This window comes from Benincasa hispida, chromosome 1, assembly GCF_009727055.1.
Source record: "Benincasa hispida cultivar B227 chromosome 1, ASM972705v1, whole genome shotgun sequence".
Lineage (NCBI taxonomy): Eukaryota > Viridiplantae > Streptophyta > Magnoliopsida > Cucurbitales > Cucurbitaceae > Benincasa > Benincasa hispida.
Genome location: NC_052349.1, coordinates 6,771,351 through 6,843,439, shown reverse-complemented (window position 1 = coordinate 6,843,439; position 72,089 = coordinate 6,771,351). Strand labels below are relative to the sequence as shown.

General features: G+C 33.8%; 4 protein-coding genes and 2 non-coding genes across 8 annotated transcripts; 4 read left to right on the top strand and 2 right to left on the bottom strand.

The window, feature by feature from the left end:
* Nucleotides 1–22,207: 22,207 nt before the first annotated feature.
* Nucleotides 22,208–22,926, top strand: LOC120091330 (BON1-associated protein 2-like). The gene has a single exon (XM_039049320.1). It carries the CDS (start codon nucleotides 22,358–22,360, stop codon nucleotides 22,904–22,906), a length of 549 nt encoding a protein of 182 aa, XP_038905248.1. The 5' UTR covers nucleotides 22,208–22,357; the 3' UTR covers nucleotides 22,907–22,926.
* A 5-nt stretch (nucleotides 22,927–22,931) lies between these two features.
* LOC120091321 (cell division protein FtsY homolog, chloroplastic) lies at nucleotides 22,932–29,162 on the top strand. Its single transcript, XM_039049309.1, has 12 exons — nucleotides 22,932–23,405; nucleotides 23,834–23,938; nucleotides 24,314–24,387; nucleotides 24,474–24,532; nucleotides 24,991–25,028; nucleotides 25,620–25,740; nucleotides 25,853–25,921; nucleotides 26,022–26,104; nucleotides 26,949–27,017; nucleotides 27,824–27,886; nucleotides 27,972–28,098; nucleotides 28,722–29,162. Exons 1-11 carry the CDS (start codon nucleotides 22,956–22,958, stop codon nucleotides 28,083–28,085), a joined length of 1,245 nt encoding a protein of 414 aa, XP_038905237.1. The 5' UTR covers nucleotides 22,932–22,955; the 3' UTR covers nucleotides 28,086–28,098; nucleotides 28,722–29,162.
* Nucleotides 29,163–29,388: 226 nt separating this feature from the next.
* LOC120075726 (bifunctional protein FolD 4, chloroplastic-like) lies at nucleotides 29,389–29,934 on the bottom strand. The gene is made up of 2 exons (XM_039029362.1): nucleotides 29,587–29,934; nucleotides 29,389–29,487 (listed from the first exon to the last, which is right to left on the bottom strand). The coding sequence occupies exons 1-2, from the start codon at nucleotides 29,932–29,934 to the stop codon at nucleotides 29,389–29,391; spliced, it is 447 nt and encodes a 148-aa protein (XP_038885290.1).
* A 9,670-nt stretch (nucleotides 29,935–39,604) lies between these two features.
* Nucleotides 39,605–43,135, bottom strand: LOC120081650. Of its 3 annotated transcripts, XM_039036901.1 has the most exons (4): nucleotides 42,766–43,132; nucleotides 41,794–41,940; nucleotides 40,534–40,588; nucleotides 39,818–39,955 (listed from the first exon to the last, which is right to left on the bottom strand). In XM_039036901.1, exons 1-3 carry the CDS (start codon nucleotides 43,015–43,017, stop codon nucleotides 40,538–40,540), a joined length of 450 nt encoding a protein of 149 aa, XP_038892829.1. In that variant the 5' UTR covers nucleotides 43,018–43,132; the 3' UTR covers nucleotides 39,818–39,955; nucleotides 40,534–40,537. The 3 variants fall into 3 exon arrangements, with proteins under 3 accessions (XP_038892740.1, XP_038892661.1, XP_038892829.1); XM_039036812.1 differs by lacking the exon at nucleotides 40,534–40,588 and having other exon boundaries at nucleotides 39,605–39,955; nucleotides 42,772–43,135; XM_039036733.1 differs by lacking the exon at nucleotides 40,534–40,588 and having other exon boundaries at nucleotides 39,605–39,955.
* Nucleotides 43,136–70,464: 27,329 nt separating this feature from the next.
* LOC120070427 lies at nucleotides 70,465–70,546 on the top strand. Its single transcript, XR_005479921.1, has one exon. It is a non-coding gene; the product is annotated as a small nucleolar RNA Z199 (small nucleolar RNA).
* Nucleotides 70,547–70,657: 111 nt separating this feature from the next.
* On the top strand, nucleotides 70,658–70,734 carry LOC120070447. Its single transcript, XR_005479943.1, has one exon. It is a non-coding gene; the product is annotated as a small nucleolar RNA SNORD18 (small nucleolar RNA).
* The last annotated feature ends 1,355 nt before the right edge of the window (nucleotides 70,735–72,089 follow it).

The following is a 72,089-nucleotide window of genomic DNA, read 5'->3' as shown; positions in this document are numbered from 1 at the left end:
AGACTTACCAATCCTTGATGAAAAATAAGGAAAGTGAAACAAATTTTGTTTCACCGAAAAAAAAAATCTCTTAAGGGATCTTCCTCTGGGAAAAAAACCCTTAGAGAAAAAAAATCATGCTTCTTCTTTAAAGGATAAAAGTATCCATATGTAGAAGAAAGGAAAAGGGAAGAAGAAAGCCCTTACAAAGAAAAGCATGAATAAAGCACCAAAAGGACAATGTTTCCATTGCAATGAAGATGGGAATTGGAAATGCAATTGCCCACAATATCTTACTGAAAAGAGAGCTGAAAAGGAAAACCAAGGTAAATCTGATTTACTTGAGGTAGAAACATGTTTAGTGGAAAATTATCACTTAACATGGATAATAGATTCAGGCATCGCTAACCATATTTGCACTTTTCTTTAATAAACTAGTTCTTGGATGAAACTATCAGAAAATGAAATGACTTTCAAGATAGGAACGGGTGAATTCATTTAAGCAGAAGTAGTAGGAGACGTCAAGTTATATTTCAGACATGCTTACATTTTACTTGAAAATGTATATTATGTACTTAAAATGGTAAGGAACTTGATTTTTGTATCTTGTCTGCTAGAAAATATATACAAAGTAATCTTTGATATTAATGAAGTGTTTATTAGTTCAAGAGGTGTTCATGTTTGTTCTGCTACACTTGAAAATAACTTGTATGTATTAAAACCAACTGAAGCAAAAGCCATTTTAAATATAGAGATGTTTAAAATGACAGAAACTCAAAATAAAAAATGAAAGATTTTTTCTCCCAACGCCTATCTTTGGCACTTAAGACTTAGTCACATAAATCTCAACAGGATTGAGAGACTGGTAAAAAACGATCATCTAAATCAGTTAGCAGGCAATTCATTGCCTCTGTATGAATCATGTCTAGAACTTATAGATTGAGCTAATAATCATAATATAATTGAATAATCATTAGACTATAATTGAATATATTAGATTATTATACTATAATTGAATAATCATTAGACAATAAATTGAATATATTAGATTATTATACTATAATTGAATAATCATTAGACAACAAATTGAATATATTAAATTATTATACTATAATTGAAGAATCATTAGAAAATAAATTCAATATATTATATTATTATACTATAAATTGAATATATTAGATTATTATAATATAAAACTTTATTGATTACAAAAAAAAAAAAAATTGAATATACAGTAGATTATTATAAAAAAAACTGAATATACAATAAATTATAATAAAAAAAATTGAATGTACAATAAAATGAATATATAATAAAAAAATTATTTATTATTCAATCTGGAGCCCGTCTTAGTAACGAAGGACACTTCATTCGATTATGTCCTAACTGGTTACAAAATCCACATCGTTGTCGAGTAGCTGGTTCTGTCCAATCCATCTCGTTGTGATAACGTGAACTTTTCAGGTGTCAGTTTATGTTTATCGTGTCGGGTGTCAGTTTTAAATTCAAAAGTTCAACAAAGCAATTAAAGATATCAAAGGAATAAATCGGAGCTGTCTAAGTTTTTTTGACAACATTAGTTTAGAGCAATGAACTTGCACATGATGGAGGATTCAGATATGGGTAGATGACGACAAATCTATCAGAGTACATAAATGGAGTCCTCAAAGGAACTCGAATGTTGCCTATAAATGCTCTTGCTCAGATAACATTCTTCAAAGCGTGAACTATTTCGAGAAAAGAATAGCAGAAATAAGGGATGCATTGGAGCGTCAAGATAAACCCAGGACCTGTTGATCTCGATGTTTTGTACGACCAGTCCATTCATCGATCATATGTTGTATGGCGAGATCGTACTACTGGAGAAATATCTTGCAAACGTCAAGATGTAGGATTTATTCAGTTGGACTGGCATCTGATCACAGCCTTGGTCGAGAGATGGAGGCCCGAAACGCATACATTCCATATGTCTGTTGGAGAGCGCACTATCACTCTACAAGACATAGAAGCTGTCTCTTATACACATCTAGATGTGTATAAGAGACAGGATCACAGCCTTGGTCGAGAGATGGAGGCCCGAAACGCATACATTCCATATGTCTGTTGGAGAGCGCACTATCACTCTACAAGACATAGAAGTTTTATTGAGGTTACCTGTTGACAGTGAGTCGGTCATCGGAGTGATGTACGATGACTAGTTAGAAGTTTGTCAACTGTACCTCGGTGCGACCCCACCTGCCGACAAGATTAAAGGATCGAGGTTAAGTTTAATATGGTTAGGAACACAATTTTGTGAGCTTACAGATGATGCAGACGAGGAAACTGTCATAAGATATGCGCGAGCATATATAATACAAATGATGGGTGGAAGTCTGTTTTCAAATAAATCAAGTCATTTTGTTCACTTGATATTCCTGCCACTGTTAACTAACCTCAAGTTCGAAGTCGACGACGACAACCAGCTCGAAATCGACGATATCCGCCTTGTGGGACACATTGATTTTTGTAATTATTTTTATATAAATGAGATATTTAATTTACATTTTTTTTTTAATTTTTATGAGTTATTATTATTTTTTTATTTATTCTTTTTAGAGTTTAAATAAAATAATAAATATTTTTAGAATTGTTTTTATAAAATGGAAGATTAAAGAAAAAAAAAAAGAAAGAAAGGATTAGAAAGAAGAAGGTGGAATGTGTAATAATTAAAAAGGAAAAAAAAAACAGAGAAATTTGTACAGTATTCTCACTCTCTATCACGCTCTCGCTCTCGTTCATGCTCTTGCTCTCTCAAACTCTTGCTGTCTCTCATAATCTTGCTCTCGAATTTGATTGGGAAGTTCAGTGGCAAAAAGAAGGAGATTCATTAGCTCGTTATTTAGTCAGACTTGTTGAGATGACAGAATCCGTTTGAAAACAACAATATTTTCCTTAAAAAAAAAGAAGGTCAATGGTTCAAAATTCGACCTATCTAGGTCGAATTTTCAACCCTCGACTTATTTAAAACAACAATATTTTTACAAATAGTTTTAAAACAACAATATTTTCCTAAATAGTTTCTAAAAGTACAATATTCTTTTAATTTTTCCCTCCGACTTCCCCCGTTTATAATTTTAATTTCTTTTTTACTTCTCTCTCTTTGTTTCTTTCTTTTTAAATAAATAATAAAAATTCATTTTGAGCAAATGCTCATCATTTACAATTAAGCTTACATGAAGATTAGGATGCCAATAATTTTCCCCGACCCATTTTTTCTTTTTTTTTTCTTTAACCAATTACTCCCTCACCTCCTCATTACGTACGAGAGAAAATACAAGCAATAAATACGTTTTTTCAGAACAAAGAACAATCAAAAGATGCTAAAAGTGTAAATAGCATGAGTACTTTAGTTTTACTATCTAGAGATATGACAAAAAATAGAGAAATTAAGAGTTTTCAACAAAATTAAAATGTCCTCAACGAGGACTCTGATATTAGTTAAGAGCTCTTCAACATGTTGATAACTTCAAAAGCATAAGAATCCACCTTTAACGGGGGATTGATTATGAACCACTTGTAACCTTCCAAGAGACATTCGACCTCCAACATACTGACTTTTCAGTTCTTGCTAATACTTTTGTAACTTCCAAGATCGACCGACCATCATGATCACCTACAATCTACTCAACCCCCACATTAGCATTTAACTTCTAGGTACCCACATTCGGGATAGACCAACAAGGACAAACTTTATTGATAGTTTTTGTTATAACTACCAATGAAAAGATAAGAAGAAGAATTAAAAATAGAATCAAACTCATCTTCAAATATGAAAATAGAATGAAAACTCAAACTATAAATAGTAATTTGAGTGTTTGAATGTGATATTTACATGTGTTGATTGGGTCATAGTAACAAAACATCCTAGCAACATCATACATTGACCAAATCATAGCAATGCATTTGATTTGATGGACATTTGTTGACTTGGTTGGACAATACAATCCAAAAGCTAGCATCCAAAATTCAGGAGTTTAACCAAGTCACATTTTGACTTTTGATGCACTCAATATCCTTTTGTTTCAAAATTATTTTCATAGTTCTAAGTTTTGTTTCATTTGTATTTACATTCCTTATAAAACTTTTAATTTATTTGAGTTGCTTATTAACGTTGTAACATTTGGACATGACTAATGTTAAGTCAATATTGTCTCAATTTACTAATAAATGTGTTTTATTTCATTAATGATATTGTTGGTAAGTCATGTTTAATTAAGGGGAAAAATATGATTTTTTTGGTACTTTATCAATTACTAAACTCAATTGAATTAAAAAAAAAATAAAAAAAAAATAACTAGGTGCATCTTGTTGCACTCATCTTTTTTGCAACCTACTTGGTGTCCAACTACATTTGTGACGAAGATTTTTTTTAAAATACTACTTTTTTCTATTTGGTTGGAATAGAATATAAAAATATGGATGTAGTCCGTAATCCAGATACATCAAGATGTTCTTAAATTAAACATGTGGCTACGAACGTAGAATTAATGGAATTAGTAAAAAAAAGACAAAGAATAACATGGAGAGTGTAAACAAATATTGTACGATTGGTATGACAACCCTAGAGAGAATAGAGTTTCTTCAACTAATGAAAACTTTTTCACTAAGTGGGCCCAATTAAGCAAATTAATATACTTTTTGAAAGTAATTTAATTAAACAATAGTTTCATACATATACAATCTCTTTAAATGATCATTTAAGTGACATTAACAAATTCAAGCATTCAATTTAATTTTCATAACTAAGTTGGCAATATAAATATACAAAGATAAATTCAACCAACCTAAATGTGAGCAATTAATTTCAAGAATAAATTATGGCAATTAATTTCATGCAAACAAAATATAATAATAAATTAATTATAAAATTAAGTAGGAGAGAGATAGAGAAAATGACATCAAAAATTTTATAGTGGTTTGGCATAACCGGCTTACATCCACTTCCCAAGCTCCTCTTGGGTATGCGAATAAAAATCTCACCGACTCTTTCCACAGATTAGAGCCGACCAACTGCTACATCGCTCTTTTTGCAAGTTCAAGAACAAACTCAATTGTTTCTACGGATAACGATCAAACCATTACAACTTCTTTTTTTTTTGGATCAAGAGCAACCCATTACACTAGATTTTAGAAATGAAGAATAAGATGAGAAAGCACTCTCTTAAAAGTGTGTTTACAAATTAAAGTCCTCAATAAATCAATCATCGTAACAAAAAATATTTTTCTCAAAAAGAAGATGAAAAGAAGAAAATTGAAGTTTGAAGAGAGCAACGATGAAAGTTTTGTTTTTAGAGATGATTGAACAATAATGAAAATTGGTGTGTTAATTTAAAGAAGAAATGGGTTTAAAAAGAGAGGGAAGAGGAGAAAACCAATCCAATTTGGGCCTTTAAATCTAGATTAAAAAGAAAAATCAATAGTGAAGATTTTTTTCCTTTTTGAAACAACTAGTCGCAAACAAAAAAATAATATTAAATTCATTGTCTTTTTAAAAATACAACATAAAAACAAAAGTCCATCATGTATCTAAAACTAGTTGTTAAACACAAACTAGAATAATATTAAATTCATTCTTTTCATGGCTTCAAGTGACACCTTTCAATTGGGTCTAATTTGATTAATTTGGCCGTCACGTTATTGACACGAATATTTTTCCATTAAGCTTATTTAGGCGTTCATTGGATCTAGACTCATCCAAATACTAAAATTGTTAGTAAGTAAAATTAGGTTTGTTATTATAAAAAAAAATTAGTTAATTAATTAATTAATTTGAGATTAAGAAAGTCAACAAATATTATCATCTTGGTTCATATAGTTTTGATCGTCTGATTTTAGTAATTAAACTTTCAATAAATTTTAAAATTAATCTATGCAATAATTTATTGTTGATTTTTTCCCAAAAGAAGTAGTCACTACCGAGCAACCTCTTTTATAAATTGTGAAAATATATTTACATACTTGATACTAATGTCTTTTCTGACATGAAAAATTATCATTAATATCTAACCAAATTTCAACAAAAATAACTTTGGATACTAAGTTTAAGATTTATTGGAAGTATATGAATTGAATTTAAAAATGATTGAAACTATAGAGATAAAAATCTGACAAATAAAAATACGATAACCAAAATATAATCAATGTTCAAACTATCGATGTCAATGGAAATATCGACTTCCCGATGTTATAGAAATATTGATGAAATTATCGACATCGATGAAAATTTCTGAAAAAATTATGAAAATTAATGAAAATTGTTATAATTAGTCAATTGAACTTTGATTGTGGCTTAATTAAACTTGACATTTATATGTCTACCGTAAATGTTTGTGTAAATGTTGGTGCGAGAGCAGAAATTTAAAAAGAAAAGGAAAATAATTACCAAAAAAAAGGAAAATAATTACAAAATAATATAAAAATTAAGAATATTTTGAGTTAAAACGATGTAAAAATTTAATGAAAAAATGTTTGAATAAGGTTAAAAATTGATATATATATATATATCAAATTCAATTTTTTTGGAAATTGATGCTTTGAGTGAAAAATAAAGTTAAAAATGGAGAAAAGTTGGAAACTAAAGAAAGTAACACATAAAAGAGACTTAGTCCTTTGTCGAAAATGACATTGGCTTGTTAAACTATAGAATTGTATATAATCAATATCATAAAATTGAAAAACTCGAATTGAGCCAACGTGGTTAATTAAAAAAAATTGATTTTTTTTTTTCGAAATGTCAAACAATCTCAAAATTTCGAGAAATTTTGAAATTCCGTCAAAATTGGGGAAGAAACAAAAATTTTCCCAATCAAAATTTCGAAGTCATTGAAATCTTGAAACGATAGAAATTTTAAACTATGAATATAACATAAGTTAAAGTAATATTTTAACCTGTTATTTATTAGGATTAAATCCTATTTTGGTTCTTAAACTTTGAATTTTATTCTATTTTGGTTCGTAAACTTTTAAAAACATATGTTTTAGTCCTTGAACTTTTAAAAAGTGTTTTATTTTGGTCCATGCTATTAAGATGTTGTTAACTTAAGGATGAGTTATATCTAGCATTGGTTGAACAAGTTGAAAGTGATGTAAAATATCAAAAACCAATACATCAAAATAGTAGATGACCAAATTTTGAATGTAAAATGACGACTTTTGAGATATCATAGAGAAAATAATTAGTCTAATCATAAAATATGTATAAAAAAAAAATACAACTCATCGCACATTCTATTTAAGAGTTAATAGAATCGTAATAATAAAAACTAAAATACAACATTTTTAAAAGTTAGATTATAATGGACATTTTTTTAAAATTTAAGTATTAAAATAAAACAAAATTTAAAGTTTATAATCAAAATTAGATTTAAACCTATTTATTATCCCAAATTACTTTTTAGAAGTCAATATACCATATTTTACTTCAATTTTCGTTGATTTTACTAAACGACAGCCAACGATTCAATTTCTGGCTAGATTCCAATTTCACACCACTTTTTCCTTCTTTTTTGGTTTTTGTTTTTTTTTTCCTTTCCTTTGGAAAAAAGTTTATGGATTCTAGCAAAATATAGCGTGGAAATTTATGTAGACTCACTAATTTTAATAATATTGCAAAATTAAGTTTGATTAATACAAATTACACAATCTTTACAAAAAATCTCAAATTTTTTAAAAAAGAAATATAATACACCTTTCACGCAGCATTCGGTGGAGGAGGCAAAACTTCAAAGGACATTGAATGTCAATGACTATGGTCTCTTTGTGATCTAATTTTTATTTGGTTCATGTTTTGAAATATTATTATTGTTTTTTTAATTTAGTTTCATTTGATCTTTAAAATTTTAAAATTTTAATATTTTTATCTTTACATTTTTGCTTATCGTACTTAGCGTTGTATTAATTAATTTTAATAGTGATAAAAAAAATTAGTAAAAATTAGTTTAAGTCCCGTTCGATAAATATTTGGTTTTTGAAAATTTAAGCATATTTTCTTCTCATCTCTTATATTGATTTGCATTTTTATCAAGTACAATGATTGAATTCTTAGTCAAATTATAAAAATAAAAATAAGTTTTTAAAAACTTTTCTTTTTTTCAAAATTTGGCTTGATTTTTTTAAAATCTTGGTAAAAAGTAGATAACTAAGGAAGAATTTTGAAGGTAGTAGAAAAAACAAAAACTAAAAACTAAGGCCCACGTTTGGCAACCATTTCGTTTTTTGTTATTGGTTTTTGAAAATTAAGCATAGTTTCTCTTCATTTCTTACTATGATTTGCATTTTTTTAATTACAATAGATGAATTCTTAACTAGATTTCAAAAACAAAGACAAAGTGTTTAAAAGCTATTTTTTTGTTTTCAAATTTTGGCTTATTTTTTAAATCATTGGTAAAAGCTGGATAAAAAATAAGAAATTTAGAGAAGAGAATAGTGTTTATAAACTTAATTTTTAAAAACAAAAACTCAAGAACCAAGTCGTTACCAGACGTGATCTAAATGATTACCAAATAGAGCCTTAATTATTTAAAATTAATGTATACACATTAGTGCAATGACCAAAAGTAGTTATTTAATAGAAAATCAAGGGTAAAAGTATAAATCTTGAAATTTATGAACCAAATGAAAACAAAATTTGAAGTGTAACATTTTGAAACTTAGACGTAAATAGAAATTAAATTTAAAACCAAAGTGTAAAAATATAACACTTTAAAACATAGAGATCAAGAAGATATTTTTTTTCATAATTTTTTTTAATGAATTTTTATAATTTATATATTATAAAAAAAATAATCTCTTGTCTTGAAGTATTGAAACATAAGCATATTATATTGGTTTTTATTATAAATATTATGATAATAGATGTCCAATGTTTAGTGTCCTAAATGTCACGTATCATTCTTCATGTCGTCCATGTGTCTTCTAATTATTCATGATTAGTGTCCATGTAAGACCACATCCTACTTGTCAAATTGTCTATAAATAGTGACATTTTGTGGTTTTAAGGGATATGCACATTTTGATGAGAAATCCGTTTTTATTTCCATTTTAATTTCCTCATTTTCATATTTACATAATTTTGTTATTTTTATTTTATTTGTTTATTATTATATTATATTTTATCGATTTTCATGTTCCCGTTGTACTTCGTTACACTCCTCAATTTCATAACACGTTATCAGCACAGGCTTTCAGTTTTTCTGTTGAAGGTAGGTCTTAAAGGTAGGTCGTTTTTTTCTCTTTATTATAATTAATAAAGTAAATGTTATTTTGTATATTTTAAGGTTGGTAACAGGGTTGGGACGGGGCGGGGGCTCCCCGTCCCCGTCCCCAATGGGAGAATTTACCCTTTCCATGCCCCGGTCCCCACTATTAAAGGAGGAGACATGGGCATGGATTCCCCATCGGAGAAGCAGATCCCCACGGGGAACCATTCCCTATTTCCTCTTTTGTTTCTCCATGTTGACTCTTTTGTAAAAAAAATCTTTAAATTATCTTTAGTTTAGGCTTGGACACTTTAGTTGGGCTTAGATCAGACTAAATGAAAAACTAAGCTAAATGCAAAAAGTTAAAATATATATATATTAAAAATCTAATCGGGACGGGATCAGGGTTGGGGACGGGGCGGGGATACCCGCCCCATCCCCGCCCTATACCCCATTTAACCTCATCTCTTGTCAAAATTGTGTTATGCTGAGAGCAAATTATGTTAATATGTTAAAGAAGATATTTTTGATATTTCATATTTCGAATATGCTCCTGCAACAGCAAAATTGAGAGAAAAAGTTTTAAACAGTATTCTGAACTAATTTCATATCTTCTTATTGCCGAACAAAATAACAAGTTATTGATGACAAACCATGAATCTTGACCAACTGGAACAGCAACATTCTCTGAAGTGAATGATGCGAATTTTAATAATAATAATCGTGATTGATGTCATGACCCTGGTAGACGAGGAAATAATTTTTCTTTTCATGGTGGACGTTATAATCATCCAAATCAAGAGAACCACATGAAATGATGTTCATAAAGGACAAACTCCACAAGATAAGAATTCAAGAGGTGTGAACAATGTTTCTGATGTGGTATGACTCGACATTGGTCATGTATTTATCGTACATTGAAACACTTAGTTGATCTGTATCAAGCTTCTCTAAAGGAAAAAGGAAAAAATGTGGAAACAAATTTTGCATACCAGGATAATGATATATTCGACCCATCCCATATGACAAATTTGGATGGGGTGGACTTCTTTGAATTTCTTAAAGAGAAGATCAGTACAGTTGATGGAACATCAAGTGTTTCTTTTGACTTTATTCTAGACTTAATACTTTTTTTTCTATCTATCTTCATTTTTTCCCCTTAGTAAATGTTAACTTTTGTATACTCCAAGTTTTATTTTTCTTATTGTAATTATTTTCTTTTAATGAAAAAAAATGGATCATTTTCATATGTTGGGTAATTAAAAAATGAGCAAAAAAGATATATGTTTGACAGATAGCGCAACTACACACAATACTTACAAATAAAAAATATTTTTCTAAATTGGCAATCTTGGAAACAAAAGTTAATATGATATCAGATTCTGCAAATTTAATTGAAGAGTTCGGAAAAACAAAAATTATTTTGCCTAGAGGAACAAAATATACAATTAACAATGCATTGTTTTCTAGTCAATCAAAGAGAAATATTCTAAGTTTTAATGATATATATTGCAATGATTATCATATTAAGACTAATAGTAAGAATAATGTGAAATATCTATATATTATCTCTACTATCTCAAATGAAAACGTATATTAGAAAAATTGTCTGGTTTATCTTCTGGATTATATTATAATCACATACGAGTAATTGAAACATGTGCATCAATGAACCTGAAGTTCATGAATCCAAATATATCTAGTATTTGGTATGAAAGATTGGGTCATTCGAGGTCTATAATGATGAGAATAATTATTGAAAATTCAAATGGACACCCATTGAAGAACCAGAAGATTCTTTAATCTAATGAATTATCATGTGATGTTTGCTCTCAACGCAAATTAATTATTAGGCCATCACCAGCTAAAGTGGGAACTAAATCACCTGTATTTTTAGAAAGAATTCATGGTAATATAGGGCCTATTATACCACCAAGTGGACCATTTAGATATTTTATGGTATTAATAGACGCATCCAATAGATGGTCACACATGTGCTTATTATTAAGTCGAAGTCTTGCATTTGCAAGATTACTTGCTCAAATAATTAAGTTAAGAGCATAATTACCTGATTATACAATTAAAACTATTCGTCTTGATATTGCTGAATTTACATTCCAAGCCTTTGATGATTATCGTATGTCAATTAGGATAAGTGTGAACATCTTGTAGCTCATGTTCATACACAAAATTGTTTAGTAGAATCATTTATAAAACGTTTGCAGTTAATTGCTAGACCATTGCTTATGAGAGCTAAGCTTCCTACATCTGTATAGGGACGCTATTTTGCATGTAGCATCACTTGTACGCATTAGGCCAGTAGCTTAACATAAGTACTCCTCATTACAATTAGTTAATGGTCACAAGCCAAATATTTCTTGTAATGACCCGACCCCCTAAGACTTAAGTTAGGCCGTTACTAAAATACATGCATGCATGGAACTTAAAACGACACTCTTTTATGATGAAATATATGCTAAATAGATAAGGGGAGTTCAAAAGTCCTTTATTAAATATAAATATTAAAAACAATAATAGGGTACCCATAAATCATAAAAGTTAATAAATAAGTATGAAAAACAATTCTTAATAATAAGTTTTAAACATCAAAACTGAAAGTTTAGCAAGAACATGAAGGAAATTTAAGTCTTATGAGCGGAAACATAAAAACTGGTCCCAGTGGCTCGATCACGGATTCTGCTTGTCATTCGTCGACGCGTCCCTACTCTTACCTGAAACAACAACATGAGAAAGAATGAGTATAAAATACTCAGTAAGTAACCCCATCACTGGGATCAGGCTAGGCATTTATATCCTCTAGATACCTACTTTTGGTGAAACATATAAACTGCTCTAGTCCTCATGGGACACACATGCACATGAAACAAGAATGAGACTGAGTCCTATTCTACTATAGTTAAGTATACCCACTACCTCTGGTGAATCCCGAAGGAGACACAAACTGGTGAATCTCGAAGGAGACACAAACTGGTGAATCCTGAAGGAAACACAAACTGGTGAATCCCGAAGGAAACACAAAATCTAATGGGCATCTAACTAATCAGTAAGGACATTTGCATATTCTCAACATCATAATCATCACTGTACGAATCTGTGACATACATATAAACCTCAACATTATGGCTCTACAACATACACATATACCTCAACTTCATGGTTCTACAACATACATGTATACCTCCACATCATCAGACCAAATACAACCATGGAAGCACATACCATCTCATACTAGCATTCAAGTGTCTATGTACATAAATAAATAATTCGGATCTCGTAACAGAACATACTTTAATCATGTTATACTATCAATCATTCATGTTGTCATTCTGCCATAACCTTCATTTAACATACTAGCATACATCTAATGTCTGGCCCGTGGGTAGTTTCAATAATAAGATTACTTACCTTGATATTAGGTCAAACCAAAAAGCAATTGAATCTTTGTGAAATTCTTGAATCCTTAATCAAGCCTAAATATAAACCAAGCTTTAAAATTAATAGTTAAGGCCAAATTCTAAACACCCAAATATTAGAAAATATTTCCAAATAATCTTACCTAAGGTGTAGTCCAATTCGAATTCACCTTCCAAACCTCCAATTTTAAGTCCAAATAATTAGTAAACCAAACTCTTCTTCATCTTGAATGAAATTCTTGAATCAACCCCGTAATCATAATTTGAAATTAGGCTTACATGATTAAAGTTTGAATCAAATACATACTTCACTACCAATGTCTCAAATAAATTATCCATATGTAGCTTCGTAAAAAAAAACACTTCCAAATGACTTTACCAAAAGTTCTCAATAACCAAAATCCACAAGAGGGTCATCAAAGCATTAAAAAACTTTACCAAAGCTCGCTTATAAAAAAACTCCAACTTTCATTTGAACAACACCTCAATACCTTCACAAACTTGAATCTAAAGTTGAAACACAATGGGTATCAACCAATTTGATGCCAAAAGTAAATGAGTATTCAAGAATCAACCGAAAACAAACCCAAAACAATAGAATCTTACCCAAATCGATAGATCCAGTGACGGCAAAAGAAAATGACGCTTGAGTAGTGGTGGACGGAGGTCATGAAGAAGAAACTGAATGCGGCGACTTTGGCGATGTTGGACGGGCTCACGAATGTGAGGAAGAAAAGGGGTGGGGTTTGACCTTTTTTTTAAAAAAAAAAAAAACAAACAACAACAATAATAATAAACAAATAAATAATAAATAATAATTACATTTAATTCCTTTTTTGTTTTATACTATTAAATTCCTTTCCATTTTAAAAGAAAATTAATTCCTGCCATTAATTTCCATTTGAATAATTTTCAACGCCACTTACACTTGAAGTCCAAAATTTTCAAAAATGCCCTCCAACTAATAACAATTACTGAAATTTCACATTATTACTAAAAAATGTGTGGGGTGTTATATTCTTCCCTCCTCAAAGAACTTTCGTCCTCGAAAGTTCATTCTGAAAAAGAAAAAAAAACTCCGGGGGTGTTACATTCTTCCTTTCCTCAAAAGAACTTTCATCCTTGAAAGTTCATTATGAAAAAGCTCGGTACTTAGGTCCCTTTATTCTATCTCTCTCGTTCTCAGGTGAGCCGTACTTTGAACTGGTAGATTATCTGTGCGTACAAGGACTTTCATCAAAAACAATTTCCCGTTTGGCGCGCAAATATTTTTTACCTCTCTGGCGAGATCTCTATAGGCTTTTCCCTGCGTAGCTCAAGTTATCATTTAACTGTAAGGGCCGTAGTCAACTACATGGGACGGGTCCTATCACATACTTCCTTAAGCATCGAAACATGGAGAAGACATTATGAAACTGAAGATAGTGCTGATGGGGTAATTGCCAAATTATGGTTAAGCTACGGGGCCAACTCGGTTCCAGCGACTCGAAAGGTCCAATGAATTCTCGGACTCAACTTTCCTTCTGCCAAACTCAGAATATACTTTTCATGGTTGCCACTTTTAAGAACAGTTTCACATCAGTCTCAAATTCCAGGTCCTTACGTCTTCCATCGGCGTAGCTCTTCTGTCTAATATGAGCTGGTTGCATATGAGCCCTGATCTTCTGTATTGCCTCATTCGTGGTCTGCACCAATTCCAGTCCTAACAACTTCCTCTCACCAACCTCACCCCGGCATACTAGAGACTTGCAACTCTTTCCATATAAGGCCTCAAACGGCAATGTGCCAGTGGTAGTCTGATAGCTATTATTATATGCGAATTCCATTAAATACAGGTGAGAGTCCCAACTCCCTGAATACTCTAGTGCACAAGCGCACAACATATCTTCCAATATCTGGTTCGGACGTCTATTTTCATTAGTCTATGGGTGAAAAGTTGTACCAAAATCCAATCGAGTACCCTATGCTAACTGGAGACTCTTTAAAAAAACTAGATGCAAAACGAGGGTCATCGTTTGACATGGCAAAAACTAGTACCAAAAGAGGTGTAACAACCCCTTCCATAAATAACTATGAAACTTAAGATGTTAAAAATCAACAACACTACACGTCCGAGCTGAGAACTGTGAAAACGGTCATGAAGTTAAGAAATTCTTATATACTAAAAATATATATCCGAGCCTACCATGTCACAGGGAAAACTTCAAATGTGCAGTGAAGAAACTGGTCATACTATATAATGCGTCATCTGAAGATACATACCAGAATAAATCTAATCAACTGAAAACTGTTTCTACTCTAGAAGCGCCAACTGTGATGTCTTTCCTAGGGTTTACATGTTTGAGAATAACTCTGTCTAATTAAGTCTCACATTCATGAGAAACTCATCATGAGGCTCTATGCTGTCATGGGCTATAAAACTTGCTTGAGCCAATCCTCATATTATTCTTTTGCCTTAAAACAATTACATATCATTAGTTAGACCCTGTTGCAGATGAGTCTAAAATTCTCTCGAAAGGTCTTTAGATGCTAAAGCATAAGTCAATTAATAAAACATTTTCATAACCTCGTAATAACCATAATTGATCCTTGAAGTCATTTTTTTAACGATAAAACCTTTGATTCATAAGTCCTAGCTTGGATTACTCGTACTCCCTAATGCTAGTTAACTCATTGCCAATGCAAGAGAATACATACTATCTTGTAATGCTCCAAATCCACTTTTAGTAACTTCTTACTATCAACTCAACTTTATTGTCAAGTCTATTCCTTATACCAATGGTTATATTGGAAGATCCAACTTACTTACTTTTGTGCATGTACCATTATTATCTACCTCGAGTTGGATTATTTTCTTTTCTCAATCAAATTGATGGTCTTGCTAGTTCATGTTTCCAACACTTGCACACAAAGTCAAAATCCCTTAATCTTACTAATGCCCTCAATGTTTTAAGTCTTAACTAATGAAGCCTCAACATACCATATCTGTAACGACCCGACCCCCTAGGACTTAACATATAAACCTTAACATCATGGCTCTACAACATAAACATATACCTCAACATCATGGTTCTACAACATACATGTATACCTCAACATCATCAGATCAAATACAACCATGGAAGCACATACCATCTCATACTAGTATTCAAGTGTCTATGTGCATAAATAAATAATTCGGATCTCGTAACAGAACATACTTTAATCATGTTATACTATTAATCTTTCATGCTGTCATTTTACCATAACCTTCATTTAACATGCTAGAATACATCTAATGACTGACCCGTGGGCAGTTCCAGTAGTAAGATTACTTACCTTGATATTAGGTCGAACCAAAAAGCAATTGAATCTTTGTGAAATTCTTGAATCCTTAATCAAGCCTAAACCTAAACCAAGCTTTAAAATTAATAGTTAAGGCCAAATTCCAAACACCCAAATATTACAAAATATTTTCAGATAACCTTACCTAAGGTGTGGTCCAATTCAAATTCACCTTCCAAACCTCCGATTTTAAACCCAGATAATTAGCAAACCGAACTCTTCTTCATCTTGAATGAAACTTTTGAATCAACCCCCTAATCATAATTTGAAATTAGGCTTACATGATTAAAACTTGAATTAAATACATACTTCACTACCAAAGTCTCAAATAAATTATCCATACGTAGCTTCGTAAAAAAAATCACTTCCAAATGACTTTACCAAAATTTCTCAACAACCAAAATTAATCCACAAGAGAGTCATCAAAGCATAAAACTTACCAAAACTCGCTAAAACAAACTCCAACTTTACTGAACAACACCTCAATACCTTCACAAACTTGAATCCAAAGTTGAAACACAATGGGTATCAACCAATTGATGCCAAAAGTAAATGAGTATTCAAGAATCAATCAAAAACAAACCCAAACGGTTGAAATCTTACCCAAATCGATAGATCCAGTGACGGTAAAAGCGAACGATGCTTAAGTATTGGTGAACGAAGGTCATGAAAAAGAAACTGATACGGCGGCTTTGGGCGGTGTCGGACGGGCTCAATAATTAAGGGGGTGGAATTTGAATTTTTATAAACAAAAAAAAAAAACAACAACAATAATAATAATAATAAAGGAAATACATATAATTACATTTAATTCCTTTCCGTTTTATACTATTAAATTCCTTTCCGTTTCAAAAGAAAATTAATTCCTGCCATTAATTTCTAATTTGAATAATTTCACGCCAACAATTAAATTCCCGCACTTACACTTGAAGTCCAAAATTCCAAAAATACCTTCCAACTAATAACAATTACTGAAATTTCAAATAATAAAGTTACTGAAATTACGTTATTACTAAAAAATGTGTGGGGTGTTACATTTCCCATCTACGAATTTTTGGATGTGCAGTATATGTTCCAATTGCTCCACCACAACATATTAAGATGAGTACCCAAAATAGGTTGGAAATATATGTTGAATTTGATTCTCTATCAATTATTAAATATCTTGAACTTCTGGTAGGTGTTGTATTTACTGCATAATTTGTTGATTGTCATTTTAATGAGACAAAATTGTCAACATTATAGGGAGAACTTCAGAAGTTGGAAAAAGAAATTACATGGAATGTATCGTTATTGTCTCATTTAGATCCACATACAAATCAATGTGAACTTAAATTCAAAAAATAATTCATTTGCAAAATATAGCAAATCAGTTGCAAGCTGCATTTATATGTGCAAATAAAGTAACCAAGTCTCATATACCAGCTGCAAATGTTCCACCGAAAATTGATATCCCAACACAACAAGTTGTCATTAATGAGTTTAGGACATGACAGAAGCGTGATGATGATGGGTTCCAAAGATAAAAATCATTGAAAAAGAAAAATAATTAACATTAAAAAAGACTTGGTTGATGATGTAAATATCCATGAAGAAACCCTTGACATGACTAGTGAGAAAAGTGAAATACCTAAAGACAATAATGAGATTTCAATAAACTATATCATGACAGACATGACGTAAAAAAAAAATTGAACCAAACTAACGAAGTTATTGACAACATTTTTGTATATAATGTTGCTCTTTATATTACATCTAAAAATGAGGATCTTGCACCAAAATATGTTAAAGAATGTCGACATAGAAAATATTAGCTTCAGTGGAAAGAAGCAATCGAGGTAGAATTAAACTCATTTTCAAAATGTCAGTTTTTTGGACCAATAGTTCAACCACCAGAATATGCCAAACTTGTGAGATACAATGGGTATTTGTGAGACAGAGAAATGAAAATAATGAGGTCACAAGATATAAAGCGAGACTAGTTGCACATGATTTTTCACAAAGATCGGGTATTGATTATGAGGAGACATATTCTTCGATGATGGATGCAATTACACCAAGATATTTGATTGGTCTAATTGTTTATGAAAGTCTGGACATACATTTTATGGATGTAGTCACGACATACTTATATAGATCTCTCGATAATGATATTTACATGAAAATCCTATAAGGATTTAAGATACTCGAAACATACAAAATAAGTTTTCGATAATTGTATTCAATAAAGCTGCAGAAATCAATATATGGATTGAAACAATCATGACGAATATGGTACAATCGCCCGAGTAGATATTTGTTGAAAGAAGGATATCAAAATAATTCAAAATGTCCGTGTGTTTTTATAAAAAAATCATAGACAGAATTTGCTATTATAACTGTATATATTGATGACTTAAATATAATTGAAACTCCTGAAAGCTTTAAAGGCAATAGACTGATTATCTTAAGAAAGAATTTGAGATGAAAAATCTCAAAAAATAATTTTTTTTTAAAAGGTATTGTAATTAAAGTATAGGGTGGGAAAATCAAACCTCAAACCTTGAGGTCGATAATATGAACATTATGTCAGTTGAGCTACACTCTTGTTGGCGAGAAAACAAATTTTTTCCTTGGCTTGCAAATTGAGCATTTAGTAGATGAGATATTTGTTCATCGGTTAGCTTATACAAGACAAATTTTGAAAAGATTTATATAGACAAAGCATATCTATTGAACACTCCAATGGAAGTTCGTTCACTAGATATGAAGGTAGATATATTTCAACCTCGAGGTGGTAATGAAGAGCTACTTGGTTCTGAAGTACCAAATCTTAGTGTAGTTAGACACTTATGTATCTTGCCAATAATAACTAGATATTATATTTTTAGTAAATTTATTAGGTAGATGAAGTTCTTCTCCAACAAAAAGACATTAAAATAAAATTAAGCATATACTCCGTTATCTTCAAGTAATTGATATGAGTTTATTTTATTCAAATAAGTTAAATTTTGATCTAATAGGTTATGCAGATTCTGGATATTTATCTGATCCATATAAAGTTAGATCTCAAACAGATTTCTATTCACATGTAAAGGCACTACTATATCATGGCGATTAATAACATACCATAATGACCACTTACCCAAATATTGCTAAAATTCTTGCAATCCATGAAGCTAGTCAAGAATGTATGTGACTGAGATCAATGATTTAGTACATTCGTGGAATATGTGGCTTATCTTCTAGTAAAATTCTTTAAAAAATATTATATGAAGACAATACAACATGCATAGCCCAATTCAAAAGAGGTATATTAAATGAGGTATAATAAAACATATCTCACTAAAGCTTTTCTACACTCATGATCTCGAAGAAAATGGCTACATCATTATGAAGGAACTCTTTACTAAGAGAGCCAGTGAGCGGAAGTAAGATCGTTCCGAACCCATTGTGAAAGAATAAAGCATTTAGAAACATACAACTACAGTTATGCATCATTGAGTAAATTACAACATGCTTTCATTTAAAACCAAAGGGAATCAAGTGACATATCTTTGAAGAACTCTTCTTCAAGTATTCCCTTGATCAACACAAGTCACACGTCCACGCAAACTCGATCCAATGCACGAATGCAATGAACAATCAGTGAATTCCACGAACTGTCTGATCCTCAAACACAATCGAGTAAGACTCGATCCTCAACCCTCGAATGGAAAAACTCGCTACCACCAAAAGGTTACCTTGGTATTCTTGGTGTAAGAATCTAGGAGGTGTGGACTCTGTGTGAATTTGGTAGAGGGAAAGAGGAAGTATACGATCAAGTTAAACGATCGAGTAAGTGGGAGAAAGGCTAAGTCTATTGTATAGACTGTATACTCGATCGTCTAGTAAACGAGAAACTGTCATTTAGTAACTCAATGCCTCATCGTTCACTCTCTCAGAGGCTATCATATAACTTTTTCTTTCACTGATGGAATGTGATGCGATCATCAAAAAATGAAACCTTTTTACTTTTATTCATCAGTTATTAAAACTGATAGTAACTTCCCATTCGAACATGGTTAAAGGGGAAAAATAATAATCAACCAAACAATTATCTCATGATTTTTTTTTATTATAAATAAATATAATAACTAATGTATCATATTATATTTATAACTTATAGTTTTAGTATCACATCATATGTAATATTTAAAACATAGTTCTTTTTCTCCTTTATGACATTTAATATAAATTATATTAATATTAATTCCTCCAATCAATGTATCTAATACATCAAATTAATTATATCACATATAATTGAATTAATTTAATTGTATCATATATAACCAAATCCCCTCTTGTTAATTTGAACACTTCAAACTAACCCAAAAATTGATTATCAACTTGAATCTATTGAGCTACCAAGGGAACCTTATGGACCTGTAGATTAAAGCTTTAACGGTACGTGAATAATTGACTAAACTCTTTAATCACGATATCCACTATCTGTTAGCTGCCGAACATTCCACTAAAGATCGACAGCTGCACTCTTCACACTACAAATATATTTCTGTGTCTATTGGATATAACCAATCAACAGTACGATGACCCTTCACAAATCGTTCGTAAGTACAATTGGGCTAATTTTCCTGTAGTTACATCTAACTCCTTAAGTACCACTGATTCTTCTAATGAACAATATATCATAGTCTATTATGAGTGAACACTTCTTGGACCATGAGAAGGTGTGGCACCACATTGTTCAAGCCCCAGAATCAACCCTTAAGAGAGCAATCTATCTACTTACCCCTGCTTCGAGAAGGAGTGAATTCCGTCTTGTGTAGCTGAGTTCTCAGCTCCCCAATTAGACGAATCCCTGAAGTGTGATAGGTTTGATTAGGTGATCTGGCCACTCGCACCCATGCAAATCAAATGACCTTTCTCATAGGCAGGAGTTCTCAACTCATTCAGGATTAAGATCATGTTACCTATGGTCATCTTAGTAAAATGAAAGTCTCTGTCATGAACGGTGTTATATAACGAGACTATACATTTTGTGGTCCAGTCTTATACAAACTCTTTGTATAGGATATCCTTGCTCGCATGTCTCTATATGAATGATCAGAATCAGACCATTTGTAGCACTTTACAAAACTTGTAACATCTACAAAGTGGGTCGTATCCGTAGTGTCATTAGGATAAGGTTTACCTCATTTATCTATATACTACAAACCATTTAAGTTATCACTTAAGACACGATCCACTTGTATGTCTCCACATACATGCTTAAGTTACACGATAACCAGTGATCTTAGTTTATTAGTTTGTGGTTAATGCAACTAAAATATCTCATATTTCATAGACAGTAGTGAAGAAAATATCTCATATTATTACATCACAAATGTTTGTTCACACACATGTTTACAAACTATAGGATCCTATGAAATTTAGGGCATCAACCCCAACACATTGTACAATAAGTTTGTTCGAAGGAGAACCTGGCCGACTTATTTACAAAGGCATTACCTACACAACCTTTGAAAAATTGGTGCACAACATTGGAATGTGGCACTGAAAGAACTCAAGTGATGTTTCAACGAGGGGAAGTAAACATATTGTATACTTTTAGGAGTACAAATTATATGAAATATGTTACCTTTCCCCTTCACTACGATTTTTTCCATTGCGTTTTTTCTAATAGGGTTTTAACAAGACATATTTCATATATATATGAGCATCTAATGGGAAGTATTATAAATATTATAACAATAGATGCCCAATGCTTAGTGTACTAAAAACCATGTGTTATTCTTCATGTTGTCCATGTGTTTTTTAATTATTTATGCTCACTGTCCATGTAAGACCACATTCAAATTTGAAGGGATATGCACATTTTGGTGAGAAATCTATTTTATATTTTCATTTTAATTTTCACATCTCCACATTTACATAATTTTGTTATTTTTATTTTATTTGCTTATTCTTATACTGTATTTCTTTGATTATCGTGTTTCCGTTGTACCTCTTTTCCGGCTCAATTTCATAACAATTTTAAAAAAATAACAATTATTAAATACTTTTACTTTTAAAATAAAAAAGATCGATAATAAAATAAACTTTATTTATTGTTCCACAGCTATAATGTTAAAATATTGATTTATTAATTTAAAATTGGTTAAACAATTATTCACAATTTGCGTCTCAACCAACTCTGTCATCCGTCAAACGTCATCGTCTGACGTTGAGCTTGTTCGTTTTTTCCTCCAAAATTTCCAATCGAAACCGCCTATAAACTTCCTCCAATTTCTCTCCGGCAACAGAATGGTTGTTCCGATCACTTTCCTCTCTTCATTTTCTTAGTTCTGATCACTTTACATCACTCCATTTTTTTCCCGATCAATTTCCAGTGTACTCTCTGCTATGGCGACAAAGTCGTCTCGGAGTATTGAAATCACCGTCATCTCAGGGGAGGATTTGCGAATCGATCGGAAACCCGTGAAGAGGAAAACATTCGCAACCGTCAAGTTTGATCGCCAGAGCTTCGGCAGCGGCGGTGGAGAAACGGAAATTGACGAACGAGGTGGCAGTTATCCGTTATGGAATGAGAAAATGGCGTTGGAGATTCCGGTGGATGCAATGTTCTTGACGATCGAGGTGCATTGTGGTTCTATTTCGAGGAACAGGATCGTCGGAACTGCGAAAGTTCCGGTGTCGGATTTTCTCGGACGGTATAGGCCGGAAAGTTATTTGCATTTACTGAGTTATAGATTGAGAGATGGAAATGGTGAACGGAATGGAATCGTTAACATTTCGGTGAGAGTTAAGGTACTGGAATCGGAATCGGAAACGGCGCTTACTTCGAAAGGAAAGGTTAGAATTCCGGCGGCGGAGACGGCGACATTCTACCGAAGTGGCGGCGGTGTAGTGATCGGAGTTCCTCTTTGGAGTTCTTACTCTTACAAATCTTGATGGACTTTCCGATGATTTGGGCCTTATTATTGGATTTGGACTTATTTCTATGCTGACCAAAAAGAAACGACGGCGTTTAAAGGAATACGATCAATCAAAGCAGGAAACTGAAACGACGTCGCTCGGTGACATTTTTCAAAGTAGTTTATCCATCTGGTTTTCCCGTTCTCGGAGCTGGAAGCAAATTATGGCCACGGCCTCACTCTCTCAACTCTCCTTTCTTTCTAACCCTTCACCTCGAAGCATAACCGCTCCATCGCTCCGGCTAACCACTTCTTTCAGGCGAAGCCCCGGCGGTGGTTCTCGTTTCAGATGCTCCGCCGGTCAGACGGGATTCTTCACTCGGCTTGGCAGGCTGCTTAAGGAGAAGGCCAAAAGCGATGTAGAGAAGATCTTCTCAGGCTTCTCGAAAACCCGAGACAACCTTGCTGTTATCGATGAGCTTCTTCTATACTGGAACCTCGCGGAAACCGATAGGGTTCTCGACGAACTCGAGGAGGTTCGTCTTCCGTCACGTTTCTGTATCCTCTTTTGTTTTATGTTCGTCTCAATGAAGCATTTCCTGCAAAAGAAAAACAGTTCTGTTCATGAATTGGATCATTTGAACTCGAATTGGTCATCACTTATCCATTATTCTTTTAAGCTTTCTTTTCCAGAATGTGGATTCACTGGAAGCGTAATTCGATTTTGGTTTACCTTTGTCTCCTCTCTTAAACCTTTCTTGGGTCTTAATTTTCGAGAACGAGTTCAAATCCTATACTCTTTTAAAACTGAAATTTTGTATCGCTTGAATGTTTTGTAATTTGGCTATGTCCTTATACATTGATTGATATAGGTAGGTCATCCTTTCAATACTTGGGAGTCTTTCGAAAAATCATTCGTAAGCCGTGAAAAACTATAATCAATCGTAATGTTGAAATTCTGTAGGCATTATTGGTTTCTGACTTCGGGCCAAGGATCACCATTAAGATCGTGGATAGCTTGCGTGATGACATATTGGCAGGGAAGCTTAAATCTGGTAGTGAAATAAAGGTAATGAGTTCACTAATTGTTTCATTGCTCGGCTTTCTAAGACAGAAAGGTTTGACCAAAAATGAAGTAATTACTGTGTTTACTGTTAAATCAAGCACTAGTGGCACTAAATTTACCCGTCTTTTCACTATGGAGAAAATTTCACATATTAAGATTTTATATTCATATAAATTTAGTCAGAAAAATTGTATGTACCGCTTTGATTTTTGAATCGTGGAATTTAGGATTTAATTTTGAAGGGATAGTTTGGGTGTAGATGGGTAATTTGATGAATAAATTTTTTAGATTCCATTGGTTTTCAATTCTATATTTTCATTTCCAAATAATCTGTAGTGCTTGATCAAACTTGTTATACCTTGATCAAAATGATCCTAGGATGCGTTAAAGAAGAATGTCTTGGAGTTGTTGACAGGGAGGGGGAGCAAAACTGACCTTCAACTTGGATTCCGGTATGCTTTCTTTATGGGTTCTATTTTGCACAATCTATCATATTCTTCAAGCACTAATTCTGATTCCATTTTTATTACGTCATCAGGAAACCAGCTGTAATTATGATAGTTGGCGTCAACGGAGGTGGAAAGACAACATCTCTTGGTAAGACCTAGAGTTACCATGGTAATTGGTATGTGTTTTCTATTAGGTCTAAATCTCGTTTCTTGTGATTTAAAAAAAGGAATTTTGGCAGAAGATTTTTCCCCTAGTTAAACTATCTACTTCGATGTACTTATGACTAGAACATAATCTATTTCCTTGAAAAAGTGTGTTAAGTATTGTATGTTACTGAGAAGTGAGCAATTTCGTACTCCTGTAAAGCAAGTTTGTGAATTTAAAAGGTCTTCATATTATTAAACTATCTACTTCTCTGTCCATTTGCTCCATCAAAATACATTATATTTATTTGCACTGTAATTACTCAAATTACCTAGTAAAAGGTCCTCATATTATTAAACTTTCTACTTCTCTGTCCATTTGCTCCATTGGAATACATTATATTTATTTGCACTGTTATTACTCAAATTACCTAGTAATTTATTTACAACTCCATGTTGCAGGAAAGCTGGCTTTTAGATTGAAAAACGAAGGGGCCAAAGTGAGATGCTACTTCTTTTTATTCTCGTTGAATTGATGTTACTTCAGAAGGCTATTTATCGGCATTATTTTTGTTTAGAGTAGTTCTATACTTGTGAAAGAGAGGTAGCTCTATATAGTAGTATTTGTTTAAAAATGACGTTTTAGTTATATGACCAGAGAGAGAGACTCATTTGACAGCCTATTTTGTAATTTCAATGGTTTGTTTATCAACAAAGGACTCTATTTTGTAGCTTCTATGTTTTGTTTTGGCATTCCCTTTTGGGTTAGAGAGAGAGAGGAGAGTGGATTTGTTTGTGAGAAGCTCATTTTGTATAACAGAATATGATGCATTGCAGCATTTTGAAACTTTGTTATTTTTCTTCTTTCTTCTTTTTATTAATTTTCTTTTTACCAATAATTTAGCTGTACTTTGAAATTTCTTTATTCTGGTTGTCCTGTCCATTTCAGGCGTCTCTAGTCTTTATTTTTCTTCTTTTTTTCCCCTAATAAGGGACATACTCTCATTTAGAATATAAGAGAATGAATAATAAGCAGATGCCACACAACAAACAATATGGAAATATACTAATTTTCACTTTTTTTGTGCCAGATATTAATGGCAGCTGGTGATACATTTAGAGCAGCTGCTAGTGATCAGTTGGAAGTTTGGGCAGATAGAACTGGATGTGAGATTGTTGTTGCTGAAAGAGACAATGCCAAAGCGTCATCAGGTATGCAATAATTATAGTGCTTTGTTTCTTTTTCTTGACGTAATTTTTGAGGAAGTTCGTATCATTTATCGTCGTAGATGCTAACTTATCATCTTGAAGTGTTTTCTGATAGTTCTATCACAGGCTGTAAAGAGAGGAAAGGAAGGTGGTTTTGACATTGTTTTATGTGATACATCTGGACGTAAGTTCATGTTGTTTACTGGTTTTTACTGTTGGCATTCTTTCTTGTGTCTTTTTATTAGACGGAAATCTGGAATTGTTTGTTTCTTTGTTTTTCATAGGTCTACATACAAATTATAGCTTGATGGAAGAGTTAATAGCATGTAAGAAAGCTGTGGCCAAAGTTATTCCAGGGGCACCTAATGTAAGCGTTACTATTTCAGTCCTCTAATCTAGTTGAATTGCTCTATTTTTGAAAGCCACATGTGTAGGCATTTACATTATTAGAGCTGCATAAACCACTCAATATTAAGTGAAATTCTGAAGTCTTAACTAAGTAATAAAGATGTATTATGTATAACATATAGGCTCTTGCTTTCATCAAAGCTTTCCTTTGGCTTATCTGGCTTGATCACAGTTCACATCGTTAAGGATAAAGCCACCGCATTTGATGGTTTCTTTCTATCATCTTACATTCTTATATCGCCCTCTCCTGGTCTAAATTATAATTTTATATCACAACCTTGCTTCCCTGTCATCTACGTTTCACTTTAGAAAACCTATGTAGGCTTTTGCTGGTTATTTTATTTATGAAACATCTAGGCTCTTGTCAAGTCTTTAATGAGTGCAACTGCAAAGGGTTTTTCTGAAACTTTTGATGTATGAATTTTCACTTCACACTTGCATCACATAAGCATTCAATTTATATTCAACGTTATTAAGCATGGGACTGTGGTGAACACGACCTTGTCCATGAGATTTCTTCTTCTTTTCTTAAATGCTTTCAGCTGTTTGCTCACTGACAGTGTTAAACTTAAAGTTGATTTCTATATTAGGAAAATAGTTTATTTAAAGATGACACTGTTGGTTATGAAATTTATTTATTATCTCATTCCGGTCTACACTGCCTCCTATCAAGTTTATTGTTGAAGGAGCTGTGAATGATTTTGTGAAAGTTGGATACCTGATCATTATGATGAACTTCTTAGCCATCGTCTGCTAGTACTTGTATTATGTTGTACTGATTAAGAATTCCATTACAATTGCAGGAGATCTTGCAGGTATTAGATGGGACGACTGGTTTGAATATGCTGCCACAAGCAAGGGAGTTCAATGATGTAACTTTTACCATCCTTTCCCTTCTAAGTTATTATTCTTGCACGATGGATCGTTTCTAAGCCATTTTGCAATTTTCCCTTAAATGCAAAAGGAAAAGGACCATCTACATAACTTCTATACTAATCATTCTTAGTTAGCTGCAATCATTCTGTTAGGATACCACTCAAAAGAACACACTAACCACAAAGAAACACAAAGATAGTAATATATTAAGAACAGTTAACATATAATATAGCCTTTCGAGAGAATAGGTTCCACAATGCAAAATCCTACTAAAATCATTCCAACCTAAGTAAAGCCTTAACAAACTCCGCTAATTATTATTATGCCCTTACTAATAAGCATTGAAATAGTCATAATATATCCATAACTAGATTCTCACACATTCATGATTTTTTTCCAAATGTTAAGTTTAGCATAATTTGTTGGGTGCAATTTAGGCATTTGGATTATTATATTAATGTGTCATAATCCAATTGGTTTAGTCATTTTTATTTTTTACATAGGGTCATGTATTCTTGAACCATAATAGCTGATGGAGTTTTTGGTCGACTGTGGAATTTCTTGCTTACTTTTTACATCTAACAAGCTGAAGTATAATTGCATGTTGTAAGTTGCTTTTAGGGCCCGTTTGGATTGACTTTCTAAATGTTTATAGACAATTTTTTCAAATTTATGTATACTTATTTAATCAAATTTATGTATACTTATTTAAACACTTATTTAAATACTTAGAAAGTAAATCCAAACACGTTTTTACTCATCAAGAATTTTCGGTTGAAAAGCTTGTTGGCTTGTATAACAGGTAGTTGGAATTACTGGTTTAATTTTGACAAAACTAGATGGTTCTGCAAGAGGTGGTTGTGTGGTATGTCTTAAAACTTTTAGCTAAATAATTTCTAAAAGTAACAATTGTCACCAACTACTATCTCTGATACATCCTTCTTTCCCAGGTCAGTGTGGTGGACGAGCTTGGCATCCCCGTAAAGTTTGTTGGCGTTGGTGAAGGGTTAGAAGATCTTCAACCTTTTGATCCAGAGGCCTTTGTTGATGCCATATTTTCATGATTTTTACAATATGGTCAGTATCACTATCACTATCATCAATCTCTCTTCACCATTGTCTCAGAATTTGCTAGCATTGCTTTTGAAGTTTAGTGAATGCTTAGGGGCACCGTCATTGATTAGTATTAGTACATGTTTGAGAGTGATTTTGAAATTGTTTAAATCACATTTTTCAGGTTCATAATTACTTCGAAACACATCTTTAATTACTCGAAATTAATTTGATATTCAACTTTACATTTTTAAATGTAGAATTTATGTTTCGGAGTGATTAAAGATTTTAACTGCCCTAGGTTAGCTGCCCATGCTTTTAATGTCTTGTCCTCTTGTTGTTGGACTGACTCTTTCCACCTGTGGCTCTCCCAACTTGTTGTGGGGCGAGGTGTTGTCTGTTGGGCCGTTGGTGCCGACTTAATGGATATTCTTCTTTATATTAAAAAAAAAAGTGATTTTAACCAGTTTATAACCACTCTCAAACATGCCTTTAAATTTTAATATTGCTACAATTTGTACATTTTGAAATGTTGTAAGATAATAGCTAAAAAACTCAGTATGAATTAAATAACATGGCTTTGCAGAAACAGAATATTTTGTTTAGTGAAGAAATTATGTATTAGTTTATGTTTTCTGCTATTACAGATTTCAGCCTTTGACATTTGCACCCCAAACAAAGGACTCAGGGTGGAAACCATGATATTAGTTTGAAATTAAGCAAAGAAGTCAATTCTTTTGCTGAGCAAGTGGAAATGGCAGAATGTCCTGAAAAATGCGTTGATCATCAGAATGATTGTTCAATCTAAAGAAATGCTCAGGTAAAGGAGAAGAATTATTACATATATTTAGAGACTTGAAGGCAATTTTGAATTAGTCATTGCAAGATTGCAGTTGGCATGCCCGCATAGAAGGTTGATCGACTTTTCTGCTTTTGAAGTTTGCATTCTACTGAAACCAACACTGTCATGTAAGTTGGTTGAACACTCAGTTCTATGTCGAAATCCTAAATACCAAAATTTACAATGTATTATATTGTAATTCGTATTGAGAAGCAATTTATCAATAGTTTTCATTATCAATGGTTTTCATGTATACATCTAATCACTTCTTTATATGGTTTCAACTGTAAATTTCCTCCCTAAGTGAATAGAATAACAAACAATTCAAATAAGTCAAGATGTAATTGAAAATTTTAAAATTCTAAGCTCTAGGCCTAACAGAAGCATATACTAAATTTGTATTTAAACCAAAACAGAATCTAGGTTAACTTTCAATGGAAGTTATGGATTGAGTGTGTTAGATAGAAGCATTGCTACAGTATTGGACCAACTCCCCCAGGTACAGGAGTAATGACTGAGGCAATCTTGCTGACCTCGGAGACGAATCGATAACCATGAGAATTACCAATGTCCTGTTACACAAAAGTAACAATAACAATAGGGTGTAGAGTTTTTCAGAATGAACATTATGAATTCAAAGCGGGTTTTTTTTGGGTGTATACAATACATACCTCTATTGCATTAAATCCAAGATCAATAACAATTGCACCAGGCATTATCAAACTACTACTGATTGAATTAGGCTTGCCAATTGCAAACATTACAATATCTGCTTCTCTTACAAACTCTTCGACTTTGTCAATGGAAGAAAAAAAGGCCGAAGAGTTGTGGCCTTTCTGCCTACTCACATTGATTAAGTTTGTGATTAAAAACCATAGAAGAGTAATTAAGTAGAGTTTGTAATAACAGAGGAAGCAAATGAAATATCTCACAAGCATATCAGCAGTGGTCGTGGCAATGATAACCTTCTGCCTTACATGACGATGGGACCCAAGTTGAGCCGCCAAAGGGGGCACCATCGAGGAACGAATCTGCATCTTTCTTGGGATTAATAGCATCTAATATTCCATCTTTATTTAATTAGGTTAGGTTATGTTCCGATATGTTGAAATGTCTTGACTCTATTTAGGACAAGGCAAACGAATAACATTATTGTACACTAAATACCTTAAGCAAAAGTAATAGAAGGAATATGCCATGAACGTCATGAGAGGAGCTTCGGACCCTGATTCCATTGCAGGGGGTCAGTCCAACAGTGGCGACAGAGGATGAACAAGCTTTTGTCATCCCAAAATCAAATTATTGTTAATAAATCAATTTTGAATGTTATCAGAGAAAACACACCAATATTAATATTAATAGGGTAATTGTTTTAAATGTATATATTTTTAAGTATAGTAAAATGTGAGATAGAGCATGCTAGATATCTATTATTGACACTGATAGATGTCAATCGATCGCGATAGTGTCTATCTTGGTTTATCGCGATATATCACTAATAAATAGTGATATTTCGCTATATTTATAAATAAATTGACTCATTTTACTTTGTTTGAAAACATCCAACTTAATTTTGATAATCTTCCTGAATCTTCAATTTTTATTTTTTTGTTTTTCCTTATTTATATTATATATCTTATGTCACTGTTTTCATTTTTTCCAAGATTTTCCTTGTCTTAAATTTGTCAAATTTTCAATTTCCTTTTTTTTCCCCCCTAAAACAAACCAATTTCACATTAAATGCACAAATATTCTTTTAACATTTGAATACCATGATTTGATCACCTATATATTGTTTTGTATATATTATATATCTTATGCACTCCATTACATTCTAAGTTCTAACACACTTATCAAATATAACCTGCTTAATTATCATATCATTATTCTATATAATATTACATATATTTAGAGATATGAGCAAATTTGAATTAGCCATTGATGTTTATAAGACTGTAATTGGCATGTACGTCATCGAAGGTCCATCGGCTGCTTTTGAAGTTTGAACTCTACTAAAGTGAGGATTACAAATTTAGTTCAAATTAGAAATTAAAATGATTTTAAAATAAAAATGTTTGCCTTAGTTATGAAACCTATGAAATACTACATTACTATTTATCAGAATTATATTTACATTATGTATTTCTTAAAGATCAAACGATGGACGTATAGTCCATGAAAGAGGCCTAGGTACACCTTACTAATAACCAACCAAGCCAACATCATAATAGAAATAAAACTAAATAAAATGGGAATGGAATAGTAGTTTCTTAAACTTGACCCCATTTTTGGAAATGTTCCTCAAATTTTAGAAACAAAAAACAAGAACAATTATCAAACATATAAAATGAGAAACATAAAAAAAAAAAAAAGAAACGGAAATGTTATCAAACGGATCCTAAATCACCCAACTTTTTTTTCTCTTCCTTCAGTGTTTCTCACCTTCCCCAATCTTTCTCTTTCTCGATAATGTTGAGGTCTTATTATATTGTATATCTAATGAATAATATCAAATTGAGGTCTTATTATATTGTATATTCACTCAAACACTAAACTATAGAAACAAATATATATTGCATAACGTTTATGGCTCACAAGAGTTGTATTGGACACATATTACCTAAGAAACTGTTCAACATACAATCAACAAAAATAGTTTGAAAACTAGATTTTACTTGTAAAGATTGGAATACCTTAAATTTGTTTGTTGGCGCTTCGAACAACTAAGTACGGAGGCCTCGTTAATAATAATATCGTTCTCCCTCTACCCCGTAGATACAGCTATCACATTGTTAGTGAACTACATATATCTATGTGTTGATTCTTTTTTTTATTCTTTTTTATTCTTTAATTATCGATTATGTAACAAGTTTAAAAATTGAAAATCATTTTAACCTAATTGAATTGCCCTATTTTTGAAAGCCACGTGTGTAGGCATTTCCATTACTAGAGCTGCATAAACCACTCAATTTACCTTCAATATGATTGTGCATTGCTACCCAATATTAAGTGAAATTATGAAGTCTTGACTAAGTAATAAAGAAGTATGATATATAACATATAGCTATTGCTTTCATCAAAAGCTTTCCTTTGGCTTCTCTGGCTACCACTCAAAGAACACAATAATCACAAAGAAACACGAGGATAGTTATATATTACAATATAACTTAGCCTTTTGAGAGTGTTGGTTCCATAATGAAAAATATTACTAAATCATTCCTACCTTGCTCCCAACTTAAGTAAATATCCGAACAAACTCCCTCATTAATGATGTAATGTAGGAGTAACGAAAGTTTCTCTTTTATTTTTAAGCAGCCTTATATTCAATTATTTAGGATTTAAGCTTGTAGTTACCAAAATCTTTAAATTCTTTATGTTATAATCTTTATTAGAAAGTTATTAGAATGTTACAGTTGGTAACTAACACTCACTAGGCTGTCATAGGATTTAGTATTTAAACTGAATTCCTCTTCCTTTAATGGCATCTTTGAAGTATTTTCAGAATTTGAGTGTTATTTGATATCAGAGACCTACATTGACTGGGTTTTCATGGCTGGTAAAGGCGCTGACAACTCTAGCAAGGGGAAGATCGTAGGGGATCTTCCCGATCAGGTTGAAATTCTTTCTCCAAGGACATCAATAGCTTGATTTTTGGCTGTGGAGGAGACAGTCGGAGAGATGAATACTCGACTGGATGAAAATACATCAGTAGCAAGAATATGAAGACAGATGGAACTTGTCTTGATGAACTTTCCTCAACAAGCAGGCAAAAACAGAGGAGGCGATCACCAAAGGCGACTAAGGCCGAGAGGAGCAGAAGAACGATGAATGGAAGTCAGTCCATACAATTCTACTTCTTCAGAGAGAAATCAACTAGCTTTCCAAGCTCCAAGACTTCAAGAACGCAACCAAGAAGATCAAGATTCAGAGTTTTCTTCATCTGAAAGTGAAGAACTGAGGCAATTTTCAACGGATCGACGACGAAGGTTGAGATTTAACAATCAAGATTGTGGAGAGAGGCAACAAGATTATAAAATGTAAAGTGACCTGCTTACATTCAGTGGCAAATTAGACGTGGAGGCCTTCCTTGATTGGCTCAAAAGTGTTGAAAGCTTCTTCGAAAATATGAATACCCCCGAAAGCAAGAAGGTAAAATTAGTGACATTCAAACTGAAATCGGGTGCTTCTGCGAGGTGGGATCAGATCCAGATAAAACAGAAGGTTAATACGCAAGAATCCTATTAAAAGTTGGTCAAGAATGCTGAAATGATGAAGGAAAGATTCCTCCCAGCTGATTACAAACAAATCTTGTACCAACAGTGCCAAAAGTGCAGACAAGGCAATCAAAATGTGGCTGAATATGCAAGAATTTAGTCGTTTATGAAGGAAATCGGGCATGAGGCTTTTCATGAGCAGCGGAAGGATCGTTCCAAATTTCAATCGTATATGAACAACAATAATTACTATCACAAAACGGAAACATACGATTATGCACAAACGAAATTACAACATGCTCTACTAAACGATCAAATGATAGAACTAACAAAACTTTGAAGACTCATCTTCAAGATCCCTCGATCATGAATGCTCATTCACAGCACGACGGCAACCACGAATGCTCGAACACTTCGACTGCTACACTTCACGATCACAACGAACTCGAACAAAGCGATCACCAAACTCACGAACACTCCGAACATCACGAACGGCCTCCACAAAGCCTCGACTAGTGTTGAGTTGAGTATGACATCACCAAAAAAGGTTACCTTGGTATTCTCAGTGTGAGAATCCAAAGAGTGGACTCTGTATGAACTTGGTTAGAGGATGAGACTAGAGGAAGAACAATCGTGTAAACGATTAAGCAAGTGGGAGACGTCAAATACTATCATATAGAATGATGCCCAATCGTTTAACAAAAGCTGTGTGATCGTCTAGCTAAAACTATGCGATCGTTTAGCTCATTGACCAGCTCAGAGTCTATCGTATAGAAACTCTACACGATCGTCTAGTCTCTCTAAGCTCTTGTTTAGTAAATCTAATTCACTTGACAACCTTTCGTGAGTAATTTTCGAGATTGGAATTCTCAAATTAACAACTACTAAAAATAGGAAAACATTTTTTCTTTTATCTCACGGTTACCATGAAACCACCAATAACCTCTCACTCAATTGGTTATTAGAGAAAAAGAGATAATTATCCAATAATTAATATTATTATAAATATATATGGTAACTAACTTACCATACTATATTTATAACCTATAGTTTTAATATTTCATTTCATGAAACATATAAACCTTAACTCTTTATATATTCCATGACACTTAATGTAAATCTCATTTACATTAACCCCACACTTGATGTATCTCATACACCACACCTATCATATCATATATAATCGAACTACCTCTTGTCAATTTGAAGATTTCAAATCAACACTAAGAACTGATCCTTAACTTGAATCCATTGAACTACCAAGGGGACCTTATGAATCTGTAGCTCGAAGCTCCAACAGTACGTGAATAATTGACTAAACTCTTCAGTCATGGGAACCACATCTGTTAACTACCAAGCACTCCACTAAAGTCCGACAGCTGAACTTTCCTTACTACAGATATATTATGTGTCCATTTTAACCAGTCAACGGTGCGATAACCTTTCATAAATCGCTCGTAAGTACAACTCAACCAATAACCATTATGCCCTTGTAGTTACATTAACTCCTTTAAGTACCACTGATCCCTCTAATGAACATAAGTTATAGTCCTACTATGACTGAGTTTTCTTTTCTAAAGAGAAGTTGTGACCACTATGTTCAAGTCTCGGAATCACCCTTAAGGGAGCAATCTATCTACTTACCCCTGCTTTGGGAAGAAATGAATTCCATCTTGTGTATCTGAGTTCCTAGTTCCCAAATCACACAAGTCCCAAGGTATGCATGTTGAGTTGGCAATCTAGCCACTCTCACCTATACTAATCAAAGAACCGCCCTCAAAGGTAGGAGTTCCCAAAACACTCAGGATTGAGGTCATGTCACTTATGGTCGTTTAGGTGAGCTGTAAGTCTCCAGTATCAACGACGTTATATACAGATACTAGTCATCCCGTGGTCCGGTCTTATACAAACTCTTTATATAGGACTCCCCTGCTCGCATGTCTCCACATGAATGGTTAGGATCTACCATGTATAGTAGTTTATCATACTTGTAAACCCCAACAAAGTAAGTCATATCCGTAGTGTCACTAGGATCAGGAATCCCCCCTTAATCCTTATACTACAGACCTATTTAGGTTATCACTTAAGCATGATCCACTTGTATATCTCATATACATGCTTAAGTTTACATACAATAACCATGGAACTTTGTTTATTGGATATGAGTAAATGCCAGAATGAAATAACACTTATTTTATTCATAAACAATGTGTATAATTACAAACAACGAGACTCCGAGAGAATTAGGACATCAATCCCAACAGTTTAAGTGTAAGGAATCAGATCAATGAGAACGAAAACTACTAGATTGTTAGATTTGTAGACAATTTTAGAGAAGAAATCCAAGAAAAAATGGACCTACAACTAATAAACACTCTACCGGCAATGATTTAGCTTACAAGGTCGAAATCAAATTGGAGAAGAAGAAAAGAGGTAGTAATTTCAAGAGTAATTCATGGGATAATCCTTTTAACCAGTATCAACGAAAGAACATAGAGGGAGGAAGACAAATTCAAGGGGGAAGCAACTCAAAATCCAAAGAAGATCCACCTTCCAAACCAAGTCAAACAACAAAGATCCAAAAAGTGTCAAACAAGAAAGAGGCCCCTAACAACATCAAAGACCCAACCTTGGGAAATGCTTCTGGTGTGGTCAGCAAGGACATTTGTCCAATGAATGCCCCAACGAAGGGCAGTAGTATATGCTAAAGCAGAGGATTCTCAGCAAGAAGAAGAAGAACAACAGTCTGAAGAAGAATTCAATGAAATAGAACCAGATAAAAGGGAACGACTGTCTTGTGTTTACAAAGAATTTTGCTTGCACTAAAAACAGAGAATCACCCACAAAGACACTCTTTGGTTTTGGACAAGGTGCACCATCAATGGGAACATGTGTAACGTGATCATTAACAGCGGAAACAACGAGAATGTTGTATATACTAAGTTAGTGCAAGTTCTTCATCTAAGGCTTGATCCACATCCACAACCCTACAGGGTCACCTGGATTAAGAAAAGCAGAGAGGCCCATAGTTTTACTTGCACCATTCCTTTTTCAATTGGTAACCATTACAAGGATCAAATAATTTGCGATGTTATCGATATGGATGTGTTTCATGTGTTATTAGGTCGTCCATGGCAATATGATGTCAACGTAATCCGTAGGTGTAGAGAAAATACTTATGAATTTACTTGGATGAGTATGAAAATTAAATTTCTTCCTAATAATAACCAATTAGAGAAAATAGAGTCTAAACAAAAAACTAGTTCCAAGAAACAACTTTTCTCTATTATCAATAGTGGACCTATTATCCATAAGGAAGACACTGAAATTTGGACAATAGTAGTAAAGGATTCCTTACACGATGACATTTCTTTGACCGACAATAAGGAGATCCAACGTCTCTTTAAGGAATTCCCAAAACTATTAGTGACTCCTACTACCTTACCTCTATTAAAAGACATCCAACACCATATTGACCTCATTCTCAGATCTATTGTTCGATCGGGATTTACATTGTTAATAAACCTCAAACCCAATCAAAAGAATATTTATAAATCACTGAACTACTACTTATACTACTAGGTAGCACAAGTGGCAAGAACGGGGTCAAACCATAAAGAGGCCAACAATTAAATCTCTCTTAAGCTAAATTTGATTGTGGGAAGCAGGAAAAACAGGAGTTTTGGTTTGTTTGATAGAATGGGAAAATATATGAGAAATTAAATTGCAAGGGATAAATGTAAACATGGATTGGCTTATCTAGTTCTCAGATCAAGATAGACATTCAATGTAATTTCTATCATCGTTTTCTGCCAATTACTTATGCAATCGAATTATGCATGCACAACTACTAGCTCGATTCGACCGGACTAGCTTCAATAGTGGCGGATTACTAGTAAAAATCTAGCCAAGAAAGCATCCTAATTATTAGTTAAGGTAGGAAAGCCAATATCCTAACTAATCAACATGCTTCTAAATTCTATTGGGTTTGATAACAGCCATATAAAACTAAAAACACATGCATTACGATTTAGGATTAAATTGTGTTGATTAATTATCAAGAAAGCCATATTCAATTAACCAATTTTATCTTCAAACCTAGCAATTCATGCATCCTAGAAATAACCATCAAATGCACAATTAACTAATGCTACTTGATTAATTTTAGCTAGACATTCAGGTAAGAACGTGACGTAACTAAAAATTTGTTAGCCATGCATAATTATGCGTGAAAAGTCAACCTCACAATCATGCGTATAGAAGTTAAAGAGGATTCAAAGAACACATAAATTCAGATTGCAAAATACTAATTGAATCACAATCATGCGTATAGATAACTATCCCTATCTGTCACTAGAACTTTAGCATCTATGGAACGACCATGTGGTGTATATGGATGTTTATTAATGATGACAATGATAGACAATGAAGGCCAAGTGATAGACTTCTATCACAGTCTATCACTAATAGATAATGATCGACTACTATCCGTGTCTATCTGTGACAGACAATGATAGTGTTCAATCACTGTCTATTAGTGATAGATAGTAATAAACTACTATTAGTGTCTATCAATATATAAGTTTGTTGATAATTTTCAATAGATAATAAGTTTATTGATAGTTTTATTGGTAGTTTTTTGTTGTTTTCTTGTTTTTACAAAGATGTTAATTAGAATGATAATAGTAGATAATGGTTAGTTTTGCCATTGTTTAGGTCAGATTTCAAAACGAGTACACATCCACACCTTACTCAAATAGTGTTTTATGAAAACCAATTAATGAACAAGAGCAAAAATATAACACTAAGATTTAAATCTCATTTTGGTTCCTAAACTCTTAATTTTATTCTATTTTGGTTTCTAAACTTTTTAAATGATTATTTTAATCTTCAGACTTTTAAAGAGAGACGCACTTCCACTTCAAAATAATAATAATAATAACTACATTTTGGTCCTTGCACATATTTCGACTTAGTTTAAGTCTTAAAGTACATGTTCTAACATGTGTTAACATGGACATGTATTCAAACTATGTACGTAGGTTAAAATAGGGGCTAAATCTGCAAATAGTGCAAAAAAAAGGTATTTGCAAAAAACATGGGACGGTCTAAAAATATTTGCCAAAAATAAGGCAGATTGGCTGTTGTTTTGTGTGTTGCGTATTTCAAGAAATGCAACATAAATGGTCGCTTCTCTTTGAGAGACGCCACAACTTTTGTTGCCTCTTTATGTAAATAGGGTCTAATTTGATCAAAGTTCAAATTGATGAGAAGTTTAAGGTCAAAATTGCTCTTTTTCCCAAAAGTATATAATTTCGGCTTTTTTTTTTTCCATGGGTATGCAAAATTCCCCACATCTTCAAACGATCAAAGACCACTGCGGAACATAATTTCCAAACAGAATGAGCCTAGGTGAAGAGAATAATAACATTCTGAAAACTAAACAGCATTTTAGAAAAATCGAAAAATATCAAATTTGAAACCGACCAAAAAAATCTACCAAGAAGAATGAAATTAGTTATAAATTTAAATTTAGAACAAACCAATAAAAAAAGGAGTTTTTTTTTGTTAACAAATTAAAAATAGACAATTCTATCAAAATCTCGCTATTTATTTCTCGCTTCTCGCTACTCATTTTCGTTCTTGATACTCATTACCTGCTACCCAATTATCATCTACTCTCTAAACATATGACAATGATAACAAAGTAAAAATGAATTACCATTACTAGCTTTGAAGATAGTTTCGATGTGTTTTGAGACGAAATGACCACAAAAAAAAATGATTTGATTAAAAATTACTTTTAGTCCCTAAACTTTTATATAAATAATAATTTAATCCCTAAATTTTGGTTTGTAACGATTTAATCCCTATATTTTTAATTTTATAACAATTTAGTTCCTGAACTTTACTATGTAACAATCTAATAATTGAACTTTAAAATTTGTACCAATTTAGTCCCTCTTGTAGAAACTAAGGTTTAATGAGATTTCATGCATAAATAAATCATTAAACTAATTATAGATTTAACATTTTTACAAAATACAAAGTTTACATCATAAAGTATTAAAAAATTGACATCTAATTTTGATGAATTTTTTTACATTAGGGACGAAATTGTTACAATGTCGAAAATACTAGGATTAAATTGTTATCTATTAAAGTTTAAGAACTAAATTGTTACAAAATTGAAAGTATAGGAACTAAATCGTTACAAACCAAAATTCAAGGATTAAATTGTTACTTTCATGAAAATTGGACCAAAAGTGTTTTTTTAACTGAAGGGGAAGGAAAGCAAAGAGTTAAAAAGAGAGAGGGAGAGAATTTTTAAAAAAAGCAGGGTATATTTGAATTGTGTAAACATAAATTCATGTTTTTATCCAGCAAAATAAAATGTTTGAAAACTTTACTAACCATTTGAAAACATAAAACAAAATGATAATCAAGTGTCTAATCCATACGTGATAATCCAGTATTGCTATAACTATACCAACTATGCTATTTTCTATAACTTGCATATGTTATACAAGGATAATCAAGTGTATAATCCATACATTTTCCTACTCTTTTCAACATCACACAAGTAGATATATTCAAGACGACTATGCGACTCGAATGAAAACTCAGAATATTGGGGAATATTTAGATGGCTATCAAATTTTCATCTTAGAACCAAAGATTTCTATAGCTTTGCCATTGGCATGTTATAAAGGGTAGAACGAGCTGTGTAGACCAACTTTCCTGTCTTTTGAAGTCTAAACTCTACACCAACTACACTCAAACTTCTTCCACTCCTTAAAACAGAAGCATCTACTACAACCTCTGCCTGCAACAACAATTTTATATACCCAACTCAGAAAAAAAAAAAAAAAAAAAAAGCTAGAAAATAGAATTAGATAAACAAGGAGTCATGGAGAGTTGTGAAGGAATTAAATCAATTGCACAGCTTGGCAATGAAGGACAGTTAACAAGAAATTAAACATTTTGTCTTCTGGTGCAAATTTTGAAAATTGTTTATGTTAAATTAGGCCAAGTGAATCTTCTCGCATTGATTGCTATTTGTCCTCCTCCTAGTTTTAGGGGTCCTTTTCTTTGTATATAGAGAAAAATTTGGGTGTTTCTTTGAATGCACCTATCTTGGTGCATCATAAATATAGTCCAATAAAACGTTGCCATGTGATATTTTTATTTTTTAAAAAAATAATTTTTTTCTAATTTCTTTTTTGTGTGGTAGAGATCGGAAACACAAGAATTAAGTGTAGTCTAAACTGTACTTAATCATTGTTCGTATATATATATATAGAGAGAGAGAGAGAGAGAGCTAATGATAGCTGCAAGAACTTTAAAGAGAGAAATACAGCAATATTTATCTCACAGCATTAATTCCGTCTGAAAAGCTCTTACCTCCTCACTGTGCATTTTTGCCTTTGAGATTTCTATATTCTTTGGAGCAATCCATCTAGATTATAAGAATCATAAAAATTTTTATTTTTCTAATGTGGGATCCGGGCAGAACGAATGATTGAATAAAAATGTATGTAAAGCTGAGATATATCCTCATAAGTAAGCAACTTCAACACTCAACAAAGCTACATTGCATTCAAATCTGCACGACTCTAAATACCAAATTTCAGATAGTATTATACCCACCCACCTAAAGAAATCGATGGTTTTTCATGTGTGCACATGGACTGGATCATAAAACATCTGCTCACCTTCTCCTGAATGCTATACCATCTTTACCGAAGTCTGAATCGAACACTTAATGCAATCAATGATGTATGAGTGGCTTGATCATACCACCTACTTATATTTAATACGTGAAAAGCTTCAATTTTCTATAAGTTCAGTCGATAATGTTACAAGACAAGATCCTTCTTATTCTCATGGTACCAAACTTCTTTGTATCCTAGAACACCCAACCTAAGTCAGTCCCGTTTGTGGTTCTGGTTCTGATGTAGAATGTGGTGGTAATATAATATTGATGCTACACCAAGAAGATTGTAAAGCGTGACAATGTAATTCTTAATCTCTCAAATAGAAAACTCAGGATTTGGATGATGGTACTTCTACTTAATCCTCCTAATAAGGAAAAGGAATGGTACTTTTCCATAAACTATAAGGGCGAGGTTGTTGGAAGCGAGCTAAAATGAGCAAAGCCATGAAAATACCTCATAAAGCATACTTGATCCCCTCCCAATTTATAAAACATTGCCACTGATAGATTCATGCAACTCCCAGCCCAATTTATAAAACATTGACACTGATAGATTCATGCAACCCCCAGCCCATGTATGGTTAAGTAAACAAAAGTTCGAGAATGCAGGGCCCTTGAAAACAATCTCAGGACTCTTAAAGTCTGAGAAATCTAAACATTCAGTTTCTATTATAAATTCCCAGCTTTCTAAACTGAAAAAAACCAAGAAAATCAGCCGAACTAACCAATTCTATTGATTCAATTTGAAGTGGCATATTGATTCATTCCATGTTGTTGGTTCTACTAGTTCATTTCAGTTTTGGTTGGTTCTGTTGGCTTCTTTTGGTTCGGCTCAGTTTTGGTCAATTCGGTGGACAATTTTGTCAACATAACTAACCTACTTGCCAGGCCCCAACTTATAATCACAATTCACAAGGAAGCACAATAGTAACTTAAATTTTACTCACATTTCCTGGAGCGCCAGAGAGAAAAGAAATGCTCAGTTCCCCAATAAATAATTCCTTATCAGGACCCACGACAGTTCTTGCACAAGCAATTGATAAGAACTCAGCAGCCGCAGCAACAAATCCTCCATGTAAAAAGCCATAAATATTCTGAAATTTTACAACAGATATCTTTGTTTAATGTGAATGTAAACAATATTGACGCAAGAGACTCGTAATTGATAGAAGCAGATGATGAGAATTTGAAAAACCGCATTTTCTCAGCAGAAACAGATTGCTATGATGATGAATACTTAGGCCCGTTTGATAACCATTTAGTTTTTGTTTTTGTTTTTTAAAATTAAGCCTATTTCATCCACGTTTTTTACAATGAATTGCATCTTTTTTAATTACAATGGTTGAATTTTTAGCCAAATTCTAAAAACAAAAACAACTTTTTGAAAGCTACTTTTTTTTAGTTCTCAAAATTTGACTTGGTTTTTTAAATTATTGGTGAAAAGTAGATGAAGAAACTTGAAGGTGAAAGCAGTATCTATTGACTTAATTTTAAAAACTCAAAACAAAAAACAAAATAGATACCAAAAACTTTAGTTTTCAAGTTTTCAAATTTCCATAGATACTGTTTAGATTCAAACCAGGAACCACATTATCTCCGCAAGCAAACAGATCACTACGATGACGAATAGCGAATTTTCAAGTTCCCAATTAAATCATTTCAATTCAAATCAGAAACCATATTTTCTCGGCAAACAAAGATGTCAGTATAGTGATGAATAGTGAATTTTTCAAATTCTAATAGATATTGTTTCGATTTAAAATCAAACATCACATTTTCTCGGCTAAAAAATAGTTCACTATATCGATGAATAGAAAAATTTCAAGCTCCATAAGATATTGTTTCGATTCAAATCAGAAAACAAATCTGGAAAGGGAATTAATCAGAAAACAAATCTAGAAGAGGAATTAAGAAAGTACTGATACGGCAGGTTTGACGGTGAGGAGGTAGGTGAGATGGCCTCGTTCGAGGCGGAGCTGCCGGAGATGGCCGCGAGTGATGTCGGAATAGAAGCTCTTGGTGTTACAATCGTCCGGAATTTGGCCGGAGCCGGTCAATCCATTGAGCATTGTTATAGTTCCGTGTAAGTCCTCTTCAGACATATCCTTTATCTGAATCGTCGGCGACTCAAGGATTAACGGAGGAATTGCTGAAGAAGAAGGTTTCGCCATTGTCGTCCCTCTCAACTTCCTATCTACTTTGCCACTCGATTTTCGTACACAATTTTAATGGGGGAAAATAGCATCTTCATTCTCTAAAAAAACTTGAAATTGCCGAAAATAGGGCAAAAATGGGACAAATTAGGGTGTTAAGAATTTTTTTATCACTTTTTTGGAAAAAAAGTCAATTACGACAAATAAGTTGTGAAATATCTATATTATCCTTAAGTGAGAACCCAACTTTTTGGGGATAATTGTACGGATAATCCAATTTTTGGGTCGAAAATGTCAAATGACCTATTTTTAAAAACTAATGTCAATTGACCCTCTGCTTACATCATCACGGGATGAGATTACAAAAATGCCCCTCTAGTCTATACGAGTACGCTCAAACTCAACGGTCGTCCCACTCCGCTCAAAATTTAGGGAAAATTGTACGTGCAAGTGTCGTTCATCTCGCTCTGCAAAACCATCGTCTATCTACTGCTGTAATCGAAATTCTCTATTGCCGTAATCGAAGTTCTCTACTGGGTTAGTGAATTTAATTTTTGTCTTCCATGTTGTGTTGCATCTGTTTAGGTTGGTTTCCTTTGATCGATCGTCACGTTCATAACTGGTTTTGGGGTTTAATTCGTCGCGTCTGTTTTTTATTTTGGGTTTCGATGTGTTCTACATTGGTTGAGGACGAAGAAGATATAGTTAGAGTTAAACAAGTTAGTGGACGAGTTTTGTGAGAGCGAGATGGGCTAGAGCGAGACGAGCGAAAGAGAGATGTGCTAGAGCGAGATGAGTGAAAGCGAGATGGGTGAGAGCAAGATGAGCGAAAGCGAGATGGGCAAGAGCGCGATGTGCGAGAGCGAGATTAGTGAGAGCGAGGTTAGCGAGAGCGAGATTAGCAAGAGATAGTGAGAGCTAGCGAGATTATTAGCGAGATTAGCGAGACTTTAACAGTATATTTTGTCTGTGATTTTTTAGTACGAACCTATTAATTGATAAATTGAATGTTCATACAATGCAGTAGTAATTTAAGATGTCAAAATCTTTGAAAATTCGTGAAGTTGATAGGTTTCCCGGGCAAGTAACTTGCTTGGCCCATGTTGCCAATGCCAACAAGATTGTAAAGCAGAAGTTTACCGGAAGGCAGTTAGAGATGTTCAAGAAAGCAGTTTTTGGTTGCTTTCTAGATATTGAACTTGTATTCAACAGCCCACTAATCCATCATATGTTATTGAGGGAAGTGAAGAAGTCAGGAATGGACTCAATTAGTTTCTTTGTCAGAGGAAAGGTCGTCACATTTCGAAGGATGACTTTTTATTGATCACTGGTTTATGGCGGTCTCCTACGCGAGTTGGACGGAGTGAGGAGTCCTGACAAGAACTTTTTACGAGGTACTTTGGTAGTCGGTCGACCTCAGACGTATTCCACTTGAATTTGCTTGAAGAAAATACAAAAAAAAAATGGTATTTGAAAATGACGATGATGTTGTGAAAATTACCCTATTATATTACACAGAGGTTACAATGATGGGTAAAAACAAGCAAAAGAATGTTGTAGATCGTACTCTATTTGACGATGTTGAAGACATAGACTACTACAACAATTTTGATTGAGGTACACTTATTTGGCAGAGGACACTCGACGCCCTAAAGACCGCACTTAACGACAAGGTTGGTTTATTCAAGGAGAGGGTGAGGGGAAATAAAAATTATGTTGTGAAATACTCGCTCCGTGGATTTCCCCAAGCATTCTAGGTAGATATTCCTTAACTTAACTTTATCTTTGGTTTAACATTAACATAGTTATAAATTTGAGTTGTTTGGATTTAGGTGTGGACGTACGAGATCCTTTCGTCAATAGTAGGGAACATCGTTACTCGAAAGAACAAGGTAGCCATTCCTCGTATATTACGGTGGTCATGCTCCCACTTGATGTCATTCAAAGCACTCGAGAGAGACATTTTTTAGTCTCAAAATGTAAGTGTAATCTATGTAGCCACAATATGTTTATTCGGTAGTTAAATGTACACTAACCATCTTACTGAGTTCCTTAATCCAAACAAAAGTCAAAGAGGGTCTTGTCATGTCCGATGCTGAGAAGGAGTTTCGGGACGCCCCAATTGATAGACGGGCCGTAAGACAAGCACATTTCGACATCGAGAGTTTAAGGAGCTCTAATAGTTCAAATAGTGACAGTAGTTTAGATAATAATAGTTCAGAAGGTGGGAAAGGTGAACAGCAGGGTAATTTAGAAGGTGGAGTGAGGGATGACGAATCTGATGGGGACCAAAACATCCACCAGCCTACTTACACCCCCAGCGAGGATATGTTTCATGATGTGTTGGTAGGTGATATACGTCCTGAGCCTGAGGAGGAGTGTTCTGTCCCGAAGGTTTCGGGCCACAGGGAGGGACACAATGTTGATCTTGGTGTATATGCGTACCTGCAGAGCATTGACAACTCAATATCGAGTTTGGATGCCCGTGTATCGAACCTAGAGACGAACACGAGAGACATGAAAGCACAATTGTTAACTATTTTGTCTCTATTACAGTCTATGAAAGGTTCCACGGTATTTGAGACGACAAGGTCTCTCACTCCACAGATAGGCCATGATGCCACTATGTCCCCCATCCCTACTGTACGTAGGTCACCTAGCCCACCTGTACATAGGCCACCTACCCCACCTCCACATAAGTCATTGACCCACCTCTACCTAAGTCACCGATCTCATCTCCACCTTCATTTGTACAGCTTGATATCACGATCTCCTGTAACACCCTACATCTCGATTCACAGGTATGATCATTATGTGATTCGAAAAAATTCTTTCTTCATATTTATTATTCAACATGTTCAGCATTTTGTTATATTTCTATAGGTTATGGTCGAGAGTAGAAAAACAACACGTAAGAGGAAGGTCGTTGATAAGTACACACCTCCCGTTGAACCAAAAAAGAAAATAATAAAAGAGAAAGAAGTTAAGGTTCAACTTCCTTTGGATCGTCAAAATATTAAGTACCATCTCCCTGGGGTACCTACGATACAGTTTAAAGTGACGATCCAATACTCCTTGGAGCATGAGGTTCCAGCGGCTATATTGAAGGAAATGGTGAACTGGATTGCCGATAAGAATACGGAAAACGAGGTTCGAGAAAATGCAGTTCAGACATTATCCAAAACCTTTTTCCAGGAGTTGATTGAACTAAGTTCATGGGTTGAGTGTGACGTAAGTTTACGATCCTTGTCCTTTTTACCAAGTACATACAGTTATAAACCCTCTCCTAATATATATCTTGTTCTGGATGCAGACCCTAAATATCCTTTTTGAGTTCATGAAAGATAAATTCTATAGGCGACCAGACATGTGTATGGCTCGCTTCACCATTCTGCCAATTGGAATAACGGTAACCATTTACTGCACTTTTGAATAGGAATATGTTGGTTAACTATTATGTGTTTTAATGTTCTTTTTGCTGTGTATATTCACCTAAATTCTCAAGATGAGGTCTACAAACATATTAAGAACAAGTTGACCTTAGATGCTGCCATAGCATGGGCGGATGAGACGTTACCGGATTATATCATGGATAAATTTGATGTCAAGTGGTCAGATGTGGACTTCGTATACACGGCAACAAACATTGATCAACATTGGATGTTGATAGCATTCGATCTAAATAGAGGTCGGTTGTTCGTATTTGATTCACTACCGTCTATGACATCGAAGAAGAAGCTGGAGTCTTTCCTTGAACCGTTGACTTACACCCTACCATCGCTTCTTCACTACTGTAACTTGAAACGTTGGAAGTCGGACATCGAAATGTCTCATTGGAAGATATCCCGACCTACCTCTACGAATACCCAGCATGAGCGAGATTTGCAAAAGCAAGATACGCGAGAGCGAGACGTTTCCAGAATGGTTCACGAATAACCAACAATTTAATTACACTTACAAAAGGGAGAGCGAGATATCTGAAAAGATTCATGAATAGACAAACTCTAGTAATCAAACTTATAAGTGAGACATTTTAAAAGGGATTACAAGTGATAGTGAGATTAGCGATGGCGAGAGCGAGATTCGCGAAAGCGAGACGTTTCCCGAATGGTTCACGAATAGCCAACAATTTAATTAACATTTGAAGAGATTTGTGAATAGACAAGTGGCACATAGAAAATTACAGTTTTGAGGATTAAAATGGCACATAGAATGTTACAGTTTTGAGGATTTATGAATAGACAAGTGGCACATAGACAATTACAAAAACAAGTGGCACATAGACAACTACAATCGACCGACATTTGAATCATTTGTATTAGAATCAATAGGTCGCTCGGACATCAGCGCTTCACTGCAGTTTTGCCAATTATGCCCGTAGTTCTCACACCTCATTTTATTTGTCTACGTTGTTTTCCTCTTAATGGTATTCTTTGTACTCTTCGTCGCCCAACCTGTACCACTCTTCTAGGAGGTGTAATATGCTTTTCCACATATCCCGGAGGTTTCTTCCATTCAGATATGTGACCAAGTAAATGTACAGGCTCTGCATAAGCAGCCATGAGGGAGTCAACGCTATAGAATGGACTGCACAAACCATGGATGGGAATGTTTCGTTCTCGCGCAGCCACAATCACATGCGAACATGGGATACCGAGTGAGTCAAATTCCTTGCATGTGCATTCCTTCGTATGGAGGTTCACAACACCGTCCAATCGATTGTCCCACACATGGATCCTATAATAATCAATCGGCTCAACTCGATATCACCTACCTTTGTCACACTCAGTTGTTAATCGGTTTTCACAGTAGTTTGAGTGTGACGTCATTCGAGATGCCCAATAATTTCTCCGTTCATAAAACCATGATTGGATGAGGACTCGAATGTGTTTCAACAAGCACATTATGAGTAGCTGTCGATATTCTTTGGTCAATGAATTGAAATATTCTGCACTATTGGACGTCATGTTATCGTATCTTCGTTCTGTTTGATAAACACATGCTCACCTTTCAGGACCAATATCCTCTAAATATTTCGATACTACACCATTTCGAAAAGTACGTAGTTGGTCTCAGTGTGTTTGGAACTCTGACATGCGAAATGCTCTGGCTGCATCCTTGAACATCCCAACAATCGTGTTGTCCTTAAAATTGGAAAAAATATTATTTTCTAGGTGGTAGGTGCACAATCCATGAAATGCTGTGGGAAAAACTGCACGAATTGTATTGCCAATAGATACCGCTCGATTGGACATAAACACCAAGTTAGGGGGTTCTTCAATGGCACACTTCAAGTTCGACATAAACAACTTCCAAGCTCGATTAGTTTCATTGTCCACAATGGCATATGCTAGTGGGTAAACTTGGTTGTTGCCATCCATGGAGACGCCGACCAACATGGTCCATTTGTATTTTCCTTTCAGATGCGATCCATCGACAATTATCACAGGCCAACAATTTGAAAAACCTCTAATACAAGGTCCTAATGCCATAAACATGTACTTGAAATGGACATCATTTTCAAGTTCGATTTCAAACCTTGTACCTGGATTTTCCATATTTAACGCTTCACCATATGCATGTAAAACAACGTACGACTCTTCTGGAGTATCCCCGGCGAGAGCATAAGTGGTTTCCCTTGCATGCCACACCTTATCGTAACTTATGTTTATGTCGTATCTTTCTTCATATCCTCAACGATGTGATGAGGTTTATAAACATGTTCTATGCCTGTAAACTTGTCTTTAATTAGTTCACCAACTACCATAGCCGTTACCTGTCTATGGTCATGATTTAAAATTCTAATAGAACATGTGTGCGACCGCATATAATTCGTGATCTAAATATGTCACACCCTGGAATTTTAACTACATGAAGGCTTCACTTACAATTATCTTCTATACATTTAACAGAAAACAAAGACTTAGTTGACTTCCCTACCTTATATTTAAAATTATTGTTTATGCACAGAATAGACAATCTCATTTTTAAATCACTCTTACTCAAAAAAATTTTACCAACTTCAACATCTGTCACGGATGAAGAGGTGCCAGGCATAATCAATTCCCCTCTATGACATGAAGACATGGAATTCAATCCTGTTGATCTCTCAGTAACAGCCACTGCAGGTCTATGCACCTTTGAAGGACCACAGTCCATAGAATTTAATTCTACTGATCTCTCATTATCGACCACGAAAGGATCACGCTCTTCTGAAGGACCACAATCCATAAAATTCAAGCCTGTTGATCTCTCATTACCAGGCACAGGTCTGTTACATTGAGTTTCTCTTTCCAAGTCTACTGCACGAATGTTGTCATTGTCTATGGATAATGTTGATGATTGAGTGTTCATAGACAATGGAATATCACCCTCTTCTCGATTAAGCTCACATGATGCCTCGTATTGTCTGTCTACACCTATACCATCATCACTTATATTCACATTTTCGTCGTGGTATGATTTTAGTGTTACATATAGCTGAACTGTAGAAGATCGTCTCAACAAAGAAGGAAGTAAACATCACCATCATTCTGTATATACTGTGGAGGGGCTTCAAAGTCAAGCTTATATTTAACTCTCATAACAACATCAAACTCTGAGCAACTTATATTTGTGCAATCCTGTAAATGTGAGCTTTAAGTTCTTCATATTTCAAGGTAATAGGCACAATGATTCCTGTTAGCTCGCCTCCAACATACAAATTTGGTTCTTATCCCAATGACCTCCGTATCAAATTAGTACATACTTTTGTGTCATCCTACAAAGCAAGAGAACATTTTTTTATTAAGCAGATAGTAATACAAATGGATCTATCTCGTTGTCGCTCCCACGTGCTCTCGCTCTTGCGCCTCTCGCTCTCACGCCTCTCGCTCTTGCGCCTTTTGCTCTTGCGCCTCTCGCTCTCGTGCCTCTCGCTATCCCTCAATCTCACTCTCTCGCTGTCACTCAATGTCGCTCAATATTGCTCTCTCCACCTTTTTCTTTGTCCCTCTTTCTCACACCCTTTTCATTATGTTTATTTACATACCTGATTTGAGACCACGTTTCTACAAACACCAATGAGACCAAGTTCAAGAAAAGTCTGTTCCGTTATGAAAAACCCATTCTAAAAACTTCGTTTGGTTCCGAAAAACTCTGCTCTGGAAAACCTCGTTCAATAAATCTTCATTCAACAAAATGAAAGTTCAAAAGAATTTTAGATTTTAAAGAATATACCATTTTGCTGTATGTTAACGATTTTAAGTTGTAGACAGAATTCATGAAAATTGTCAAATCAATCGTACAGTGACAAACAATCACATCACGATGGAAGATGAATAGACAACGAGATCGAGATTAGCGAAGTGAGAGCGAGACGGTTATCAGTGGCAATTTTTGTAATCTCATACCGTGATGACGTAAGCAGAGGGTCAATTGACATTATTTTTTAAAAATGGGTCATTTGACATTTTAGACCCAAAAATTGGTTCATCCATATAATTTTTCCAACTTTTTATTCTATGTTCTCTCAAATTTCATGACTTCCTCTTCTTCTCTCATTTTTTCTTTTCTTTCATTTTTCTCCAATTTCTCCTTAACTTCTCTTCTCCAACTTCAATATTCTCTCAACTTCAATCTCTTTGTGGTAAGTTTGTATGATTTCTTTTTATTGTTATAAATTTTTTTTGTCCCTCTACTCTTATTTTTATGTTGATGTCAAGTTAGGTTAATTTTTTTCTTCCTCTTGGTGCAACTTTCAAACTTGAATGTATAATCTCAAATCAAGTTTATACTTGTTTTAAATGATTTATGGTAGTTTCATACACATGTTTTAACAAGTTTTTAGCTCTTTTTTTTTTTTTTCGCAAACATCTTGCAACGACTTTCCGACTTTCAAATTAGAAATGTCTAACTATGAATTATGTTGATGTGTTTTACGTAATTTATGGTGGGTTTAGATAGTATTTTAGGTAATGCTTTTTTATCTCGCTACATCTCGCAACAACTTTCCAACTTCCAAACTTGAAACATCCAACTCCAAATCATTTATTAAGTATTTTAGGAAATTTATGGTGGGTTTCGATATGTTTTAGATATTTTTTAGGTATTTTTTTTTACCTTACAATATATCGTAACAACTTTCCAACTTCCAAACTTAAAACACCCAACTCTAAATTATTTATATATGTGTTTTAAGTGATTTAGGGTGGGTTTAAACATGCTTTAGATAGTTTATTTGGTATTGTATTTTATCTCACAACATCTTGCAATGAATTTTCAACTTCTAAAAACTTGAAACGCCCAACTCCTAATCATTTTTATGTGCCTTGGGTGATTTATGGTGGGTTTGGACATGTTTTAGATAGTTTTTTAACTACAGTTTTTATTTCTCAACATCTCGCAATATTTCGCAATAACTTTCCAAGTTCCGAATTTGAAATGTCCAACTCCAAATCATTTTTATATGTGTTTTAGGTGATTTAAGGTGAGTTTGGACATGTTCTAGATACTTTTTAGCTACTGTATTTTATCTCGCAATATCTCAAACTTTTCAACTTTCAAACTTGAAATGTCTAATTCCAAATTATTTTTATACATGTTTTTATGTGATTTAGTGTTATTAAAACATGTTTTAGCTAGCTTTTTAGACATTTTTTTCTTGGCAACATTTATCATTTTATTTTTACTTATTTTTTTAAATTCAATTGTATGTATATCTTTTTTTCTTTTGATTTAGATTTTATAAATATCCACGACGTCAAGAAACACTCCCATATACAATGTGAAGCAACAACATTGAGTTTTATTATGCTTAGAAGAATTCAATTGAGATTTATAATACATGTATATATTGTTTGATGAATTCAATTATAATATGAATACCTTCCAACATCACATCTTCCAAAATCACATCTTCCAAAATTCAAATGCGCAATCCCATATCAATTATACACTTATTTCAAGTGATTGGTGTTTTACCTATGCTTTAGGTAGTTTTTTAAGCTTCTGTTTTTTTATTTCACAACATCTCGCAAACAACTCGCAACTCCCAAACTTCAATTGTCCAACCTCAAATCAATTATATGCTTGTTTTAGGTGATTTATCTCGCAACATCTCGCAAATATCTTGCAACTCCCAAACTTCAATTGCCCAATCTTAAGTCAATTATATACTTGTTTTAGGTGATTTGTGGTGTTTTATACATGTTTTAGGTAGTTTTTTAGCTTCCGTCTTTTATCTTGCAAACATCTTGCAACTTTCAAACTTTAAATTTCTAATCCCAAATCAATTTTAACTTGTTTTAGCCGATCTAGAGGTGATTTAGAATAGTTTTTACACATGTTTTAGCATGCTTTTAGGTACTTGTTTTATCTCGCAATTATCTTACTAATATCTCACAACTTTCAAACTTGAAATTTCTAGCTGCAAATAAATTTTATGCTTGCCATAAGCGATTTAGAGGCGATTTAGGATGATTTTATATATGTTTTAACGAGATTAAAAAAAACAGTAGCTACGAAGCTTGCTAAAACATGTTTCTACCCACCCTAAATCACCTAAAACAAATATAAATTTTTTGAAGTTAGTTGCTTCAAGTTTGAAAGTTGAAAGATAATTGCGAGATAAAAATAATAGTTAAAAAATTTGAAAATTTTTCAGAAATAACACGTTTAAGTTTTCACTTTACAAAACCTACACGCTTTTTGAAAACTTGTAAAAATAGTTTTTCTCTTTCCATCTTGGGTGAGATCGACCATCGAGATTTAGTTAGAAAAATAAGCTTTTTCTAACTTATTGATTGTTTTGGATCTTCTCGATACATCTCGCCAGATTATACACCGAAGTTTGGTACATAATCTTCCCAAATTTTTCCAAAATTAAAAATGGTACCAAATAAACACAATTCGAAGAAACTTGAAAATATAATTGGTAAATTATCTAGATAATTAGTAAATCAATTTAGAAATTCGTGTAAATATACATTTGAGGTAAGATTTGCAAGATTTTATATAAGATTTGGCAAATATTGTAAGAGAAAAATCAAGATGTGAGAGTTGTATAAGATTGGGAGAAATCACATATAATTTGAAAAGATTATGTGGATGTCGGTATTAATATCGGTCAAAATAACACCAAGATTCTATATATTTGGGCTTTCTCGGTGAAATCACGGGCATAATTAACACCAAAATTCATATACTTGAGCTTTCGATGGAATCTTGGACAGAATTAACACTGAGATTCTATATATATCCCAAATCTTATCCAATTTTTCGTAAAATTTGATGTTTACCAGAATTTAATAATGTTGAATCAATTGGGGAAAATGTATTTTGATAATTGAAAACACATTTAGAAATTCATATAATTGTGAAAACAACTAAAGATTTAAAAAATTACAAGATGTACTGACAAGACCCAAAACAATAGATAAGTTAGAAAAAATTGTTTTTAACTAAATCTCGATGTCGATCTAGTCCGAGATAGACCGAGAAAAACTATTCTTATAAAAAGAACATGTTAATTTTATAATGTAAAAATTTAAATGTGTTATTTTTTACAATTTGTCAAAAAAAAAAAATTAAAGTATGTGTAAATTCACCAAAATGACTTTAAATAAGAATAAAAATGATAGGGTATGAATTTGGTTTGTATGTATGTACCAAAACTATCGTGACTTATATTATAATAAATAGATTATTAAAATAATAATAATAAACTAAAACTAATGGGCAAGAATTTGAAGGGAAAAAATATATCCTCGCACCGGATTTGAACTCAATCGCTCCACAGCAGGAGCACACATCCATTCACACTGTCCACCAACCACTTTGCGGATGCTATATATTTAAGCCAATTGAGACTTCATGTGGATCTAGAGATGTCCAATTTTTCATGGGTTCCGTCCCGAACGCGGCAGAAATTCTTCGATTAGGTGGGAAATGGGGGAGGAAGTGGGGAAAAAAGTTCTCACGGGGACAGATTCCCCGTCCCCGTTCCCACCCCCGCCCCTACCCTGTTTCCCGTCCCGCCTCGATTAGCATCTACATATTTATTTAGTATATTTATCTAATGTTATATTATTATTATTATTATATAAATTTTACTTTTAAATTTCAAATTTGATTATTTATTTGGAAAGATAATGAATATGTTTAAATTGAATATTTAAATGTAGATTATACATGTGAATAATTTGATTTATATTTATTTCTTTCTACTTAAAAAATTAATTAGCCTTTTTAGGTCAAAATTTGAGTAATTTATTTTTAAATTCAAATTTTCATATAAAACTAACAGTGATAAAGTTAATTATTTAATTAAAATTTGTTCACATTATTGATTTAAAGTAATTGATTTTTTACAAAAAAAAAAAAAAAAGTAACAGGGAAGAATTTCTCGCGAGGAACCCGATCCCTGCAAATTCTTCGTGGGAAATTTCACGGGGATGGAGAATAAAATTGTCTAAATATGCTCCCAGTCCAAATTTGGAAGAAGTTTGGTTCAAAAGATACTTATGAACCCTAGAGAGATTTTTGTACTAGTGTGGACGAACTTAGACACAAAAGGTCAAGAAAGAGTCCGAAAACGACGAACTTTTGGTTTATACATGTCGAAGTCTGCTATACTTTCAAATTTGGACGAACTTTGGTTCAAAAGATACTTATGAACCCTGGAAAGGAGTTTTGTACATGTGTGAATGAACCTTGGCACAAAATGTCAAGAAAGAGTCCGAACAGGACGAACTTTGAGTTTCTATTTGTCGAAATGTGCTCCAAGTCCAAATTTAGATGAAGTTTGATTCAAAAGATACTTATGAATCTTGGAAAGGACTTTTGTACTTGTGTGGACGAACCTTGACACAAAAGGTCAAGAAACAGTCCGGAAAGGATGAACTTTGGGGTTCTACATGTTGAAATGTGATCTCAGTCCGAATGGTCGAAGTTTGGACAAGAGTTTTGTACCTGTATGGATGAACTTTAGACCAAAAGTTCAAGAAAGAGTAAAAAAATGATGAACTTTGGATTTCTACTTGTCGAAATGTGCTCCAAGTCAAAATTTGGACGAAGTTCGATTCAAAAGGTACTTATGAACCCTAGAAAGGAATTTTGTACCTATGTGGACGAACTTTGGCACAAAGGGTAAAGAAAGAAACTAAAAAGGATGAACTTTGGGTTTCTACTTGTCTAAATGTGCTCCCAGTCAAAATTTGGAAGAAGTTTGGCTCAAAAGATACCTTATGAACCCTGAAAAGGAGTTTTGTACCTATGTGGATGAACCTTGGCACAAAATGTAAATAAAGAGTCCGAGAAAGACGAAACTTGAGTTTTTACTTGTTGAAATGTACGAAACTTGAGTTTTTACTTGTTGAAATGTACTCTAATTCCAAATTTGGACAAAATTTAGTTTAGAAGATACTTTTGAACCCTGGAGAGGAGTTTTGTACCTGTGTGGATGAACTGTAATGTCAAGAAATAGTCCAAAAAGGACGAACTTCGGGTTTCTACGTGTCGAAATGTGCTCTCAGTTCAAATTTGGTTGATGTTCAGTTTAAAAGTTACTTATGAACCCTGGAAGAGTTTTGTACCTGTATGGATAAACTTTGGACCAAAAGTCAAGAAAGAGTAAAAGAATGACAAACTTTGGGTTTAAACTTGTCGAAATATGCTCCAAGTCAAAATTTAGATGAAGTTTGGTTCAAAAGGTACTTATGAACCCTAGAAAGAAATTTTGTACCTATGTGGTCGAACTTTGGCACAAAGGGCAAAGAAAGAGACTAAAAAGGACGAACTTTGAGTTTCTACTTGTCCAAATGTGTTGCAAGTCCAAATTTGGAAGAAGTTTGGTTCAAAAGATACTTATGAACCCTGGAGATGAGTTTTGTACCAGTGTGGACGAACTTAGATGCAAAAAATCAAGAAAGAGTCCGAAAAGTACGAACTTTGGATTTATGTGTCGAAGTTTGTTATAATTCCAAATTTGGACAAACTTTGGTTCAAAAGATACTTATGAACCCTGGAAAGGAGTTTTGTACCTGCATCGATGAACCTTGGACCAAAATGTTAAGAAAGAGTTAGAAAGGGACGAACTTTGGATTTCTACATATCGAAATGTTTTCCAAGTCCAAATTTGTACGAAGTTTGGTTCAAAAGATATGAACTCTGGAGAGGAGTTTTGTACCTGTATGGACGAACTTTGACACAAAAGGTCAAGAAAGAGTCCAAAAAGGACGAACCTTGGGTTTCTACGTATTGAAATGTGCTCTATGTCCAAATTTGGTCGAATTATATCATTTGGTCTATGTACCGTTTGGTTTAAAAGATACTTATAAACCCTGGACAGGAGTTTTGTACCTGTATGGATGAACTTTGGACCAAAAGGTTAAGAAAGAGGTCAAAAATGACGAACTTTAGGTTTCTACTTGTCGAAATGTGCTCTGAGTTAAAATTTGGACGAAGTTTGGTTCAAAAGGTATTTATGTACCAGTGTGGATACAAAACTCCTCTATAGATACATTTTTTTTTTGGCAAAGGTATTGTAACTAAAATGTGGGGTAGGGGAATCGAACATCTGACTTCAAGGTCAATAGTACAAGCACTATGCCAGTTGAGCTACACTCATGTTGGTGACTTAGAACACATTTCGACAAGTAGAAACCCAAAGTTCGTGCTTTACAGACTAAACCCTTCGAACCAAAGTTCATCCAAATTTGGAATTATAGCAGACTTTGACATGTAGAAACCAAAGTTCGTCCTTTTTAGACTCTTTCTTGACCTTTTGTGTCTAAGTTCGTTTACACTGGTATAAAACTCATTTTCAGGGTTCATAAGTATCTTTTGAATCGAACATCTTCCAAATTTAGACTTGGAGCACATTTCGATAAGTAGAAACCCAAGTTCGTCCTTTTTAGTCTCTTTATTTACCCTTTGTGCCAAAGTTCGACCACATAGGTATAAAATTTCTTTCTAGAGTTCATAAGTATCTTTTGAACCAAACTTCATCCAAATTTTGGCTTGGAGCACATATCGACAAGTAGAAACCCAAAGTACGTCATGTTTGGACTCTTTCTTGACCTTTTGGTTCAAAGTTCATCCATACAGATACAAAACTCCTATCCAGGGTTCAAAAGTAACTTTTAAACCAAACTTCGATCAAATTCGGACTGAGATCACATTTCAACATGTAAAAACCCAAAGTTCATCCTTTTCGGACAGTTTCTTGACCTTTTGTGTCAAGGTTCATCCACACAAGTACAAAAGTCCTCTCCAGGGTTCATAAATATATTTTGAACCAAACTTCGTCTAAATTTGGACTTGGAGTACATTTCGACAAGTAAAAACCCAAAGTTCGTCCTTTTCGGACTCTTTCTTGACATTTTATGCCAAGGTTCATCCACACAGGTACAAAACTCCTTTCTAGGGTTCATAAGTACCTTTTGAACCAAAGTTTGTTCAAATTTGATATTATAGCAGACTTCGATATGTAGAAACCAAAAGTTTGTCGTTTTCGGACTCTTTCTTGACCTTGTGTGTCTAAATTCGTCCACACTAGTACAAAACTCCTCTCTAGGGTTCATAAGCATCTTTTGAATCAAACTTCTTCCAAATTTGGGCTTGGAGCATATTTCGACAAGTAGAAATCCAAAGTTCGTCCTTTTTAGTCTTTTTCTTTACCCTTTATGCCAAAGTTCGACCACATAGGTACAAAATTCCTTTCTAAGGTTCATAATGTTGGGATTGGTGTCCTAATTCTCCCAGAGTCTCGTTGTTTTGTAAAGATACACATTGTTTAATGAATAAAATAAGTGTTATTTAATTCTGACATTTACTCATATCTAATAAACAAAGCTCCTTAGTTATCTTATGTGAACTTAAGCATGTATATGTGATGTACAAGTGGATCATGCCTTAAGTGATAACCTAAATAGGCCTGTAGTATAGGATTAAGGTGGGATACCTAATCCTGGTGACACTATGGATGTGGTCCGCTTTGTAGAGATTTGCAAGTGTTGTAAACTATTACAGATGGTAGATCCTAACTATTCATGTGGAGACGTGCGAGCGGAATGTCCTATATAAAGATTTTTTATAAGACCTGGATCGCGAGATGATTAGACTCTGTATATCATGCCGATGATACTAGAGACTTGCATCTCACCTAAACGACCATAGGTGACATGACCTCAATCTTGAGTATTTTGGGAACTTCTGCCTTTGAGGATGGTCATTTGATTAGTAGGCTGAGAGTGGCCAGATTGCCAACTCAACATGCCTACCTTTTTAGAGACTTGTCTCATCTGGGTGCTGAGAATTTAATCCACAAGATGAAATTCACTCCTTTCCCGAAGCAGGGATAAGTAGAGAGATTATGTTCATTAGAGGGATTAGTGGCCACAGCTTCTCTTTGGAAGAGAAGACTCAGTCATAGTATGACTATGACTTATGTTCATTAAAGGGATTAGTGGTACTTAATGAGACAGATGTAACTACAGGGGCATAATAGTTATTGGCCCAGTTGTACTTACGAGCAATCTTTGAAGGGTTGTCGTACTGCTGATTGGTTAAGATGGACACATAATATATCTGTGGTAAGGAGCGTTCAGCTGTCAGTCTTTAGTGGAGTGCCTGCCAGTTAACGGATGGTGGATCCTGTGACTAAAAAGTTTAGTCAGTTATTCACGTACCATTGGAGCTTCGAGCTACAAGTCTATGAGGTCCCCTTGATAGCTTAATGGATTCAGTTGAAGATCAGTTCTTGGTGTTGATTTGAAATGTTCAAATTGACAAGAGGTATTTTGATTATATATGATATAATCGGGATGATGTACGAGATATATCTAGTGGAGAATTGATGTAAATGAAATTTATATTAAGTACCATGGAATAGAACAAGAACTATGGTTTATATGTTTCATGAGATGAAATATTAAAACTATAGGTTATAAATATTGTATGATAAGTTGGTTATCATTTATATTTATAATAATATTAATTATTGGATAATTAATTCTTTTCCTTTAATTACCAAGTGAGTGAGTGGTTATTGAATTCATGGTAATGTGAGTTTAAAAGGAAAATGGTTTTCCTATTTTCAAAATGAATGTTTTACAAACGCTAAAAAATTTTCGTAAAAAGTTTTTTGAGTTTTCTCTCTCGCGCAAAAGAAACTCACGTAGTCGTCAAGTAAATACGAATTTACTAAATGACGGTTGGGTGAGCTAAACGATCGTGCAGTATTTACTAAACGATCGCATAGTTTTGCTAGATGATCGCTTGTCCAAAGTAAACGATCGTGTAGAGTCTGTAGGCGATAGACCGAGTTAAACGATGAGCTAAACGATCGCATAGCTTTTGTTAGACGATCGCTTAGCTTTATCTGAATGATTAGGCATCGACCTATACGATAGGTCTCCGCCATTTCCCACTTGCCCAGCCGTGTACATGATCGGTGTTTTCTCCTTCGTCTGCCTCATTCCAAGTCCGAACATAGTCCACCCTCTGGATTCTCACACCAAGAATACCAAGGTAGCCTTGTTGGTGGTGTCAGACTCAACTTGACACCGTTGAGGTTTTCTGGAGGCCGTTCGTGCTATTGCTAAGGAGTTCGTGACCAAGGCGATCGTTGAGGACGAACGCGAAGTGTTCGTGCTGCTTTGTTGCGATCGTGTAGATCGAGCATTCGAAGTTGTTGTTGTTCGAGCGATCGTGCGCAAAGGAGTGTGGAGACACATCTTCAATTGTTCATACAGTTTTCCCTTTGTGCATTTGTAGTTTTCCATGCTGTAATTTCTATATGAATTGTATAACTGCTTGTTTGAAGTCGATTGTAAATGCATTGTTCATTTATGATTGTGATTTGGAATAATCTTTCTTCCGTTGCTCATGGTAATCTCGAATTCGATTCCTTCATAAAAGTACCTTTTGAACCAAACTTCATCCAAATTTTGACTTGGAGCACATATCGACAAGTAGAAACCTAAAATATGTAATTTTTTGACATTGTCTTGATCTTTTGGTCCAAAGTTCATCCATACAGGTACAAAACTCTTGTCCAGGATTCATAAGTAACTTTTAAACCATACTTCGACCAAATTTGGACTGAGAGCACATTTCGATACGTAGAAACCGAAAGTTCGTCCTTTTCGAGCCTTTTCTTGACCTTTTGTGTCAAAGTTTGTCCACACAGGTATAAAACTCCTCTCCAGGGTTCATAAGTATCTTTTGAACCAAACTTCGTCCAAATTTGGACTTGGAACACATTTCGATAAGTAGAAACCTAAAGTTCATCATTTTCAGACTCTGTCTTGATGTTTTGTCCCAAGGTTTATCCACACAGGTACAAAACTCCTTTCTAGGATTCATAAGTACCCTTTGAACCAAAGTTTGTCCAAATTTGGAATTATAGCAGACTTCGACATGTAGAAACCCAAAGTTCGTCCTTTTCAGACTCTTTCTTGACCTATTGTGTCTAAGTTCGTCCATAATGGTACAAAACTCCTCTCCAAGGTTCATAAGTATCTCTTGAACCAATCTTCTTCCAAATTTGGACTTGGAGCATATTTCGACAAGTAGAAACCCAAAGTTCGTCCTTTTTAGTCTCTTTCTTTACCCTTTGTGCCAAAGTTCGTCCATATAGGTGCAAAAATCTTTTTTTAGGGTTCATAAGTACCTTTTGAACCAAACTTTGTCCAAATTTTTCCTTGAAGCACATTTCAACAAGTAAAAACCTAATTCGAACCCCGATGGAACTGCTTAGTGTTGGGATTGGTGTCCTAATTCTCTCGGAGTCTCGTTGTTTGTAATTATACACATTATTTAATGAATAAAATAATTGTTATTTCATTCTGGCATTTACTCATATCTAATAAACAAAGCTCCATGGTTATCTTATGTAAACTTAAGCATGTATATGTGATATATAAGTGGATCATGCCTTAAGTGATAATCTAAATAGGTCTGTAGTATAAGGATTAAGGTGGGATACCTGATCCTGATGACATTACAGATATGACCCGCTTTGTAGAGGTTTGTAAGTGTTGTAAACTACTACAGATGGTAGATCCAGGCCATTCATGTGGATACATGCGAGCGGGGGTATCCTATATAAAGAGTTTGTATAAGACCGGACCACGAGATGACTAGACTCTGTATATAACGCCATTGAAACTGGAGACTTACATCTCACCTAAACGACCATAGGTGACACGACCTCAATCCCGAGTGTTTTGGGAACTCCTGTCTTTGAGGGTGGTTCTTTGATTAGTATAGGTGAGAGTGACCAAATTGCCAACTCAACATGCCTAACTTTTTGGGGACTTGTTTGATCTGGGAGCTAGGAACTTACTTACACAAGATGAAATTCACTCATAAGTAGAGGTAAGTAGATAGATTGCTCCCTCAAGGGCTGATTCTAGGGCTTGAACATAGTGGCCACAACTTCTCTTTGGAAGAGAGAACTCAGTCATAGTAGGATTATGACTTATGTTCATTAGAGGTATTAGTGGTACTTAAGGAGTTAGATGTAACTACAAGAGTATAACGGTTATTTTTCGAGCTGTACTTGCGAGCGACCTGTGAAGGGTTGTCCCACTGTTGATTAGTTAAGATGGACATATAATACATCTGTGGTAAAGAGAGTTTAGTTATCGGTCTTTAGTAGAGTGCCTAACAGTTAACGGATGGTGGATCCTGTGACTAAAGAGTTTAGCCAGTTATTCACATACTATTAGAGCTTCGAGCTACAGGCCCATAAGATCCCCTTGGTAGCTCAATGGATTCAAGTTGAGGATCAGTTCTTGGTGTTGATTTGAAATGTTCAAATTGACAAGAGGTAATTCGATTATATATGATATAATCATATTTATATCTAGTTTGATATCACATATCTACTATGGTATTTTCTCTACTTGATATAAATCATATTTATATCTAATTTCCTCCAAAATAATGTATCATACATTTAACCAATTATATCATATATAATTAACTAGTCTAATTGTATCATATATAATTGAACTTCCTCTTGTCAATTTGAACATTTCAAATTAACCCAAACATTGGTTCTCAACTTTCTCCAAGCTACCCAAGGGACCTAATGGATCTGTGGCTCGAAGCTCCAATGGTCCGTGAATAGTTGACTAAACTCTTTAGCCACGAGATCCACCATCTGTTAACTATCAGGCATTCCACTAAAGACCAACAACTGAACTCTTCTTACCACAGATATATTTTTGTATCCATCAGATATAACCAATCATGAGTACGATGACCCTTCACAAATGCTCGTAAGTACAGCTGGGCCAAATCACCGTTTTGCCCCTATAGTTACATTTCACTCCTTAAGTACCACTGATTCCTTTAATGAACAATACAACATAGTCCAACTATGTGTGAACACTTTTCGGCCAAGAGAAGGTGGCACCACATTGTTCAAACCCTGGAATCAGCCCTTAAGGGAGCTATCTATCTACTTACCCCTGCCTCAGGGAAGGAGTGAATTCCATCTTGTGTAGCTGAGTTCATAGCTCCTAAATCAAACGAATCCCCAAAATGGTAGGTTTGAATTGACGATTTTGCCACTCGCACCCATACAAATCAAAGGATCGCCCTCAATGATAGGAGTTCCCAACTCACTCAGAATTGAAGTCATGTTACCTATGGTCATCCTAGTGAAGTGAAGTCTTTGTCATGAGCGATGTTATATAACGAGACGTTAACATTTCGTGGTCAGGTTTTATACAAACTCTTTGTATAGGACGCCCTCGCTCGCATGTCCCCAACACGAATGATCAGGATCAGACCATTTGTGACAAGTCACAACATTTGTGACTATTTCACAAAGTGGGCCACATCCATAGCGTTACTAGGATAAGGTTTCCCTTCTATATCCATATACTACAAACCATTTTGGTTATCACTCAAAACATGATCCACTCGTATGTCACCACATACATGCTTGAGTCACATACAGATAACCAAGGATTTTATGTTTATTGGTTTGTCGTAAAGTAAATAAAACAAGCAACTGAGCAAAAATACAAGATGTGAAGTAAATATCATATATTAATAACACAAGCTTTCGTACAAACTGTTTATAAACTATAGGACACGAGACTTTAGGGCATCAACCCCAACATAGTCAACTTTGTTGAGTATCGTGTTACTGACAAAGTGCAGGAAGCTATATGGCAACGAGTGCATAATTATGCTAACCAGGTTACCCTCATCGATGCATGATCCATTCATCTCCTCCATATTGAAGTGGACCATCATGTTTAGCACATGTTCACGAACAGAGGTGCGTTCCTCCATTTTGGAGTTGAAGATGCATTTCAGAGCTTCGTGCTTGAGTTGTCCAGACGATTTTCTAAACATTCCCCGCAGGGACTCCATGATCTCACGGGTCAAGATCATAGGCTCATGCTTCTTGGCCAAAACGTCGTTAAGACTAGCCAAGATATAAGCTCGGGCATTTTTGTTTACTCCTGTCCAACGCTCATAGGCCTCTCGAGCATTTCGAGTGGCGTTCTGAGGTGAAATAGGAGGACACTCCTCCGTAAGGACGAACCGTAAATCATCGATGATTAAAATTATTGTGATCGTGTGTTTTCAACTAGCGTAGTTCTCGCTAGTCAATTTTTCAACACTTAAAAGAGCTATTATGGCTGTAGCCATAATTTCGTTGCTGAAAAACGAACAAACTTAATGAGTCTATGCAATACTACATTTTAACACCAATTTTAGTTTTAGCAAAATAGTTTCCATGTACCCTAAGTGAAAAGACATCTATTTTGCAATGGTGCCCCAACAAAGTAGGACAAATGTCATCGGTGGGGTGATTAGATGCCTTTTCACTGGGATGAGACACTCTCAACCATTAGGCAGAAATGACTCTTGTAATTGACCCTAACAGTCACCATTTTTCGATCAAGAATTATCAACCTTTAACAATTTCGCATAAGGGTAACTCTTCATTTTCGGCCCTAGAGTTCCGCCCTAATGTGCCCACCGTAAGGAAAAAGTAGATTAGGACAATAGACTAAAGCGACCTTATCCTATACAAGAGATCAGATAAAGAGTTGTGCAAAACTACCATCCTTTAGGGGGACACTCCCAGGGTGCCTCGAGGCGATGCACAGAAATGTTATACAACCTAACGAGAGAGACCGTGGGATATGTTGTTGCACGTCCTGCTCCCACTTACTATGAACATTCTCTCCATTCACCTTGATATTGACCTATCGAAACATCATCCTTTAGGGGAACACTCTTAGGATGCCACAAGGCTGAGAATAGATCTCACGGTGTGAACATAAAGGGAGAAACGAGAAGAGGTTTAAATAAAGTATCATATACCCCAAGTACTTCCCACTAAATGTTCTACCTAGGGTTTCATTAACTTAGACCATTCGGCTACTGATTTTATCTAAGTCAGTTTGATTTGCTAAAAAAACGACTATTGTTTTTTAAATTAAACAAGTTCAAGTCAAGTTCTATTAAACTCTTTAATAGACTATCCTCAAATTTTCATGCATGCATCAAATCTATCTAATTCACCTTTCAAGGTAGGTTCCCACGTAGGGGTGTTCCGTTTTCATCAGCTTAAGTACCCCAGCCTAGATAGAACTCGCCCTATAAAAGGTCCCTTATAGATAGATTTGCTACATATTTAATCGTTTTTAGTCAATTTAATCCTATTAAACTGATTAAAAGATTAACCCTTAGGTTGTTAATCTTATTAGAACCGTGATCTTAGGTCTATCTCCACCAAGTTTTAAAACTCTTTTAAAAACATGATTCAAGCCTAAGTTCACATGCATGTCTTTCTTATCGATTTTAGTTCTAATTTCCCTTATAACACTTATAAAAGAAACAATCAAACCATTCCACATTGCTAAGCACAACTAGGTATTTATAACTCTTATAAATTTAACCTATTTGTCATGCTTCATGCAATGTCCATTCATTACTATATATAACTCTTATATACTTGGTAATGAGTTAAGCAAACATGTTTCCATACACCCTTATACTATAACACTTATAATATAAAGATGAATGCATGCATAAATATAACTCTTATATTATATGATGCATGGGCATGCTCTTATGTAATTTAAATCATGCATACTACTATATCATAACATATACAATATAGAGATGATGCATGACCAATGCATAACCTAAGGTAGGATTTCAACTATATGGCATACCATATGACATATAATAAAACATACATCTCATGTACGATCACAGACTAATGGACAGGGATGATTTAGCCTAAAAAACCGAAAATTAAAATTCTATCTATTACATAAATCTATTGAGCAAACCGGTTCACAAGCGAACTGGGTCTTGAACCACCCGGGCGAAACCTCCCTGATTGTTTAGTAAATAGGCGAGTAGCCACGATCGCTTAGCTACGATCGAGTACTACGATGCGATGAAGCATGAGGCTACTTGATCGTTTAGCGCACTAACATTAAACGCGCAAGTCTAAACGATTGCTTAGACGACGACGTTGTTGTGAAGCACGATTGTTTAGATGATCATATAATAAGCGCTTAAGTAACTTTTACTACACGATTGTGTAGTCAGTAACTAAGCGATGAAGCTTGCTGAGCAACACGATCGTTTAGTGTGCGCGCGTTCACCTTGCTGCTGAGTATCCCATACTTAACGATCGCTTACCCCATCGTTTACACGGTTTGACCAACTCTTGGTTTTCTTCTTCCTCGAAGTATAGTGCAACTTCTTGCCATGAAGCTTTATCACGAGCGATTCACACTGACTCAAACACTTTGAATTACAGACTCGATAGCAAGTTAATACGCCAAAAACACAGAGGCCCTTACAATTAACTTTGAATGTCAAAGAATTAAATAACCAGAGGCAACCATCCCATAATCTCCATTAATCCACATTCACAAACATATTTAACACTTAAACAGAATGTAGACATGCTTTACCCACCAAGAATGCAAATGCTATTCTATACATCAATGGATTTGGAGAACCTGACTCTGATACCAATTGAAAGAACTCTTATCAAAGAGAACCTATGAGTGGAAGTAAGATCGTTCCAAATTCATTGTGATAGAATTACAAGCATTCACAAACATACATACAAGTTATGCATTTCAGAACAAATTACGACATGCTTTTAACAATATATTAAATACTAAGGAACGAGAGACTTACCTTTGAAGAACTCTTCTTTTGTCTTTCTTTCTCTCGCGTTTGGATCAGCACCTTTCGCTGTCGTTGCAATCGTCTACCAAAATCTCTCGTTGTCGCTCAGCAAACGAACAATCTTCTCCATGAACAAACAGCCTCTCGGACCCCACCACTCAGTGACCTTGGTATTCTCGGAGTGAGAATCCAGGAGGTGTGGGCTCTATTAGATTTGGTAGAGGGAAGGAGGAAAGAACGATCGCACTCAATGACCAAGCAAGTGGGAGAGGTTTGTGTCTATCGTATAACCTTGTGCTTGATTGTTTATAAAAGGTGCACGATCGCTTAGTAAAACGGGTTTGATCGTTTAGTGAATCTCGCTCAGACATGCGATCGCTTAGTAAAAACAATACGATTGTTTAGGAAAGCGAGTGTACACGATTGTTTAGGGAACACTTGAGGCTGTCGTGTAGGCTCTCTTGAGCTAAACGATGGACAGTATACAACCAATGAAGCGATAATGCGATTCCTATCCAAAATGAAAACCTTTTTCATTTTATCCTTCGGTTATGAAAACTGAATACAACCTCCCACTTTCACGCACAGCTATGGAGAAAACCACCAACAATTATCTCATAATTTTTTTAATTATAAATAAATATAATAACTAACTTATCATATTATATTTATAACTTGTAGTTTTAATATCACATCATATGCAACATTTAAACCATAGTTATTTTCTTTTTTACTTGATATAAATCATATTTATATCATTTTCCTCCAATTAATGTATCTCATACATCATGTCAACTATATCATATATAATTGAACCAATTTAATCATATCATATATAATCAAACTGTCTCTCGTCAATTTGAACACTTCAAACTGACACAAAAACTAATTCTTAACTTGAATCCATTGAGCTACCAAGGGGACCTTATGGACCTGTAGCTTGAAGCTCTAACAGTACGTGAATAGCTGACTAAACTCTTTAGCCACGAGATCCACCATCGGTTAACTGCCGGGCACTCCATTAAAGACCAAAAACTGTACTCTTCTCACCACGAATATATTTCTATATCCATCGGATATAACCAGTCAACAGTACGATAACCCTTTACAGATGCTCGTAAGTACAACTAGGCCAATTTATCATTTTATCCTTGTAGTTACATCTAACTCCTTAAGTATCACTGATCTCTCTAATGAACAATACTTCATAGTCCTACTATGAGTGGGCACCTTTCGAGCCATGAGAAGGTGTGTGGCTCTACATCGTTCAAACCTCGAAATCAGCCCTTAAGGAAGCAATCTATCTTCTTACTCATGCTTCGGGGAAGGAGTGAATTCCATCTTGTGTAGCTGAGTTCCCAGCTCCCCGATCAGACGAATCCCCAAAGTGGTAGGTTTGAGTTAGCAATCTAGCCACTCGCACCCATGCAAATCAAAGGACCGCCCTCAAAGGCAGGAGTTCCCAACTTACTCAGGATTAAGGTCATGTTACCTATAGTCATCCTAGTGATGTGAAGTCTCTATCATGAATGACGTTATATAACGAGACTAAACACTTCGTGGTCCGGTCTTATACAAACTCCTTTGTATAGGACGCCCCTACTTTTATGTCTCCACGTGAATGATCAGGATTAGACCATCTGTAGCACGTCATAACACTTGTAACAATCTACAATGCGGGCCGCATCCGTAATGTCACCAGGATAAGGTTTCCCTCCTGTATCCATATACTACAGACCATTTTGGTTATCACTTAAGGCATGATCCACTTGTATGTCTCCACATACATGCTTAAGTTACAACGACAACCAAGGATCTTAGTTTATTGGTTTGTGGTAAAACAAGTAAAACATCGCATGTTTTATAGACAACAATGAAGAAAATATCTCATATTATTACATCACAAACGTTTGTTCAATACAAGTGTTTATAAATTACATGACCCAATGAGAGTTTAGGACATCAACCCCAACAATGACCCATTTGGTTACTATTTTGTTTTTTAAAAGTAAGTCTATGGACATTATCTCCACTTCCAAATTTATTTTTTTCTTATCTACTTTTCACCAATGGTTTAAAAAACTAACCCAAATTTTGGAAAAAAAAAACGTAGCTTTCAAAAAATTACTTTTGTTTTTTAAATTTGACTAAGAATTCAACCATTGTACTTAAAAAAGATGCAAATCATTGTACGAAATATTGATAAAATATGGTTAATTTTCAAAAAACAAACGAAAAAATTGTTACCAAATGGGACCTATCTTTTTCTAGTTTCCAAAATTTACCCAAAAGAAAAGTTTGGAGATGGAAATAGTCCCTATAGGCTTAATTTTCAAAAACAAAAAATTAAAAACTAAATACTTACCAAACGATATTTAATTTTTTTCATTCTCTAAAAGTATTATTAGAGTTATTGAGCTATATTCAAATAATTATTTTAAGATAATTAATTCTAAGTTAGCATTCAAGACTAAAGTGAACATTAATTATAGGGACAAGTGTAAAATATTGGAACTTATTAACTAAATAAAAGCTAAACTCAAATTTTAAATGTAAAATTGTTAGATTCCAAAACATACCAATCAAATTGATATTAAATTTAAAGTTTATAATTGAAATTAAAATTAGGGGTCTATTTAAATATTAAAAATATTTACAGTGCACTTTTTGCTATAAAGTGTAAATATTTATTAGATTTTTCTATTTATAAGAATTTTCCTTAAAGGTATAAAATTTTAAAATTTGAGAACAAAATATAAATTAAACTCAAAATGTGGATTTTTTTTTAGAAAAAAGAATTCAAAATGTGAAGTTAAAAAGTATAATATTTTGAAAATTAATTGTTATTGCATGGTAATTAGCTAATTTTACTGCAGACAAAACTTGTGCAACATGTTATGTGATGGGAAGTATATCAGATAAGTAATAATTTGTAATCGCTTGACTCTTTATTGGTGAAGTTATTTTCATCGGACTCATTGTCTCTCAAATGTATGTGTGGGTACAACGAACTAGATTACCATCCTTTGTGCATCGTTGATGTTATTCTTTGATATTACGCTATTCTGTTTGTTAGTTGTCTGGTTACAAACATGATGCTTGACATTTGTATTTTATGTCAGATCTACTTTAATTTCTTACTAATGACAAAAAATATATTTTCCTATTATTTTTATACTTTCAAATCAAGTAAATTACATGTATAGTATAGCCTCCAAACTTTTACAAAGCATGTGATGGAGTCCAATAAACTTTAAATTTCGTGTCTAATGTATATTAACATATTTATTGTTTTAAAAAAACAAATAATAATTATAATGAAACCTTAAAATATTAGTTTTATCTTGAATAGACACGTGAATTTTAAGAAATATACCAAACAAGTTAAATGACTTATTAAGTACAAAATTGAAAGTTTGAAGACCTATTAGATTATTATATACACCCTTTTAACTTTTAGCAACTCAATCAACATATAACTTAAAATTTTAAGAATTTATTACATATTTTAAAGAGGAACATCTACTTCATATAAAATAGAAAGTTCAAGTATCTAATAAACAAATTTAATAGTTAATGACCAATATGAGCATAACTCAAGGTGTACTTTTTTTTTTTTTTCCTTTTAACTATTCAAGTGTTTAATTTTGAAAAAAAAAAATGAAAGTGTTTGACAATCACTCAAAATAGTTCTTGAAACATTTTCAAAATTTATTTTAAACCATTTTTATCAAGAGAGTTTAAATAAAAACAACTTTTTTGAAAAATATTTTTTTTCTTTAGTCAATTTAAAGTCCAAACATGCTTTTAATTAGTATGCATTTGAACTATCAATTTTGAAATATGAGGTTCGGTCCTCCAACCACACATATTTTTTTAAAAAATAATTAATAGTTCATAAACCAAACAAATATAAGCTTAAAATTTCAAACACTAGACTTGTAATTTAACCCTCTTAAAATGGTAATTTAACCAATTAAATTGAAAAATCCTCAATATTTTCTTTATTGGGCTAAGCCCATGTAATCGTTTGATGAGCGCTGTGGAAGAGATATGCAATGGGCCCAAACAAAAGGCCCATATAAAACTCAACTAATTTCTAGGGTTCACTCGCAGAACCCTATAAATATCGCTTTAAACCCTAAGAAGCCTTCATCTATTCCGTCGACGGTCTCTGTCCTTCTTCGTTCATCTTTCCTTTATTCTCATCGTTGATATACCGCTGTCGGTCATCATATTATTCATTTCCATTTTTTAGTTTCATTGTTTATTTGTAGCGGGACAAAGAATGTTGCAGAGGATGAGGAAATTAACTGCAACAAAATGATCGAAGTATTTCGTGATTACTTTCGTATTTAAGTCTCTGATGCTTTTCGCTTTGTCCCGCAAGTCTTACGAATGCATTTTCACTTGATTTTGTTTCCATTCGCATAGTCTTCTAAATTTAGTCTGTGTTTTTCTTTGATCTTGTTGAAGTTTGGTAGAGATATGATGAGCAACATTGGTCCGTGTTTCTGAATTAACCGTGACTGAATTTCCATATTAGCACACTCTGATCTCTCCAACCTTAATGATTATATAATACTTTTCAAAATTATCGAGTTTTCGGTTTGTTTCCGATAATCTGTTTTTGTCATTGTTGAATTCTAGAAATTGCAATTCTGTTTTTGTCATTGTTGAATTCTAGAAATTGTTTCCGAATATCTAGTTATGAGCCTCGTTTCAAGATTTATGCTTCACTTTTAAGAATTGTTTTCAAAGAGTGGAAAAATATTATTGGCAATTTTTTTGGGTAAATTTGAAAACAAATCATATTTATCTCGTCTTTAATTATTTTAAATTAACTTAATGTCGAATTTTAGGTGATTAATCTCAATTATATCTCATCATTAAAATTGATTTGAATGGTTTTGGCCCTCTCTAAATCATTTTGAAGCGAGTCCTAACAAACGGGTTCTTGAATTGTTTGATTTCTGAACTATTTTATGCAACCAGTGAACCGGCCATGTAGCCATGTGAAATCTCATAGTCTTGATTAAAAATTTTGAAATATTGAGAATTTTTATTATTTATTTATATAGAAATTCATAGATTAGGTGAATATTACATTGGTTTACAAACTACATAAATATAAATTTTTAATATTTTCAAAATAAATTACACTTCTAACCTATTATGTATTTGATAAATTTAACTTTGTGGATGTTTATGGACCGTTGTAGTTTTTTTACATGACTATTTGATTACTCTCAGTTTTTGTCTGTATAGTTATAGTTATAATTTTTATCTAATGCTTTTGTTGGTTCTATATGTTAATATTATGTAATTTTTTTTATTCAAATGAACAAAAACGTTTCATTGTTTTTTACCAATAATTTTGTGTTATGACGAAAATGGTAAAATAAATGGTAGATTGCGGGTAGTTTTGAAAATTAATTAGGGAAAAGAGTGGTTTCTAATTGGAAAGGAGGAGAGGACTTTTTTTTGTCCCCATCCAAATAAGAGATTTATCCCAAAAATAATAATAAAATAATAATCATTTTGAACATTATATCGAATACTTATGTCTTGTTTTATTGGATTAACTTGTTCTTCCATTGTAATGTTACCATCGACTTCGTTTACACCATCGATTTCATTCACACGATCTAATGTCACCATCGAGTCTACGAATAACAAGTTAATGGTTTTAAAATTTATTTTGGTATGTAATAATGAAATAAAATCAAACAATCATGGCAAATAAGTTTAGGGAAAGGATGTTTTTGTTTTAATTATGTCATTCAATATATTTAGGCTGTACCTACACTGTTGTTAATTTGATTTGTTTGGCATATTTCTTAAAATTCTCAATATTTCAAATTTTTTAATCCAGATTAAGAGATTTCACATAGCTATATTGTAATTTGAGGAGT

Bases quoted from the DNA above. Each gene is read 5' to 3' on its own strand.
- LOC120075726 (XM_039029362.1), bottom strand. From the start codon at position 29,934: ATGGTGCCCCCTTTGGCGGCTCAACTTGGGTCCCATCGTCATGTAAGG. The intron at 29,488-29,586 runs GTATGTATTGTA...TTTGTGTAACAG, and splicing joins TTGGATTTAATGCAATAGAG to GACATTGGTAATTCTCATGG.
- LOC120081650 (XM_039036733.1), bottom strand. From the start codon at position 43,017: ATGGCGAAACCTTCTTCTTCAGCAATTCCTCCGTTAATCCTTGAGTCG. The intron at 41,941-42,765 runs GTACTTTCTTAA...GTAAAATTTCAG, and splicing joins CCGTCAAACCTGCCGTATCA to AATATTTATGGCTTTTTACA. The intron at 39,956-41,793 runs GTGAGTAAAATT...TTGTTGTTGCAG, and splicing joins TCTCTGGCGCTCCAGGAAAT to GCAGAGGTTGTAGTAGATGC.
- LOC120091330 (XM_039049320.1), top strand. From the start codon at position 22,358: ATGGCGACAAAGTCGTCTCGGAGTATTGAAATCACCGTCATCTCAGGG.
- LOC120091321 (XM_039049309.1), top strand. From the start codon at position 22,956: ATGCTGACCAAAAAGAAACGACGGCGTTTAAAGGAATACGATCAATCA. The intron at 23,939-24,313 runs GTAATGAGTTCA...AAATGATCCTAG, and splicing joins AATCTGGTAGTGAAATAAAG to GATGCGTTAAAGAAGAATGT. The intron at 27,887-27,971 runs GTATGTCTTAAA...CTTCTTTCCCAG, and splicing joins CTGCAAGAGGTGGTTGTGTG to GTCAGTGTGGTGGACGAGCT.